The 72,089-nt window shown below is 35.4% G+C and overlaps 1 long non-coding RNA gene across 1 annotated transcript; it reads right to left on the bottom strand.

Annotated features, from left to right (window-relative positions):
* Nucleotides 1-39,230: 39,230 nt before the first annotated feature.
* On the bottom strand, nucleotides 39,231-48,784 carry LOC134730264 (uncharacterized). Its single transcript, XR_010111945.1, has 3 exons — nucleotides 48,196-48,784; nucleotides 44,804-45,524; nucleotides 39,231-43,968 (listed from the first exon to the last, which is right to left on the bottom strand). It is a non-coding gene; the product is annotated as an uncharacterized LOC134730264 (long non-coding RNA).
* Nucleotides 48,785-72,089: the final 23,305 nt, after the last annotated feature.

The following is a 72,089-nucleotide window of genomic DNA, read 5'->3' as shown; positions in this document are numbered from 1 at the left end:
CCTATGTGAAAATATGAAATTGGAAAAACATTTTTTAAAAACCAGTGAATTGTTGTCTATGTTTTCCTAGTTATTAAAGTTATTTCTTTGGTAAATTAAAATATGCAATAGGTTACAAAATAATATTTCATAGATATAAAATATTAAGACATGTATTATTTAAGTTTAAAATGTATTTTATAAAAAAAGTATAAATTCCCTTAATATGAAATGGAGTGTAAGCATTTATTAATATATGATGGCATTATATATCTTTTATATTATGTGCATACAGTAGAATTTAGATAAATTACATGTATTGCTTGCAAACTTTTGCAAGAATATAAATGTGTAGGTTTTGCTTTTTGACTGGTTGGTTTGATTTGTTTGTTTGTTTTTTAAGACACGGTCTCACTCTGTTGCCTAGGCTGGAGTGTAGTGGCACTATCATGGCTCACTATATCCTTGACCTGCTGGGCTCAAGCAATCCTGTCACCTTAGCCTCCAGAATAGCTGGGACTATAGGTGCACACAAGGAAGACTGGCTATTTTTTCTTTTATTTTTAGTAGAGACAGGGGTCTCACTATGTTACCCAGGCTGGTCTCAGACTCCTGGCCTCAAGCAATCCTCCTGCCTCAGCCTTCTAAACTGCTTGGATTACAGGCACCATGCTCATCAAATGTATGTTTTTGTGGTTTAAGAAAATTAGCTTGCCTGCTAAAATAATTTGCTTCTATTTTGTCTTTGTTTTTGCTGTAAAATCTTTTTAAACATTGTTTCTAGTATTTTTCTAGAAATTGTGTGTATTTATATACACGTACATATATACATATGTATATAATTAATTAATTTACATGCACAAATATGTACGTATTTATATGTGTAATGTAAGTATTATTTTGCCACCCAGGTACTAAGCCTAATACTCAATAGTTATTTTTCTTCTCCTCTCCCTCATTCTACCCTCCATTCTGAGGTAGAACCCAGCGTTTCTTGTTCTTTTCTTTGTGTTCATGAGTTCTCATCATATAGTTCCCACTTATAAGTGAGAACATGTGGTATGCGCTTTTCTGTTCCTGCATTAATTTGCTAAGGATACTGGCCTCCAGCTCCATCTTTGTTCCTGCAAAGGACATGATCTTATTCTTTTTTATGGCTACATAGTGTTCCGTCTTGTATATGTACTACAGTTTATTTATCCAGTCTACCACTGATGTGCATTTAGGTTGATTCCATATCTTTGCTATTGAGAATAGTGCTGCAATGAACATATGCGTGCATATATCTTTATGGCAGAAGGATTTATATTTCTTTGGGTGCATACCCAGTAATGGGATTGCTGGGTTGAATGGTAGTTCTGGTTTTAGCTCTTTAACGAATTGCCACACTGTTTTCCACAATGTTTGAGGTAATTTACACTACCACCGACAGTGTATAAGTGTTCCTTTCTCCACAACCTTGCCAACACCTGTTATCTTTTGATTTTTTAGTAATAGCCATTCTGACAGGTATGAGATTGCATCATATTGTGGTTTTGACTTGCATTTCTCTAATAATCAGTGATATTGAGCTTTTTTTCACATGCTTTGGGGTCATATGTGTGTCTTCTTTGAAAAGTGTCTGTAAATGTCCTTTGCCCACTTCTTAATGGGGTGATTTGTCTTTATTTTGTAAATTTAAGTTCCTTATAGATTCTAGATATTAGACCTTTCTCAGATGCATAGTTTAAAAACATTTTCTTCCATTCTATAGGTTGCCTGTTTATGCTGTTGAAATTTCTTTTGCTGTGCAGAAGCTCTTTAGTTTAATTAGATTCTATTTGTCCATTTTTGCTTTTATTCGAATTGCTTTTGGTGTCTTTACCATGAAATCTTTGTCAGTTCCTATGTCCAGAATGGAATTACTTAGGTTGGTTTCATCATTTACCCAAATGATGTTGTTTAATTACCATATAATTGTATAGTTTTGAGTGATTTTCTAAATCTTGAATTTTATTTTTATTGCACTGTGGTCCAAGAAAGTGGTTGGTGTAATTTCAGTTCTTTGTATTTGCTGAGGATTGTTTTATGTCTGATTATGTGGTGAATTTTAGCATATGCACCATGTAATTATATAGTTTTGAGTGATTTTCTAAATCTTGAATGTTATTTTTATTGCACTGTGGTCCAAGAAAGTGGTTGGTATGTTTCAGTTCTTTATATTTGCTGAGGATTGTTTTATGTCTGATTATGTGGTCAATTTTAGCATATGCGCCATGTGGCAATGAGAAGAATGTATATTTTGTTGTTTTTGAGTGGAGAGTTCTGTAGAGGTCTATCAGGTCCATGTGGTCTAGAACTGAGTTAAGATCCTGAATATCTTTACACATTTTCTGCCCTAATGATCTGTCTAATAATGTCAGTGAGGTGTTGAAGTTTCTCAGTGTTATAGTGTGGAAATCAAAATCTTTTTGAAGGTCTCTAAGAATTTGCCTTATGAATCTGGGTGCTCCTCTGTTCGGTGAATATGTATTTAAGATAATTAGGTCTTCCTGTTAAATTGAACCCTTTACTATTATATAATGCCCTTCATTGTCTTTTTTAATCTTTGTTGGTTTACATTCTGTTTTTTCTAAAATTAGGATCACAACCCTTGTTATTTTCTGTTTTCCATTTGTTTGGTAGATTTTTCTTCATCCCTTTATGTTGAGCCTATGGGTGATATTGCATATGAGATGGGTATCTTGAAGACAACATTCCACTGGGTCTTGCACATTTAGCCCGTATGCATCAAGATTACATTGATATGTGTGGATTTGATATTATCATTATGTTGTTAGCTGCTTATTATGCCAACTTGTTTGTGTGGCTTCTTTATCATGTCACTGATCTGTGTAGTTTAGTGTGCTTTTGTAGTGGCTGGTTATGATTTTTCCTTTCTATATTTAGTGATTCTTTTAAGAATTCTTGTAATGAAGGTCTGAAAAGAAAAAATTCCCCCAGCATTTGCATGTGTGAAAAGGATCTTATTTCTCCTTCACTTATGAAACTTAGTTTAGTCGGATATGAAATTCTTGGTTGGAATTTCCTTTATTTAAGAATGCTGAATATAGTCACTCAATCTCTCCTGTCTCATAGGGTTTCTGCTCAGGTCAGCTACTATTCTCATGAGCTTCACTTTTAGGTAACCTGTTCTTTCTCTCTAGCTGCCTTTGCCATGTTTTCTTTCATTTTGACCTTAGAGAATCTGAAGATTTTGTGTCTTGGAGATGATCTTTTTGTGAATTATTTTGGAGGAGTTCTCTGTGTTTCCTGAATTTAAGTGTTGTCCTCTGTAGCTAGGTTGGGGAAGTTATTCCTGATGACATTGTGAAATCTGTTTTCCAGATTTCTTCCATTCTGCCCATCTTTTCCAGGGATGCCAATAAGTAATAGATTCATTATCTTTACATAATCCCATACTTCTTAGAGGCTTTGTTCATTCCTTTTCATTGTTGTTTTTCTCTATTCTGTCTGTCTTATTTCAGAAAACCAGCCTTGAGACTCTTGAGTCTTTCTTCAGCTTTGTCTGTTCAGCTGTCAACACTTGCAATTGCATTATGTATTTCTTGTATTGTGTTTTTCAGCTCTCTCTGGTCAGTTACATTTTTTTCCACTTTAAGTTCTAGGATACATGTGCTGAATGTGCAGGTTTGTTACATAGGTATACATGTGCTACAGTGGTTTGCTGCACCTATGAACCCATCATCTAGGATTTAATTCCCATATGCATTAGGTATTTGTTCTAATGCTCTCCCTCCCCTTTCCCTCCACCCCTCAACAGGCCCAGGTGTGTGATATTCCCCTCCCTGTGTCCATGTATTCTCATCATTCAACTCCCACTTATGAGTGAGAACATGCGATGTTTGGTTTTCTGTTCCTGTATTAGCTTACTGAGAATGATAATTTCCAGCTTCATCCATGTTCCTGCAAAGGACATTGACTCATTCTTCTTTATGAATGCATAGTATTCCAAGGTGTATGGGTTCCACATTTTCTTTATCCAGTCTATCATTGATGGGCATTTGGGTTGGTTCCAATTCTTTGCTATTATAAATGGTGCTGCAATAAACATATGTGTGCATGTATCTTTATAATAGAATGATTTATATTCTTCTGGGTATATACCTAGTAATGGGGTTGCTGGGTCAAATGGTATTTCTGGTTCTAGATCCTAGAGGAATTGCCACACTGTCTTCCACAATGGTTGAACTAATTTACACTCCCGCCAACAATATGAAAGTGTTCCTATTTCTCCCCATCCTCACCAGCATCTGTTATTTCCAGACTTTTTAATGATCACCATTCTAACTGGCATGAGATGGTATCTCATTGTGGTTTTGATTTGCATTTCCCTAATGACCAGTGATGATGAGCTTTTTTTCATATATTTGTTAGCCACACAAATGTCTTCTTTTGATAAATGTCTGTTCATATCTTTTGTCCACTTTTTGATGGAGTTGTTTGTTTATTTCTTGTACATTTGTTTAAGTCCCTTGTAGATTCTGGGTATTAGACCTTTGTCAGATGGATAAATTGCAAAAATTTTCTCCCATTCTGTATGTTTCCCGTTTACTCTGATGATGGTTTATTTTGCTGTGCAGAAGCTCTTTAGTTTAATTACATCCCATTTGTCAATTTTGGCTTTTGTTGCAATTGCTTTTGGTGTTTTAGTCATGAAGTCTTTGCCCATGCCTATGTCCTGAATGGTATTGCCTAGGTTTTCTTCTAGGGTTTTTATGGTTTTAGGCTTTGCATTTAAGTCTTCCATCCATCTTGAGTCAATTTTTGTGTAAGGTGTAAGGAATGGGTCCACTTTCAGTTTTCTCCATATGGCTAGCCAGTTTTCACAGCACCATTTATTAAATAGGGAATCTTTTCCCCATTGCTTGTTAATGTCAGGTTTGTCAAAGGTCAAATGGTTGTAGATGTGTGGTGTTATTTCTGAGGCCTCTGTTCTGTTCCATTGGTCTATACATCTGTTTTGGTTACCAGTACCATGCTGTTTTGGTTACTGTACCTTTGTAGCATGGTTTGAAGTCAAGTAGTGTGATGCCTCCAGCTTTGTTATTTTCACTTAGGATTGTTTTGGCTATACAGGCTCTTTTTTTTTGTTGTTGTTCCATATGAAATTTAAAGTAGTTTTTTTCTAGTTCTGTAACAAAAGTCAATGGATAGCTTGATGGGAATAGCATTGAATCTATAAATTACTTTGGGCAGTATGGACACATTCTTTTCTACACTGACTATTTTGTCTGCAGCTCCTGTATCATTTTATTGTGATTCTCAGCTTCCTAAGATTGGGTTTAAACATTCTCTTCAATCTCAATGGTCTTTGTTTCAATCCATATTCAGAATTCTATTTCTGTCATTTCAGCCATTTCATTTCAGTTAAGAAGGCTTGCTGGGGAACAAGTGCAGTCGTTTGGAGGAAAGAAAACATTTTGGTTTTTTGAGTTGTCAGAGAGCTTGCACTCGTTCTTTCTAATCTTTGTGGGGTGATGTGCATTCAGTTTTTGAGGTTGGTGCCCGTTGGATTTTTTTTTCTTTTCTTTATTTGATGAACTTGGGGGTTTTGATTGTGGGAGAAGGAGGGTTTAGTTGACTGGATTTGTATCTGGAAGATTTTAGGGGCCAAGTCTCAGCTCAGGGCTTTGGGACTGTATGCTCTACCTCTGAGACTGGTATTAGGCCCCAGCTTTGATTTTTGGCTCTTCCAGTTTAGGAACCTACTGCACTGGAGGCGCTGAGGTGCTCCTGGATTGCTAGTCACAACTCTCTGATGAGTGTTGCCAGCCAAAGCCCTTTTTAGGGCAGTAGCAGCAGGATCCATTCTCATTTGCATATGCCAGGAGCAGCAGCAGTAGCAGTGTGGTGAGGTGCATGCTCATTGGCTGTGGCAGTGTGCTAGTGGGTGCCAGGGTGCTGGCCTCTGTGCAGATGTTCACAGCAATGGCAATGGCAACAGGGATTGGGAAGGTGGGGGCCCCCTGCTAGCAACTGTAGCATGTTTGCTCTGGTTGTGATGTTAGCTAGGGGTGGAGCACTGTGGGGTGCAGGATTTTGTGCCCCCTCTGTGTGTGTACATGTGGACAGCAGCAAATGCTCAGGGCGGAGGTGGGTCTGCTGTTTTCTGTGACTAGTTTTGCACAAGTGGCAGTGTCAGTACAGACTTGGGGTGCTGGGGAGATGGGGCTGGCAGCTTTGTGCCAGTAATACTCTGATGACAATGGCAGTGTAGCTGAGGCGATGGGGTGAGGTTGGTGTGCAGCTATGCCAACAGCAGTGGTATGGCAGGGTCCAGGGACACACACTTTCTGGAAAGGAAAAAAGGACAATGTCTTCCTGCACGTACATACTAGGCAGAGCAATGTGAGGTGAGGCCATGGGAGAGTACATGCAGGAAAAGCCACATAGGGTAGGCTGCACTGGGAGGAGTACACAGGAGGGCTGGTGTGTGTCCATGGGGATTGCTCTGTTGGAGCACACTGCTGGACAGGTGCAGTCCACCAGCACAAGAGCTATGATGCAAGCCCCTGGGAGGCACTTGGGTGTTCCACTTAAAGCAAAAATGGCCAGGCTTGGGACACAGGAGAGGCCAGCAGACCCAGGGGTACTCAAGTCAGACCGGCCCCATCTCATGCGCAAGACCTCCCTGCAGAGTTCATGTCCAACAATTCCCCTAGGACTAAAGTCTGCTATAGGAGCAAGTCAAGCCAAAGGGGATGGGCATCTCTGGCTATGCTCCACTACAGACACTTCTGCAGCTCCACTACAGACACTCCTGAACCAAACCCTCTGGGCGCCACACTGGCTCGAGTTCTGCCCCACCACTTCCTTAAGCAGATCTCCCTGGCAACTCAAGTGTCCGTGATGCTCAAGGGGTCTCCTTCTACGGGGAAACCAGAGGCCCACAGCATGAGTGGATTGCTCCTTGCCAGTTCAACTCACCCCTTCCACAGGAGTCGTTAGGGGCCAAGAATAAGTTCTGGTGCCCAGTAGCCCAGTGCATGGTCCCCAGCTTTCTTCCAGTTCAGCTTAGCATCTGTGTCTTCTCTCCATTCACTGTCAATGCCTTCCTTCTGAAGATCTGCTAGAAGTGCACCAGTCTTTCTGATGTCCTGGTCCCCCAGTGGGAGACATTCTTCCTGGCTTCACCTAATCAGCATCTTGAAGCAGGAATCCACACTTTTTTTAATAGCAACTGTATAATCAATGTCTAGCTCTTAAAGAAAACAAACACTGAATAAACTAATCCTGCTATTATTTTGATTAAGTATGATAGAAATTATTTATGGAAAGTTGACATCTTTTTGATAGCAATGTATATTTGGAAATAGAGGAAATCTTGACATTGATTCAAATAAAAATATGTCCGTTAGCAGCATTTTAAATATAATTTGTATATTTCTTGCATGTCATTCATATCCCATTTTGATATTACACTCAAGTAAGTTATTTGATCTCCTTATTTTCCTGCTCATAATAGTAATTTTCTCTCTTATTTTTTATCTTTAACAAATATAAAATTTCCAATATCTACAACTACAATTACATATTTTCTCCTATTATAATTCATAGTTATTTTGCTCCTGGTGTGAATCCAAGTGGATATTCCTTTAAATGAGCTATTGCATTCAGATTGTTAATTATTTACTGAGATTTTTAAACAATTGTTACAAATGAAATTTGACCAGAGGGTTATTTTTCATAGTATCTAAGTCAGGTCAGGTTTGTATAACAACCCCATGAAAGCATTTTGAATTTTTTCCCACTTTTCTGTATTCTGGACTCTCTTTAATAGCATTAGAATTTGCTTTGTGTTTATGACTTTCCATGGACATGATGCTTTGTAATGGGGCATGGGGAATAGCTTACACATTTGAATACATGTGAAATTGGTTTCTTTAGGGTTTTACATATTTTAGGGAGTCAGTTTCAGAGAAAATAATTGATTGTCTAGGTTATCAAAATGACCTGAATTTTACTGAAGAAATTAGTCTCTTATTCTTTTATCAATGATGATCTTCATTCTCATTTCTTCTTTGTGTATTTGTAGATGCTCTCGTTTCAATTGATTGAATTGTTTATCTATTTAACTTTATCTTTTTAAAATTAAATTAAAGAATTAGTTCACATGTGTCTTTATCTTTTTAAAATTAAATTAAAGAATTAGTTCACATCATTTTTTTTCTATTTTGGGGTGCCTGAATATATTTCATCCCACTATAACTTTGTTGTCATTAGAATTGTCTTACTGTTCTTTCACTTATGTATGACTTGTAACTGTATAAATTTATTATCATTTATTCCAATTATTGAAACAAGTATGTTAGAAAGGAAGAAGTTAAATTTTTCCTGTTTGCAGACAATATGATCTTATATATAGAAAACCCAAGAGTCCACCAAAAAACTGTTAGAACTAATAAATGAATTCAGTAAAGTTGCAAGACACAAAATCAACAATAAATGATGCTGGACAAACTGGATATCCATATGCTGAAGAATGAAATTTGAACTTTATTTCATACCGTATGCAAGAATAACTTTATTTTACACCATATGCAAGTAGGAAAATCATTATGGCAAGTAATATTGAGATTCCTAAAATAATTAAAAAATAGAATTATCCATATGACCCAACATTCCCAGTACTAGGTGTATATTCAAAGGTAATAAAATCTGTATGTCAAAGAGAAATCTGCCTTCTTATGTTCACTGCAGCATTATTCACCATAGCCAAGATAAGGAAACAACCTAAATATCCATTAACAAATGAATGGATAAAGAATATCTGGTATATTCACACAATTCAATACTGCTTAACCTTAAAAAAGAAGAAATTCTTTCATTTGTAACAACACGAATGAACCTGAAGAGTAAACTAAGCTGGGCACAGAAAGACAAATACCACATGACCTTACTTATATGTGGAGTCTGAAAATCTTGAGAACATAGAAACAGGGAGTATATTGGTAGTCTCTAGAGCCTGGGGGATGGAGGAATTGAACAGTTGTTCAAGGACACAAAATTTTAGTTAGGAAGATAAGAGATACATTAATATGCCCATCAATATTTCTCTACAATAATTGGGGATTACAGTTAATGACAGTATATTATATACTTGAAAATGACTACTAGAGTAAATTTTAAATCTTCTTAATACAAAAAAATGATAAGGATGTGAGGTAACACGTATGCCAAATATCTTCAGTTAACTGTTCTATAATGCATACATATATCAAAACATCATAACATTCAACACAAATATATATAATTTTTACTCACCAATTAAAATTAAACAACAAATAAAACAAAACAATAAACATGTATATTCGTTTGAGAAAGTTCCTTTGAGACTTTCTTGATGTGTAGGCCTTAAATACTAATGGACTATGCTTTCATTAATGTTTACTATAACTATTACTTCTTATAATTTCTTTCTCTTCATTTCTCAGCCATATTTTGTTGCATTAATTTGTAATATTTGCCTTAAACATTATATACCTGTATGCATATAAGCATATAAGTTAATAATTTAAATAAACCAATTACTAATTATATTATTTTCAATAGTTAATTTTTTCCTAATTTTAATGATGTACCACAAATTAAATTATCAATATATTTAAATATATGCTTGTATTTAAATACATCTGTGTATTTACAATTTTTAAAATTGTTTTGAATTTAAATGTTATATATTAATATCTAACACAAAAAATAAGGGTTCATGTTTTCACATTCCTTTTTATCTCTCCCCTTTCTCTTTCAAAATTGCTTCATCAGTTGTGATCTTCTCCAGTTTATATCATTTACATATTCTTCAGTCACCAGAGGTTCAAAGGTTGCTTTAGTCTTATTCCTAAAATGAAACTAAATCAATATGCAGTGCCCGTCGTCCTTCTGTTTTTTATTTTTTTTAACTTTTATTGTAAGTTCAGGTACAGGTGCAAGATGTGCTGGTTTGTTACATAGGTGGACGTGTACCATGGTTTTTAACCACACAGATCATCCCATCATCCAGGTATTAAGCCCAGTATTCATTAGCTATTCTTCCTGATGTTCTTCCTTCCCCTAACCTCCCACAGGTGCCCAGTGTGTGCTGCTCCTCGCATGTGTTCTCATTGTTCAGCTCCCACTTATAAATGAGACCATGCAGGGTTAGGTTTTCTCTTCCTGCATTAGTTTGCTGAGGATAATGTCTTCCAACTGCACCCATGTCCCTGCAAAGGACATGATCTCATTCCTTTCTATTGAGCGTAATCTTCCATCGTGTATATGTACCACATATTCTTTATCCAGTCTATCATTGATAGGCATTTGGGTTAATTCCATGTCTTTGCTATTGTGAATAGTGCTGTAATGAACATATGCATGCATGTGTCTTTGTAACAGAATAACTTATATTTCTTTAGGTATATACCTAGTAATGGCATTGCTGGGTTACATGGTATTTCTGCCTCTAGGTGATGTAAATCATTAAATAACTGATTTATTAGAGGAGGTCACATTTAACTTGTCATTTAATTAGCATTATTTGAATATGAGATTCCTAGAATACACAATATATTACATAATTACTAGTTTATAATGTAAGAATTCATTAACATGTGTTTTGTATACTAATCATATGATTTTGTTTCTACTCTACTTAAACTCTCATTACAATTTTCAGTTTTCCCCTTAAGGGAGAGTTGGGAAATTTAAAGTGGAAGAATATAAAGTAGTTAGCCCAAGGACTGTAATATAATAGACCTAAGGAGCAGTTCCTGCCTTCAACCAGATTTAGGAAGCATACTTTCTCTTAATTATGGAAATTACTGCTAAAGCAATTTTGTTTATATTTTTGTTCATATTCTTTCCTGATTTAATTATTTTAATAAATCATGTCAATAGTTATTTGACTGAAAAACTGGCCAGACATTAGTACATTTGCTTGGATTCTGGTGCCAAGTGAAATACAATTAAAGCAGATTTTTCTTTTGATGAAACGCTGTAAGAATTAGTAAAGCTACTGCTTTCTCAGCTGATTCATTAATTGACCTCAGTTAGAAGTTTTGCAAGGAGGAGTAATGGCTGCACAATTGACCTTGATGATTAATCCACAAAAGCGTACAAAAGCAAAGGCAAAGAAGATAAAGGGGAAAAACAAAGCCTTGCCGTCTTTCATTTTTTATTCACTGTCAACCTATAGGTCAGTCAGGCAATGAAAATCTCTCACTTTTCATATATAAAACTAAATTCTAACTCAGAAACAAAAGCTTAAAAGAAGCAATTTGCCAAAAAAAGAGTCAAATACAATATGATTTATGTAATATTTAAGTGTCTGCTAAGGGGGAAAACACCTACACACATGAAAAGAGATAAAAAATGTTGCAAATTAAGTACATTCAATCAAATAAAATTCTCTTCAAAATAATTTCTAGTCTATATTTAGATTTTCTTACCAATTCTTATTTAATATGGTTACTTTCTGATGAAAAATAGATTATATTACAAAATGAATTACTAAAATAAAGGTCAAAATTTTTAATGAATTAATTTATTGAGTCATTAATCATTTTTCCCTGAAGCCAAAGGTATGTTAGCGTTAATACCGAGATATACAAAAATGAATAAAATATAGTCATATCTGCCCTCTAGGAATTCAGTCATGGAGTGTAGACAAACAGATGACACCTCAGTTACAATGGTTGTTATGAGTGCTACACTACAGTCACATAAATTTTATCTAGTGGCACAGAAACTCTGAACTTTCTCTTTCTGAAATTTTAGCAAAAGCTTTATAGGTCAGAAGTCCTCAATAGGAGCTTTACATTTAGATAGATATTCAACACTCACAAAGTAAGCAAGAGCATTCAAGACTGTATGTTTTGTCTATGCAAAAACAACCTTCGTGCATTATGTCATATTCTGAAAATTATAGGCTTTAATTTGACTGAAGCATAGTAGGAAGGGTCAAAAACTGCTTACAATGAATTTAAAGATTTAGGTAGAAGCTAAGTGATGGAAATCTTCCTCCCTCTCTACCCTATTGAAATAAAATATTGACAGTGCTCTGTGAACAAGAAAAGTCAGTGAAGATTTGTAAAGAAACATCAAAATCAGATTTGCATATTAGAAAATTCATACTCCTAGTGTTAAAGTGTTATGTGGAATTTAAAAAATCATTAAAATTCTTTATTCTGTATAGATTTGTTTAAATATTTGGTTTTAAAGATAAACTGTTAAGAAAAAGTGTCTATATTTTTCCAGTGTCATTATTCATAAAAGTTTTATCTAGAGAGACATAAATCAATAACAGCTTACAGAGAGATTGCCATGACATGGGCAAAGTGAGTACTTAGTTGAGATGATCAAGGAGGTGACATGGTCAAGGGATTGAATGAGAGGTGCAGCCCAGCCTCTGAAAAAACAGAGAGCCAGTGAGAACTGGGCTGTGCAGAGTAGGCAGGAAAACCACCTGCTTATAATTGTTTTTCATCTACCACAAGCCTCCCCAGGCAGTCTCAGCAGGACAAGAGGAAACAGGAGCAGCCAGCCAAAGGGACTCCTTGGCTGCACATATGCGTGAGGGGGGTTGCAACATTAATTGGCAATTTTGAGTTTTTCCAGCACACAGAGATGGAGAGTTACTTGTGCAGATTACTTAATCAATTACATAAAATTTTTAAAGTTACATTTTTTATTCATATCTCTTTGAAGGGTGTATTTCTGCCACACAGCACATGCCACTTTATTCCATTATGATAAGGAAGAAGGAAGCCTTTCATCATTTAGCTTCTATCTAAATCTTTAAATGCATCATAAGCAATTTCGACCCTTCCCACTGTGTTGCAGTCAAACCAAAGGCTGTAATTTTAAAAATATGCCATGATACATTAACTTGATATTTCTGCATGTTTTTGCCAGGTCTGTGCTACGCACTTTACAAGCTCTGTGACCTCTGAATCTCTTTTATCCTTCTCACATAACTACTGTTAGAATTACTATTCTTTTAAGTGAAAGAACTAATGTTTACATAGGGAAAACAATTGTCCAAGGTTGCAAGCAAAAAAGCATAGCTTTGGATCTATGAAATCAAATTTCAAATCTTAAAATCTTGAAACTACGTTTACCGTATACAGAAGGTTAATACAAGTAGAAAGCATAATTCAATGTCTGCTAATGAAGCTCCACTAGGTCAGAACTAGGTTTCTCTACATCCTCCTGCATCCCTGAGCAGATGAGTGTGCATTAAACACTTAGGTATTTAAAATACATTTGTTCAATGAACAAATGAACAAAGAGTCTTCTTCTTAAAACACACAAGTGAAGATCTTGACAAATATAATTATTTTTCTCACTTTTTTCCATAAAGAACTACATTTACATGCAATCTGTTTATCAACACACTTTCCTCTGTTATTATCTTCAAAGTGATTGCAGATTCTTATTGAAGAATTTGTTGTGTGCTTTTCATTGCACAACTCATTATTGATTCTCCTCAAGCTTTAAATACTTGAAATAATCAGGTAGATATATCTTTGGAGGAACAGCTTGGATATGAGTACCAAAGAAATTTCACGTTCTAACATTAATTAATGATGAATTATGCCCACATTATTTAAACAACATACATTTACAAAATGTGTATAAACATAAAATGTTACCAATTTGTTTCCTGGTAGAATTATGAGGACTTCACTAAAAGACTGTGCTTAGAAGAATTTAAAGGACAACAGCTGCGTTTCAGAAAACTATCTGAAAAGCATGCAGAATTGTGTAAGACAATTAATGGACCATATGTAATGCACATTAGAAGTATTGTTTAAGGAATCATTAAATCAGACATTAAACTGTGGTGGGTTATTGTTAAGGAACAAGAATTGTGTTATTATTTTCTTCCACTTGTTTTACCCTGGATATGCCTTCCCTTCTCATGCTAGTAAAGTCTCATTTACTACAGAACATGGAGTTATATGATTTGTGGAAATTACCTTCATATACTAGATTTGTTTTTTATTGCTGCATAACAAATGACCATAAATATAACGGCTTACACCAACTCACTCACTTGGCTAAAATCAGTGTGTTGGCAGTGCTTTCCTTCTTTCTGCTGGCTGTGGGGCAAACCTGTTTCCTTGTCTTTTCCATTTTCTAGAGCCCAACCACAGTCCTTGTCTCATGTTTCCCTTTCTCCACTTTGAAAGCCAAAAGTTTCATTTCTTTGTGCTTCTCTTTTGTAGTCACATCTACATTTGAATACAATTTTATGATTGCATTAAGCCCACACAGATGATTAAGGATAATCTTCATCTTAAGATCCTTAACCTTAATCACATTGGCTGTCTTTATCCATTGTTTGTTGCTATAACAAAATATCTAAAACTGGGTACTTTATGAAGAACAGAAATGTATTTCTTACAGATTTGAAGGCTAAGAAGTCCAAAGCCAAGAGCTTCACATCTGGTGAAGGTCTTTGTATAGCATCATCCAATGGCAGAAAGCAGAAGTGTGAGGGAGTGAAAGGGGGCTGAACTCATCTTTTTATCGGGAACCCACTACTGCAATAACTAACTTGCACTTATGATAACAGCGTAAGTCCAGAACTCTCATAATCACCTCTTAAAGTTCCATCTCTTGATACTGTTATCATTGGAGATAAATTCTCAACACATGAACTTTGGGGGACACAATTAAATTATAACATTTTGCCTAGGACCCCCAAAATTCACGCCCTTCTCACATGCAAAATACATTCATTCCATCCCAATAGCCACAAAGTCTTCACTCATCCCAACACTAACTCAAAAGTCTAAAGTCTTATCTGAATGAGATATGGGTGAAACTCAAGATGTGATTCATCCTGAGGCAAATACCTCTCCAGCTGTGAACCTGTAAAATTAAACAAATTATCTGTTCCCAAAATGCCACAATGAGACAGGCATAGCATAAACATTGCCATTCTAAAGGCGGAAAATAGACCAAAAAAATAAAGAGTGTGGGCTCCAACTAAGTTTAAAACGCAACAGGGGAAACAACATTAAATCTTCATGCTGGAGAGTAATTTCCTTTTATTTTATGTCATCCATTTTCAGCACAATGAGGTGGTATTAGGCCCCCAAAATCTCTGGAAGCTCTACCACTATGGCTTTGTTGGGCTTAGTCCACCAAGCAGCTCTCACAAGTTGGAGTCCAATGCCTGCAGCTTTCTCAGGCTGGAATTTCATGTTAGTGGCCCTACATTTCTGAGCGATCTGAAGTGGCCTCTCTCCCAGGAACTCAGGAGAAAGTGTCCTAGTTGGGGCTCTATGTAATGGTTCCATCCCTGCAAACAGTCTCTACCTGGATCCCCAGACTGTCCACGATATCCTTTGAAATCTAGGTGGTGGCTGACGTGGCTCCAAAGCTCATGCATTCTGAGAGGTGGAATACCACCAAGGTTTATGGATTGCACCCTCCAGAGCAACACAAGAGTGACACCTGGACCAGCTTGAGGCAAGGCTGGGGTGGTTGAAGTGCTCTGCTCTGGAATGCAGGGAGCAGAGACCTGAGGCAGCGCAGGGCAGTGAATGCTGAGGTTCCATGAGATTTCTCTGGAAATCTTGCCCTCAGTGTTTTACCTTACCTGGGAGATCTCTGAAAATGCCTTTGGAATCATCCTTCCATTGTCCTGATGAATAGTACCTGTTTCCCTTCTATCTATACTAGTCTCTTTTGTAAATAGTCTATTGGCTACATCCTTACTGTGCTCTCCTAAAGATACCTTTTTAATCTTTACTTGGCCAGGCTATGAATTTTTCCAGTTTTTCCACTCTGCTTCCCTTTTAATTATAAATTCTGTCTTTAAACAATTCTCACCTCTTGCATGTTACACATGCAGTTAAAAGTAGTTATACAGTTCCTTCAATATTATACTCAAAAATTTCTCACACCAGATATTCTAATTTATCAGTTTTAAATTCTGCCTTCCACAAAGTCCTAGGACACAGGTAATTTCACCATGTTATTTGCAAGTGTATAACAATGATGGTCTTTACTTTTCGTTTTCAATACCTCATTCCTCATTACTATCTGAAACCTTGTATTGGTTCTTTCTCACATAAAGAAATACCTGAGACCGGGCAATTTATAAAGAGAAGAGCTTTAATTAGCTTATAGTTCTGCAGGATATACAGAAAGCATGATGCTGGTATCTGTTCAGCTTCTGGGGAGGCCTCAGGAAACTTAAAATCATGTTGGAAGGCAAAAGGGGGTCAGACATATCATGAGGCTACAGTAGGAGCAAGAGAGGGAGTGAGTGGGGAGGTGCTACACACTTTTAAACAACCAGGTCTTATGAGAACTCACTCACTATCAGGATAACAGCACCAAGATGATGATACTAAACCATTCATGAGAAATCTGCTTCTATGATCCAATCACCTCCCACCAGGCCCCACCTCCAACATTGGGAATTACAACTTGACATGAGATTTGGGCAGGGATGGAGATCCAAACCATATCAGGCCTCACAGAATGGTCTTTATTATTTATATTTCTACCAACTTTCTGATCACAACCACGTAAGTAATTTCTAGGGAGTTCCAGACTTTCCCCACATTTCTTGACTTCTTGTGAGTACTCACTAAAATTGCCCTTAACTCTGCATTCCCAGCAATCTAAACATTTTGGAACCAATTCTTCCAAAATTTTTCAGCCTTTACCCATTACCCGGTTTCAAAGCCACTTCTACAGCTTTAGGTACTTTATTATAGCAACAGCGCCTCAACTCAGTGCTGATTTTTTTAGTCTGTTTTGTGCAGCTGTAATAGGACACCTGAGACTGGGTAATTTTAAAGAACAGAGGTTTATTTCTCATAGTTTTGTAGGCAAGCAAGTCCAAGATTGAGGGGCCTTTGTGCTGTGTTATCTCATGGTGGAAAGCAGAAGGGCAAAGGAGCCGGAGCCAAGGGAGAGAAATGGAGCCAAATTCATCCTTTTACCAGGGACCTACTCCTGCTATAACTAACTCTCTACTGTGATTATAGCATAAATCCATTCATGAAGGTGAGGCCTTCCTGACCTAATCATCTCTTAAAGGATCCCCCCTCTCAACACTGTCGCACTGGGGATTAAGTTTCTTCCACATGAACTTTGAGGGACACATTCAAACCACACTGGATGCCAAGTCCCTTCTGCCATTTAAAGTCACATATCAACATGCTCTAAGATTGTCCTATTTGGGGAGATACCAATCTGCCTACCCCATAAAGATTGTTTTCTATCCATATGAACAATGGATTTTACTCATATATATGTGAATCCTTCATCCATTTATATAGTTGTAAAAGAAGAGCAAAATGATTATTAAGAATAACTACTCATACTACACAAGGAAATGTGCAACCTGGAGAAATACCTGTAGAATAAAGGAAGAAAGACAAAACCCTGCATAATGGCTAATTTTGTTTGTCAACTTGCATTGCTATAAAGAAATACCTGAGACTGGGTAATTTATAAGAAAAGAGATTTAATTGGCTCATGATTCTGTAGGCTGTAGAGGAATCATGATGTTGGAGTCTGCTTGGCTTCTGGTGAGGGCTTCAGTAAGCTTTCCATCAAGCTTCCTGAAGGTTGGAAGGCAACCTTCAGGTTGGAAGGTTGGAAGGTTGGAAGGTGGAAGGCAAAGGGGTAGTAGGCATCTCACATGGTGGGAGCAGGAGCAAGAGAGAGAAAGGCGAGAGGTGCTAAACCCTTTTAAACAACCAGATATCATAAGAACTCACTCACAATCATGAAGAAAGCACCAAGAGGATGGTGCTAACCATTCATGAGAAATCTGTCTCCAGAATCCATTCATCTCCCACAAGGCCTCACCTCCAATATTGGGGATTACAATTCAACATATTTCGTGGGGACATATATCCAAACTATACCAGAAGGCTATTAAGTTACTAGGTGATAGGAATTTTCCAGCTCCATTATAATATTACAGGACCATTATCTAATATGTTGTCCATCATTAAATGAAACGTTGTACAGCACATGACTGTATACATATTTGATTGATTCTGTTTCTCTGAAGAAGCTAAATTACCAATCCAAAGGCATTTTTTCTTTTTAACTTTCAATCACTTTTGTACACAAACCTACCTTCAGCCTTAGTCAACTTACAAATATCATCAAATAAATTTTAATTATCCTAAAAGATAAATTCCCTCATACCTCCTTTTAGCACAATGGACTCAGATTCATTTTGAAAGTAATGTGAAGTTTTTCCTATTGAATAAGTGAATGTGGGTTTCCTTTTGTTAGAAATATTAAGTAGTGTTCATTTTAAAAAGTTCAGCTGAGATAGCATCATATACTCATACCTTGAGATTGTGCTTATATGATGAATTACAGCATTGTCAGTAGAGATTAGCCTACTCTATATATCCTATCTTCTAATTCGTCCAATAACAATAATATGTCTTCCTATTCAAATTTCTTCTCTTTGCTGTTATGGAAGAAAATAAAAATTTTAGATATTTACCTGTACATAACAATACCTGAAAAAAATTAGCACTACAAATAATATCTCCAGAATTGTATATGCCTTCTTGAAAGTTGATGTAAAATATAAGAAAACGTAATTTAAATTGTTAAGGTTAATGAAAATTGATGATTTATTTTAACATTATGTCATCTTCTAGACAATATTATCATTTTTCTATTTTAGCATTTTAGTATTTTTTGGCATAGTTGAAATAATTGTCAAGTAAAAAATAAATAATTCCTAGGGTGATTAAATATCAAATGTTTCAATACAGAGGAAAATAATATGCCTACAATTTTACATTGTATTTCAGATTTATAAAATCATCCAATAAGCCAATAAGGTAATTGCAATGTAGAATAAATGTTACATTTTATTTAAATATTTGTTATCTGTATTTAAAAAAAATTTCTAAGAAAGAATACAAGCCATAAAAGATCAATCTTCATAAATAGTTATACATGCTCAAATAAATTTAGTAACTAAAATTGGATCCACCAAACTTTGACAGTACTTAAATGATTAATATTTCCTGCCTTGAAAAATAATTTAAAATAATTTGTGCAAGCCATGTGCAAGCCAGTCCTTGCTCTTAATATATCTGACAAATGTTGACTTCTCTATTGAATATTTATTATGCAAATGGTGCTAGAGATAATTTTCAGATCTTATGTAGAACACTTTGTCTTTAGATGGCATTGGCATTGCTACCATACGAAGAAATTGGCTAAATCATTATTTTACATTTAGAACAAATGTACATTGAACAGACTGGAAGAAAGACTATTCATTCCTGAAATCATAAAAAAAAAAACTTGAAATAATTGTGTGCAGATAAATCTACATCATGTTTCAATTGGTTTTATAAGATTTGTATTTTATACATATTAACACTCAGATATATATTTACACACATATACATATGTATATACAAATACATATGATATTTTCCGTTTTATATGCATTTTGCAATGGTTTTATCTCAATTCCCAGACCATTGTTTAAGTAAAATATGGTCTGAAAACAGACAAGAATTAATAGGCTCAGGCAAATTAACATGCTGCAACAATGCCTCAGGTTTCATTAGTCTTAATGGATTTCTGCTCTAAACATTTATCTACAGAATAAGACATAGGTATTCCTACCCTTATAGGGCAGGTACTAACCTGGAGGTAAACACTTTGAAAGACACTGCATTAATTATTTAGGTAAAGCTACTCTTTCAGAACTATTCAATTCAATCTGTTCTAAAACTTATGCGAGAGGATAAGGCTGCTTTCAGTTCCTGGGAGGTTTAAGCAATTAGCAAAATAGTTTGATCTGATTTTGCAAATTTGTATATACAGTCAATTGTTTCAGAAATTCCTAGAAAATATAGGCAGATAGATACAGAGAGTAAAAGATTAATAAAGTCTTTCTTTTATAACATTAAATATGTTAATTATTCTATAGATAGACTGTAATTGTCACATGGTTTCTGTACAAACATGAATGCTCGGGTCTGCAAAGCATATAAACGCTCTTTACTGAGTCTACATTACAATTAATTTGATCTCTTCAATATCAAGTCTAGCCACTATATGTGAGAGTACAAGTGGGCTGTATATATGGATCTAATTCCCCTTCCATTACCTGCCTCAGAAGACTGATTACATTCAATATCAAAACTTTTATCAAAGCTCTTCTTCAAAAGTCCCCAAGCAATCATGGACAATTGCATTGCTAGCATATTTCCCAAATCCCATTCCCCCTCAAGCACTTCCGTAACCAGCTGGAAAAAAACAGGCAGTTATGCAAGTTAAAAATACAACTTAATAAAAAAATTCAGAATAAGGACATTAAATATCGCATTCCTAGAGATTCAAAAGACAGAATCTTTTCTTTGTCTATAACTTATACACATGGCTAAGGTAGAGCACCACTTCTAGGGTGCTTCCCAGGGCCTTAGTGTTAAGTGTCATATATTTATTTTTTTGTAGTCCATGGATGCCTCAGTCTTAATATTCCCTCTCTTGTTTCCCCAAAATAAGGTACAGAAAAAATATATATTTAAGGACCTATCCTACTCTTTTAAAACTAGAAGATACAGATAAGCAAAGTCAGAATCACTTATTCCAAATTAAAACTTGGATACCAGTGAGGACTAGTGCAAAGAAATTCAAATGACTAAGTGTGGAATTAATAACAGAGTGATAGAGCCAAACATTTTAAAACTAGCTCAACTACATAGAAAATGGCCAACAAGTTGTTATGAGGGCAGGCGTGGGCATCCTTAAAAAATGGTTTCAACCTCAGTAGGTTTTTATGACTAAACTTCTGGGTTAAATTGCTGTGTCCATATGATAGCTTGACACATGAAAATAGAATGCAGCATAGGGCCTAGGGGAGTTAGGAGTAGCATGGAGGCAAGGAAGATGGGAAGAATTTGTATTTCCAAGGCAATTGAAGATAGGAGAAAGTGAATTTGATTGACATGATAATATTTGACCAGCTCTAGCAAGCAATCTTTCAATTTTCATCAGAAGCAGATGGCATGAATGTGTCAGATGGAAAGCCAGGTGGCATTTAGAAATCACATTTTATCTCTGAGAACTCAATTTCCATTAGCATATAATAGGTAACTCTCTTGACATATTGTCAAGTGTCCTACTGAGCTTTTTGTATGTTCTACTCTCCCTCAATACTTTCCTGGTACTGATTGAACATTGCCGTTTTATGGCAAACTTGTTGCAGGAAAGTAGCAGGGTGGAAGGTAAATTTATTAAGTTGGTACAAAAGTAATTGCCATTTTTGCCATTACTTTCAATGGTTTGTAAAGGATAGAAGTATATGCAGTGGTTTGCTGTGGTAAAGCATTATGACTGCCAGAGAAGATGTACGGTTGGTAGTTTTCAATTTCATTTTAATGCAATTGTAATGGTGTAGACATTTTCCCAAGGTCCACTTGACATTTCTAGATAGCAAATGGACTTAGAGTAATGGCTAATGGACAGGCAACTACCAATAGAGTTTTGAACACTATTTATAAGTATTTCGATACAACCTAGAATGACTAGTTATAATAAAATAGTTCCGGGGGGTAGAAAAATTCTTTAATAAAACTAGATAAATTTGCTGAGGTAAACCAAAGAGAGGATACGTAGATTTCTAAAGAGACCACATGCCAACAGAAATCATTAGTGGTGTTAGATTGTTTATAAATGCCATTGATATCATAGGTCACTCAGTATGTGAATGGATATAGTAACTTTTGAGCCTATCTATGTCTGGCACACATGTATAGCAGGACATTGACATACTATTCCATATGCAGAGCCATCAAAAGATCTAGTGAAGCATACTTAACATTTTTAATATATTACATTTAGCTCAGAGGATGCATATCTCTTGTGAGTAAATTGTTGAAGTACATTTACATGGCTACATGTAATCATTAAATCATAATTGCATAATTTAAATGACTCATTCTGGATCTTAGCCAGGGCCTGGTACGAGCATTGCTTTATTTTAGGTACATGATATCTCTTATCGTCTGCTATGGCTGAAAAACTACAAATGTCTAGGCGTGATGAACTCAATGTTTTTTGACGTTCTACTTTAATGAAAAGACACATGTTCAAAGGTCTTTTTTTGGTACTACTGGAGACGAGCAAAACTCTGGGGAAAAATATATATTCACTTCATAAATGTAGCATTTCTTTTTTGCTTATGCTGTTACCAGTTTCTGGGTTCAGACGTTTAAGAAATGAGGCACTAAGCCTCATAAATCTAGTCAACACATTATCGATCAATGCTTCATGGGTTCCGGTTTCCACCATGTAACTGACCTCTACTGTGTATAGCAAGCTTAGTTAGTTATAGGATCATTGATTTTCATATCTCCCAGAATCATCCTGAGAACATTTTTGGTCTTTGTGTTAACAGGGTGGCAGTAGGGGGTTGGGGTATATGGATTGTAGTACACCAGCATCAAGGCATAGATAAACAGGTCATGAATTACTTCAATGCTGTGCCTGAAGCTGATGGAAAGCACCAGAGACACAAGTCATTCTTAATTTATGGTTTCACTAGGGGGAAGTGTTTTGACTGATATTTGTCTTGTCACTAAATGCGTGTACCTCTTACCAAGTTAACACATGCAGGTAGTAATTTAATCACAAATTATTCATGGCACAAACATTGAGATAGGCATTGCTTACTTTTATCTCAATGAGGATGCAGTGTATATTCCAGAGAATCTAGCCTTTCTTGCTTTTAATTTTGTAGATGGGTTTTCATGAGTGGTTTGTTTGTTTTGGTGGGTGTAAGGGACAAAGCTAGGTTCAAAATAAGACCAAATTAGTTCCTCCATTATTGGAAGCCTTCGGAGTTCTTAGTAATGGCTCTGGTGGTGTTCAAACTGAATTCTCATAATTGAAATTACATTTATCCAAAGACAATAAGGAACAGTTAGTCACTACGTTGTAGGTTTGTAAGAAAAATTTAGTCAGAGCATCTGAATACCAAAATCTGTATTAGTCAGGGTTTTCGAACAGAATAAATAGGATGTGTGTGTATATATATGTCTATATATCTGTATCTCCATCTCTATCTGCTTATTTATCTAGGTGTCTCTCTTTCTTTCTCTGTCTCTTCCTATCTATCTATTGAGCTTTTATGGAATTGGCTCAAATGATTGTCAAAACTAGCAAGCCCAAAAAAGGCATGTCCTAAGTGTCCTTACTCCTATCGAATTTTATTCAAGTGTGGTCATATTTGGGGGAGGAGTTAAATGTATATAAATATCACCTAGAATATCAAATGATCGTATGTGGAATGGGGAAAAATAAAGCAGGGAAGAGAGAAAAGGGTGTCAGGTAGTCCATCTTAACCTCTCTGAACAGACCTGCTATTATCTGAGTAGGGCTTTTCGTCTTGCTACCAGCCCAAACAAAATAGTTTGTAGTAGCTGGAAAAGACCACCTATTTTAGAATGTAATTTTTAATTATTTTTTAGAGACTAGATAAAGGCTGTGTCTGGAGATGACAAAGAAAAAGTCCAACTTAAACCTCAACTTGGATCATTGGCTTTCAAAAGTGTACAATCCTTAGAAAGCCAAATTTTCATTTCATGTATCATATTTCCAAGTCCAAGAGATAAAAAGTTGTGACTTTTCTATTGTCAGGTGGGGCAAAACAGTGGATTTTCAGCAAGTTATTCAAATTCAACCTTCACCTGAAGAATTGAAGCTGACTCAAAAGGGATATGGATTAAATGTAAAGGGTGAAGGTTTAAGTTCCATAAGGCTTAGATGAGGGCGAAGTTTTCTCTTAATAATGGAAGGTGTACATGCAAATGTGCAGTGCTACCAAAAATGTATTAATAGACTAGTCTCTTTTTTGGATAAGATAAATCCGTTAAGAAAAGATGAGGTTTAACAACTAAGAAGGTTAATATAAACCAGAAATCCAAAGAGCAAGAAATCTACTTGCTAGAAACAATTAAGTTAAATACAGAACAGGTAAAGAATTTGTAGGATAGGAAGAAGTTCCTAAGTATAGCGTTAGATTAATTTTATGGCCAATGTGGCTTTGAAGTAGGAATATTAGTTTGTTTTAAAGAATAGAGAAAACATGGGCAAAATCAGCTAATTCTACCTAATGGTTTTAATAGAAAGTAAAAGAAAGACTCTTCCATTATTGTTTCCATTCTTGAAAATATTCTTGAATATTTTTTGTGATGCCACATTTTAAATCTCTTTTTTTTGGCCATTTCTGACCCAAATGTTAAGTTCCCCTTAATAAGTGTCTTTCAGTTTTACTCACCCGACTGTATGACTGTATATTACATTACTGTGACATCTAGTTAAACATCAACCCAAAAATTACAGAATAGCTTAATTATGGAAAATGTGACTCTTCAATATTTATTTAGATATTGAAATGAATAATGATTTTCTTGTGTAATTAGAAAATTACAAATAAATTATTGGTAACTATTAAGTGTATAAATGAAGCAAAATGGAAAACTACAATCTGTTATGCTGAGAAAAAATACGCATTCTTTAGCCATGGAAAATACTACATGGAAGAGATCTTCATATCATTTTGTAGAAAACAATTTTTCTGAGAATCTAAAAAGTAAGGCATGAGGTAGGGTACCAGAAATACACAAATTGGTTACGGAAAGCATAAAAACATTATGACAATAATAAGCCTTATCACATGACCAGACATCCTACTCTGGAGCAACCCTGACTAGAAGCCATACACCAATGAACAGGATATTCTTCCTGGGAAATTTCCACTCTTGCCTCACAGGGAGGGTAATTCAACCAAATAAAGTAGGATCAAGCAGCCCCGACATGTGAAACATTCTGACCCCACTGGATTGTGTTGTAGGAAAAGTAGGTAAAAATATGTCTACAGGCTTCTTATTAAAATTTTTGGGGCCATATGACAATTTTTAGAGTAGAAAATAATACTTTGAAAGTCACCAATGCCTTTACTGATTTTTATTTCACTTTCAGTTAACCCTTTCTTGGTAACTGTACAGTTTTGGTAATCACATGGTTGAGGAGTAACTTTCAAATATTTTATCAGCAGAATATTTTTGAGTCAATATTTCCCAAAACAAAGAAAAGCTACACTAGTTCAATTAAAACTGGGAAGTCAACAACCCTGACTACTCAGCATTCCTTTCATTCCCTACAGCAGAGACTCATTAGCGACTTCTATGGAGCCCAGAGCTGAGTGGGGCTCAGTTTGGAAACCACTCATCTGAAAAATCTCTAGAGGACACAATTTAATGAATTATGATAATGGTCCTTTGAAACTGGCAGCTTGAAGAACAATATTATCAGCTACTCATTTAAATCAATGGGGAGAACGTGGTATAGTACAACATTTAAAAACTGCAGTTCATAATCAGCCTACACATTTTTAGATATATGCTACAATATTTACAAAAGCTGTCGTGTATTTACAAATCCATGATCTGGCTCAAAATGGAAAATCCTGCAATTCTGAACCCACAATACTGCAATGCAATAATTAACTGAATTTAAGCTTATCTGTGCTTATGAACTGGGCACACACTCTTGATTTGCCAAATTTTTGTCTTCTATTTTTATACACACTTTATGATTCACTGATTTACCGTTATCTGACTGCTTGTATGAGTTTGCAACCAGTGTGAAAGAAAGATTAAGGATACCTAAGTCAGAAATATTTGATTCCTGTTATAATACACAGAATCTTGGGCAAGTTAATAATGTTGGACCCCTAATCTGTACAATGAGGGTAAAACAAAACAGGTTTCACACATTTGAGTGAGAATAAAACGTGTTAACAAATTGTATTTAGAAGGTAAAAATGGAGATGCTCACTTCATTAACAAAGCAGATATTACTTACTTAACAAGAATATTTACTAATGTAAATTAAGCATTAAAAAGCAAATCAAACCTGTTATAATTATATACTTATTCACCACTTTTTATTATTCACTCCCTAGACATACTCCCTTGGAAATTTTTACAAACAGCCTAAAATTCATGAGGAAAAGCATATGATGTACTCTTCAGTTTGGATAAATGAAGCTGGCACCTCTTGCAATTACACCAATATTGATAGGTTTGTTGAGCTACTGACTAGTGAAGCAGTGCCGTGCCCAGAAACATGTTCTTGATTTGAGCTTATGCTAATCTTGTAACCTTGACCAAAGAACTTTTAAATTGAAAATCAGATAACTTATAAGATGGAATTAACTACTTTAAGTACTCAACAGAAAATTAACTTAGTGACCTTCTAGGCATGACATGGGGAGATTGTGTAAAAGAATGCAGATAGAAAAGAGTATTGGACTAGTGCCCTTTAGGATTAAAGAAAATTCTAATGGTGAGTATAATGAAGAGAATTTCATTAGCAGAAAATTCATGCATTTGATATATACAAATTAATTGACTGGAATAATTACTTGGCTCTGAATTTTTTCTTTTAACTTTATTCCCTTATTTTACATGGCTTTTAAAAGCACAGTTATTGCTAAGATTCTCTGAATCTTAGCAACTATAAAATTCTAGTTTACATTATTTGGCAGGGGGATTAGTTAGGCACTGTAGGTAATACACAAAAGGTATAGCCCAAGAACCATTTATTGTATGTTAAATTGTTTTAATCTTATAGTTGACTTATAACTAAAAACTGTAATCACATTTGTTGTATTTAGGCTTATTAAGAAATTCAAAAATATCAAATAGACATCTATTATGTAGCAGGCACTGTTCCACATGCTGGGATACAGTAAACAAAACACACATGAAATACTGCCATCGTGAAGAAGATATACAAGTTGAGAAGAGAGTTAATAAATAAATAAGTAAGACGTAGTATTTTAGATAACAAGTACTATGGCAAGCAAATAAGTTACAAAGGTATAGGGTTTACTGGTTTACTGGTTTGTTAGCAGAGAGGGGCTTAAATCTTAACTAGAGTATCACGCTTTGTGGAGAAGATGACATAAAGGCAATGACTTGGATGTTGTCAGGGAGCAAACTGTGTGTATATCTGTTTGAAAAAAACAATCAGGTTAGATTAAAAAAAACTTGAGATAATCAAAACTCCTGGAATGTTTCAGATACAGGAAAAGATTGAATGTCTGGAAAAGAATGAGGGAGGGTGAGATTAACAGAGATGAAGACCAAGATATAATAAGAGTGCCAATCACATAGGAAATTTTAGACGCTGTAGGACTTTTGGCTTTGATTATGAGATACAAAGCCATTGAACAGAAAATCCATTATGACATTCCTTGTATTTTAAAAGGATTACTCCACCTCTCCTGTGGGGAATAGTCTGTGACAGAAAAATTTGGAAGCAGAAATATCATCTTGAAGTCTATATGATAGTGGTTGGTGACATGGTGGTAGTGTTAGAAGCAGAGAGAAATAACTGTATTCTGAATAAATTTTGAAATGAGCCAATAGGAACTAGGCATTGAACATGGAGACTAAGAAAAACAGAGGTATCAAAGGTGATTACAGGTTTTCTATCTTGAACAACTAGATTAGAAAATACAATTGTCAGTTACTAATGAAATGTTCTGATTGTCTTAAAATATAGTTTAAAATTTAACTTATGGCTAAATCTAATAAAAATGTAGTGACAAAGACAAATAATGATAAGCTATTCCTTATATTATGATAAAATTAGAAATTTTCTAAGAGTCAAAGAGTAGAATAGACTATAATTCTTCTGATATTTATTCTTGACTGTCTTAAATAAGTCCTTGACTTAGTAATTTTGGTAAACCTTAACATGACAGATCTCATTAATAGACTATTTTGACCTCATAAGCTATTTAAAATTTTTTACTTCTATTACATACTTAGTTGGATTGCAGCAAATCAGCTTTCACTTCTGGAGCTAAAACAAAGGCACCAATTCTTCCACCTACCAGATTCATTTAAAAAATCTAATTTAAGGGCATACAGGATTGTTTAAGCAAGGTTTCATCTATTCTGCAAATGTGACCAAACTATTTCTATAAACTTTTGCTAATTTAGAAATAACCTCAGAGATCTGAATGTAGTTTATAAGAAGAGAAAAGTGAAATAAATCCACAATTTTCCAATGGGGAAAAAACAAAGAAATTTCATAGTGTTTTATATTTGGACAATGCTTGAAGTGATACAACTTCAAATCTATGAGCTGAAGCACTTTTCTCCTTGCTTCATTCTAACAGTCCATGATTAGATTAATGGGGAAAAGCTACCATTTTTAGGATAGTAATTTATTCCAGAGAGCTTGTTTTAAATTCCTCATTCTAAAACAGTAATTGGAGTGAAAAGCACCAACATATTTTATGGTTACAAATGACTTTATAAATTTAAATTTTAGGAAACTACACCTAATCTTTCAAATAACTTTAACAACATTTTTTTACATACCCAGAAAAACCTCATTGAAGATGCAAAATACATGATGCTTAATTTTATGTGCCAACATGCGTGGGCTAAGGTATGTCCAATAGCTGGTCAAACATTATTTCTGGGTGCTCCTGTGAGTGATTGAGAAAGAGATGAGCATTTGAATTGGTACACTAAGTAAAGATGACCCTCATCAATGTAGGTGAATACCATCCTATTTGTTCTTTCTGTGTCTCCCTCTTTTTCTATTACTTTACATAATAGTATCCAATTTTTCTGACCTTTACTTGAAAAGACCATCTCTCATTGAACTCCCTAGACAAACTTTAGCCAAAACCAAATTACCATGTATATGTGGATCTATTTCTGGACATTTTATTCTGATTAATTTATACATACATACATATATACCTACATACACATTTTTATAATTTTATAATTATATTTATATATTTTTCTTAGACAAATAGTTAAGGTCTGAAAAAAACAAAAAGGTGGAGAAATCTTCAATTTATTCTCCACTTGAACTGGAACACTCATTTCCTGCTCTCAGATATCAGAGTCCCTGGTTATGTGGTTTTTGGACTCAGACTGGGACTTACATCATTGTCTCCCTTTAGTACCTACAGTTTGTGTTTGTTTGTTTGTTTGGAGACAGGGTCTCACTATGTTGTCCAAGCTAGATTTCAACCCCTGGGCTCAAATGATCCTCCTGCCTCAGTCTACCAAGTAGCCTACCAAGTATATATGGAACTGGAACTACACCACAGGCTTTCCTGGGCCTTCAACTCTCAGATATCAGATTATGGAAATTTTCAGAATTCATAATAATTTGAACCAATTCCTCATAATAAATATTTCTATTTATCTGTATACATCCTATTCATTCTGTTTCTGTGGAGAACCTGTTCTAATACATTGGTATGTCAGTTAGGACTATTTCAGTGGGAAGTGACTGAAAACATAAGTCATTTGAGTCTATACAACAATGGTACATTATTGGCTCATATAACTTGGAAGGCCTGGATTCATCAGATATGTCAGTGACTTTCTGGAAAAAAACAATTTAGTCAGATCATGGGAATGAATCTACCTGAGACATCTTGCTGGAACTCCATTTATAAAGAAAACTCAGGGACCAAAGAAACAAATATTTTAACATGCTTATTGTATGATTCTGTTTTCATGCTGCAATAAAGACATACCCATGACTGGGTAGTGTATAAAGGAAAGAGATTTAATTGACTCACAGTTCTGCAGGGCTGAGGAGGCCTCAGGAAACTTATAACTGTGGTGGAAAGGGAAGCAAACACATCCTTCATACGCTAAAAGAAGTGTAGAGCAAAAGGGAGAAATGCCCCTTTTAAAACCATCATATCTCGAGAGAACTCACTCACTGTCACGACAACAGCATAGGCGAACCACCTGCATGATTTAATCATCTCCTACAAGGTCCCTCTCCTAACATATGGGGATGACAATTTGGATTACAATCCAAGATGAGATTTAGATGGGGACACAGAACCGTACCATACCACTTATGTTTGTAAGAAACTTTATTTTGTAGAAGAACTGAGCTACCTGAATTAAAGACACAGCAGATATTAGGAAAAAAAAAAAAGTAACCCCACAGCTTACCAAAGTTAGTGATAAGTTCTACATAATGGAAAAACATGGCAGTTTTTTTCCCCAGTATTATCGTACCTGCAAGAATCATCTCACATCTACAGATATCAGTATTTGAAAGGAAAAAAATAGAGTTATGTTTCATAGGGATTTTGAAACTTAGAGAAAAGGGCTTAAGGCATTATCATTTGGTGACTTATTGATAGACCATGACTGTCTTTTTTGCTTGTGTTTCTTTGCAGTAAACCCATTCCCCTCACCCCCAGACCATGACAGCCATTGGTATACGTTCTGCCTGTGTGATATTTTTTTCCAAAATGTCCAATGAATAGAACAATTGAGTAATTATTGTTTTGTATTTCTCTTCTTTCAGTTTTTACACTACTTTTGAGATTCACCCTGTTCTTGCATCTATCAGTAGTTTGTTTCTTCTTTTGAGTATCATTCTATTGTACTGGTGCAACAGTTTGTCAAATTACCAGTTGATGGACATAAGGAATATTTGTGGTTTCTGGTAATTGTGAACACACCTTTAATGAAAGGTAATGAATGCACACATGCTTTTATTTCTTTCAGGTAAATACCAAGCAGTGGTATTGTTAGGATATGTAAATGTTGCTTAACTTTATAGGAACTTCAAAACTGTTTTCTAAACTAGCTGCTGTATTTTGCATTCCCTGTGACAACATGAGTGTTCTAGATGCTCATCTACACTTGGTATTGTCAGTGTTGATGATTTTAGCCATTTTAATATGTGTGCGGTGGTACTACATTATGATTTTAATTTACATTTCACCCATGACTAATGAGGGTTCCTCATTAGTGACTCAAGGTTAGTGAAAGAGATTTTCATCTTTCTTGTATTCATTGTGGGCATGTTAGTTAGTGAAATGTCTGTTTAAATCTTTTGTCAATTTTATTATTGGGTTATTTGTTTTTTATGACTGAATTCTGATTAGCAGTCCTTTATCAGGAATGAAGCTTGCAAACGCAGTCTATGGCTTGTGTTTTTATTTTCTGAATGGAACATTTGAAAAGAAGAATTTTAAAAATTTTGATGAAGTTTAATTTATTAACTTACTCATTGATGTTTTGGGCTTAATGTGTCCTATGAAATGAATCTATATTTAATTTTAAACTATATTGTTGTCTAGAGGTTTTATTATTTTTGGTCTTACTTTTAGGTCTATGATCTATCTCAAGTTTAGCTTTATATAAGGTAAGGGTTGATGCACTTTCTTGCCTTTCATTCTCTATCTCCCTCTTTTACTATCTCTTTTCATAAGAATATCAAATTTTTCCAACTTTTTTCTGGAAAGACTATATCTACCATTGAACTACCTAAATAACTTTAGCCAAAATCAAATTAACATGTACATGTGGATCTATTTTGGGACACTCTATTCTAATTAATATGTATTTCTTCTTATGCAATTATTCAAGTGTCTCGATTTACAGTAAGCATTGATATCAGAGAGGACAAGTCATATTACTTTATTCTTCTCTTTCAAAATTGTTTTGGCTATCTCATGAGCTCTGTGCTTCCAAATAATTTATTTAATTAAACTATCTCATTTTGAGATACTTGTAAATTTACATAAAGTTGTAAGAAATAACATAGATATATCCCATATACTCTTTTCCCAACCTCCACCAATGTTAACATCTTACATAATTCTAGTAAATCTCATAAATAATATATTGACATTGATGAAAATCACCAATCTTTTGCTAATTTTTGACTTAGTTACGTGAACCGATACACGTTTTGGTGTGTGTGTGTGTGTGTGTGTGTGTGTGTGCAGGGTATGTTTGTATTTAGTGCTATGAGATTTTGTCACATACATAAATTGGTATAATCATTACTGCAGCAAGGTACAGAAAAGTGTCATAACCCCAAGGATTTCCTTTAAGAAAATGTTATTATTTTACAACAATTTTATATGTAAAGGTAATCTGTGAATATAGAAGAGATAATTTCTATATACTTCTCACTCAGTTTCCTCAATTATTAACATCTTACATCCGTATAGTATATTTTTTGCAGTTAATGAGCCATATTGATAAATTATTACTAACTAAAGCCCATACTTCACACACATTACCTTAGTTTTAATCTGTTCTTTTTTTGTTCCAGGATTCTGTCTAGGATAACACATTACATTTAGTTTTTATGTGGCATTCGTCTTCCCTTAGTTCTGGCAGTCTTTCAGACTTTCTTTGCTTTTGATGATCTTGACTGTTTTGAGGAATTCTGGTCAGGTGTTTTGTAGTATACTTCCCAAATGGGGTTTGACTGATGTGTTTTCTCATAATTGAACTGAGTTTATGGATCTTTAGGAGAAAGATCACAAAGGTTAAATGTCATTTTCATCACAATGTATCAAGAGCAGAAACATGCAATCAACATGACTTGATGTTGATGTTGGCCTTGATCAAATGACTGCTGAGGTAGTGTTTGTCAGGTCTCATTACTGTAAACTTACCTTTCTCTCACTCCTCTTTCATATATATTGTATGCTTTGGAAGAAAATCACTGAGCATCTCATAGCAGTGAGAGAGTGGAGAGTTATACTCCACTTTCTTGAGGTCAGGGAATCTACATATGAGTGTTTCTGATCCATTTGAGTTTAATATATGAATTATCATACCAAACTCATAGCTAAATATAATTCTCAATACCGATTATTATTCTTTCCTACTCCAATATCTCCCTCTCTCAGTTTAATGACATTGCTTGGGTAGAGAAGCTACAAGCTTAATTTCATCTCTTCCAGCAAAATGAGTCTTTGTTCTCAAAAGATTTTTAATTCTTTTTTTATTATTTGGAACTTAGAAGCATAAGTTTTTTTTTCAAATCTCCAACCTCTACTCTTTTCTTGATATATCTCTACTCTTTTCTTTCTGTTTCCAAATGTTATACTCCTTTCTTGAACTCATATTTTTTTCTGATACCTTATTAAATATAACCAGTAATGACCAAAGACATACTTCCATGATTTTCTTTTTGAATCTCTTCTTCTGGAGCCCAAGGGTCCATAAGGATGCTTTCTGCTTTTGAAATTATTATAGGCAACCAATTCATTACTTCCTGTGTTAGTTTTGCCAAACTACCACTTGCTCAGTAAGCCAATGTCATACAACTTAATTTTTTTTATTATTGTAGAATCCTACTTCAAAGGACCTGTACCGGCATTCCCCATAGTATGCTAACTGCTGTAGAAACAACCCCATATTTCCATGCTTGACACATCAAAAGTTTATCTCTTGCTCACACAGTAGCCCAGTATAAGAGTTCCAACACAGGACAGATGGGTTTAACATATATTGTTAGACATTAATGATTGAGATATGAAGCTTAGAGACTATGAGATTTCAGAATTGACTGCCAGATTTCTGGCTTACCACCTGGATTTCTAGCAATGCCCTTTACTAAGTGAGAAAGCGCAAGAGTTGGATCTGCTTTTAGAGGAGTGAACATGAATAAAGTGTATGCATATTGAATTTAAAGGGTCACTGACATGTTTAAGAATTGTATGAAAAGGCAGTTGCATAAATGACGCAAAAGAGATGTCTGGGTTCAAGATGCCTAATATTATTTGGCCATGTACTTAACCTAGTAGTGTGCTTCTAGCTGAAGAAGGCAGATGTTTCAGTTTAGTGGTTTTTTTTGTTTGTTTTTTGTTTTTTGTTTTTGCTAAGGAGGTGACATTGAAAGGATAGAGGGTCAACAAAATATATGGCATTTGTGTTGGGTAATATTCCAAGATGACCCCTAAGACTCCCACTGTTGATATATCTGCGATTAAGTTCCACTCTATGACAACTTTTAAGGTGATGTTCAGTTGTGATTAAGTCTTTAATCAGTTCAACAGAGTTAACAGTAGATTAACCTGAATAAGTCTTGCCTACTCTGTTGGTCCCTATAAAAGGGCTTACACCTTTCCAAATTCAGGGATGCTTTCCTGTTCTTCTTGAAAAAGCACACTATTATGAGCTCCATAGGTACAAGGAGTGAATTCTGCTAGTAATAACATGAGCTTGGGAGAGGACCCAGAGCTTCAAATGAGATCAGAGAAGTGATGAATATTTCAACTGCCACTTTGTGAGAGATAAGCAGAGGAGCTAGGTAAACTATTCCTGGTTTCCTGACTTGTTAACATAAGGATTTAACAATTTCCTTTTCAGGCCCATAAGTGTATGGTTGTTATATAGCCATAGAAAGTAAAAGTAACATTTATAAGTGTTATTAAATGACTAAACTTGTAATTTTAGTGGAATAAAAAGAAAAATGAAAGCAAAATTGCTCACAATATTTAGTTAGAGGGATTGATGTACTTTTCATCAACATAAAGTTGAAGAACAGATACTTGAATACACATAATGAGGACAATGTAGTTGAAATGGTGATATTTTAATGCAATAAATTTCTGCAGTCAACCTGACACCAGTAATTAGAAGAGATTGAAAGAGAAGTTCATTACATATAAAGAACTGAAAAAAAAATGGCCTAGGTTATTGGATCAGCCATCCACATCTATGTCCAAAGGACCCAATAGTAACAAGGCATTATGGGAAGCAAGAAATGGAGCCTGGTGTTAAAACTCAACTACGCACAAGAGACTAGGAGGTAGATGAATAACAGTGATGACAATAAGGAAGATTGACATTAGGCTCAAAGGAGCAGCAGTTTTTCTGAGAATGTGATCAAGTACTTCTCTGGAAGATTTCTTGTAGAGAAAGAAACCCTGAGTTCCTCGGGAAGTGAGAAAATAATGAACGCTTATTTCATGGAGGTAGTTTTAGATCCTACGTCATCAAATCCAGCCAGATTTCTAAAAAAGCAAAATGACCAAAAGGTGGAGCATGCAGGGAATTTCTATATCATGAAACAAGAGTTTGATAAAACACCGTGACTGAGTTTAGAAGGGAAGGTAGAAGACAATAGGATGGTCCTTCCAGGACATGTAATAAAAGAATATTCATTTGGACACTAAAAAGAAGAAAGTAGGAATATGAGGAATGATGAATTTAAATCTGAAAATGTTGTGGTTGAAAAATATGCACTTCAGTTGTTCAGATTCAACTGAGTAATGTGACCTTCAATAATAAAATATCAGTGATCTACTAGCAAACCAATGCAAATATAGCTCCAAATTGAGAGGGCTTTTTAAGCATCAAAGCAAAAGAAAATAAATCAGAATGTGGAACTGTAAAGTTCAAAATAAAAACTTTATATAAAACTCTCCACAAACACATTTAAAAGGAAAATTTTTAAAAGGACTTGGGAAAAAGATTTACTGTTTATATGAGAAGCACAAAGAGCATTTTAATATATTCCAAAAGAAAAAAAATCACTGAATGGTAAAAGTAAGCTGAGAGTAGACTAAAAAAATGTCTAGGCCGGGCGTGGTGGCTCACGCCTGTAATCTCAGCACTTTGGGAGGCCGAGGCGGGAGGATCATGAGGTCAGGAGATCAAGACCATCCTGGCTAACACAGTAAAATCCCGTATCTACTAAAAATACAAAAAAAAAAAGCCAGGCGTGGTGGTGGGCACCTGGAGTCCCAGCTACTGGGGAGGCTGACACAGGAGAATGGCGTGAACCTGGGAGGCAGAGCTTGCAGTGAGCAGAGATCGCGCCACTGCACTCCAGCCTGGGCGACAGAGGGAGACTCCATCACAAAAAAAAACTAAAAAAAAAAAAATCTTATTCCCCAAAATGCGAAGTATGAAAGTCATAAGAATTCAAATAATTAAAAATTAAACTAAAATATTTTTATTTATTTGATAGTAATTTTTAAATGACAATATATAACAATTATATTTGTTATCTATTGTTGCATAAAACATTGCCACAAACATAGCAGCATAAAACAACAGAATTTATTATTTCAAAGTTTCTGTGAGTCAGGACTCACTGTGTTCTCTGCTTGGAGGTTTCTGCTTGCGGTCTCAAAAAAATGAACTGAAGGAGCTGGCTGGCCTGCCTGTATTCCTCATGCGATTTTTGTAAGAGTTTATTTTCTTGCAGCTGTAGGACTAAGGTTTCCGTGTTCAAGTTAGCTGTCCGTTGGGGACCACTTTCATCTCCCAGCGGCTGCCCTCAGTTCCTTGTCATGTGCCTCCTGTGGGCAGTTTACAACATGGCTATTTGCTTTTTTCCGTGCCATCAGGACCTCTTCCCTCTGATTTCTTCTTTCCCTCCAGTCAGCTATAACAGAGACTTCTATAACATAATGCAATCACGGGACGGACTATTCCATCACCATTTGTCACATAGCATAACCTGATCAAGGGAGCCACTACCCCGTCATATCCATAGGTTATATTGGTGCTCAGGTGCAGGGGCTATACAAGAGTTATACGCCAGGGGGCAGGATTACTCTGGTCACTCCAGAATTTGCCTACTACAATTACCAGGGAATAGAAAAACAGGAATATTCATTCATGTTTTCTGAGATTATAAATCGATATTTTAAAATGTTTCTGTAAATATATATATAAATTATTAAATTTAAATATAATTTGATAAATTAATTTTATATGTTAAAACTTTGACTTTTTTCCGAAGAAATAATCTGCTAGGGGGCTCAACAAAGTGCTTTGTGAAATGCTAAATAAGATTTTTAAAAAAGTGTTCAAGGATATGTGATTGATTATATAGATTTTTGATACAATACAGCAATTGAAATATTTTAAATACTTTAAATATTGGATAATGTTAACTAAAGAAGAAAGCGTTTAAACAACGGGGCCATTAATTATGCAAAGGAAAATGCCAGTGAATGGATCCTCTATTTGGCTGTAATGATTATTTAAATCTTTTTGATTATTTCTAGACTTAAACATTTTTAATGTTATAACTGTTACTGATTTATGCTGTATTAATAAGATAGCTTAGCTGTAACTGCACAAAATAAAATTTATTTTTCCATTTCATATATGTACCCATGCACTCATTATATTTCTAAGCAATTGCAAAAAATATATAATTTATTAATACTTAGAAATTATTTTCATTGAAAAACACCAAGACATTGACCTTTCACATTTGTAACACTTCAGATATTCTATGATTACATAAATTGCCAAAAATATAAATTTTAAGTTTTGGGGTGAATTAAGGGCAAAATTCTTGGTAAAGCATTATTAATACCTTAGAAACAGAGAAAACTCTTAGTATTTCATCTGTTGTGAATTCCTTGATGTCCTCCATTATAAATATTTCTTATAGCAAATAGACTTTTGCATGATATAGATTTGTCATAATAATCATCTTAGTACATATTCGAGAAACACCCTATTGACTAGTACTCAAGTATAAAATTTTTTGAAATTTAAAAAATTATTTTGTTTTTCCATGAGAAATTAATTTACTCTAAATTGATGCTTTCATTTATAACATTTAGCTATTAAAAGCAGCAAATTTGTACCATTTTCGGCCTTGGTGGATTTCTAAAATACTACTAGTACAGAGTGGTATTAATGATAAAGACTTAAAATTTATTTTTAACTCTGGTTATTAGGTATATTTTGGGTTTGTGTTGACCAGATGGATTGTAATACTCATTAAATTGCTGAACAGATAAAACGGGAATATGTCTTGATGATAATGTTTTGTATCACACTTAACATCTGCATTTCTAATTTGTCTTAATTATGTACATATACAATTTGGTCAATGTTTTGCATTTCAAAAATCCTTTCTAATTTCAAATGTATCTGATAGTTCATAAGAGCAATTATGTATTTAAATGAGACAATCATTGTCTAACTGGCATATTTCAATTTCCACTGAGCTGTGCCAATTAACTAGAATCCACTGTAGACCGTAATATCTCCAACAGAGGATTTATGGACTATCAGCCAAACACAGCAGTTTTGAAGCAGCATATCCTAAAGTTTGTTTCTGAAAATGGCTTTCACCAAGGGGATTTGTGCTGAAATGCATAAATTGCATTTAAACTAAAACATATATCATCATTCGCTGTGCTTTGTTCACCTTTATACTCCATGTCCTTTTGTTTTCTTCGAGCAAATATAATGGAGTTAGGGTGTTGGAATAATGTTCAATCATCACATTTTAATTTAACATATTAGAACATTGTACTAACTTCTCAAGGTGCCTGAGAAGCAAAGCCAGATGTTGTCTTCACATTCTTAAAAATACCCAAACCAGTGGTGATTCTGCTTATCCATCTATCTATCCATCATCTGTCTATTTATCTACCCTATGTATAGCAGTTTATGATTAACTGTGACAATAATTTTTATGGGATATTAGAGCTATTGTATTTCAGATAAGATTGCCCAAGTTTTTTTTTTTTAATCTTAAGATGAGTGCATTGAAATATTTATTTAAACCAGTACAAAATATCAAATTTACAAATTCATAAAGTAAAAAATATTAAAAATGTAATGTAAAGGTAGACCATTATTAACTGATATGATTTGGCTTTGTCCTCACCCAAATCTCATCTTAAATTCCCATGTATTATGGGAGGGACCCAGTGGGAAGTAATCCAATCATGGGGGTAGGTCTTTCCTGTGCTGTTCTCATGATAGTGAGTAAGTTTCAGGAGATCTGATGGTTTGAAAAATGGGAGTCTCCCTGCACAAGCTCTCTCTTTGCCTGCCACCATCCACATAAGATGTGACTTTCTCTTCCTTGCCTTCCACCATGATTGTGAGGCCTCCCCGGCCACGTGGAACTGTGAGTCCAATTAAACCTCTTTCTTTTGTAAATTGCTCAGTCTTGGCTATGTAATTATCAGCAGTGTGAAAACAGACTAGTACACTAACTTATCACATGGCCCTAAGAATCATAATCTATATTTCATTGAGACAATCAATCGTGCTTGCTGTATAGATTCATAAGAGGCCTAATGTCAGTTTTTGCCATCATATTTTGGTACATCTTAGTCTCTGTCTTTCCCTCATAAATTTTACTTCATTTTCTTCTTAGTATGAAGCATTCCTATATTTTTGTCTTATTTTTGTAAAGATAACATAGCCAAACATTTCTCATTTAAAATAGTTGCTTTAAAAATCTTTTTAAAAACTTGGTCAAAATTTAAATTAATATAAGCAAATTCTTTAATTGGGAGTATACCAATATTTAATTTTATTGTCATTGCTTCTTTTTTTAATTTTTTACATAATGAAAACTTGCACTAAAAATATCATGTGAAATAGTGATTTATATAAAGAATGCTGTCACGTATAAAAACTGAATTCCAATTTGGAATTTTGTCTTTTTAACATTATATTTCATATTATACTAGCATGACTTTGATAAGTTTAACCATTGCTCGATATAGCAGTTTATATTTAGTATTATGACCTTATTCTGAAGGATTATAACTGTTAGTGTTGATTTCTGAGTCTCACCTCAAGAATGTCTCATATATACTCTTAAAGTAAATCCAGGGAGTTTGAATGTGAACATTTTAGTGTCACTGATCTAAGAATTATACTTTGAGAAACATCGAGCTATTTCTATGTAGGCACAAAAGAACCCTAAATCTCTAATCATCATTCACATATTTATGAACACAGAATGACATAAAATTAAATTAAGCATTTAATAAAAATGCATCATTTTCAGATGATCTTAATGTTCTTGAACTTCAGAATAAGAAAACATCAGTTCCCTTAAATATTTATCTCACCTGTACTTTTCACTCCAACCTCTCTGTTTGGACCCTCTCTCTGCTTATACATAAGAAGCTACATAGCAAGATGTAACATCTTTCTAAGAACATTTCTAAATATAGGCCATGCTATTCAGAAAACTGTTAACACAAATAAACACAGAATGAGAAAGTAACTAAGTAAACTACTACTCTAGAAGTCATACATTTAAAAGGTGACTACAAACGGCTTCTTTCACAATTAAGCTTAGAACTTTTGAAATACTAATACAAGTTTTGGTGAAAACTAAGCTTTGGATTTTAAGAGTGGACATGCTAACACTTTGCCCTGCTTTTCAAAACCTGAACTTACCTATGCAACTTGTTTTCAAATAAATTCTCTAAAACTTTTATTTTAATTACATCAGTGTACTCTAAAATATTTCTGAACTTTTGGTTCTTTATATGCCTGGAATTTTACATTTAGTCTTTACAAGATAAATCTAAAGTCCTAGTTTAAATTCACCTTCTTTAGGGTATTTTGAGCTGATTTTTCCTCCCTATTTATGCTTTTTCAGGAAGCAAATCTCAGAGATATCTCAGTAGAGAGACATATTATATATGAGATATAATATAATATAGGCCTTTCTATATTATATAGTCTGAGAAGGTTTCCATTATTAACCAAAGATCAATGAGTCAAAAGGAGAACTTTATTTTCTAAAAGCAATCTGTATGTCTCTCTCTCTCCCTTTTTCTGTCCCTCTCCATATTCCTCTCCCTATCCCCTCCATATTCTCCTATTTCCCTCCATAAACCCCTTCCTATTCCTATCTCTATCCCATCTGTGTGTATTAGACCAGAAATTAAGAAACTTGAATTTTCGTACCAGTTTGACAACCTTCTGGAATCCCATACCTTGTTTATCCTCACTCCTCTATTAGCTCCTCACAGCTGAGTAAATTTAATGCATTCAACCAACAGAGTATGTTCCTTTTTTTTTTTTCTGGCACATTGGTCGCTAAGGCTGTCTTAACATTCTCCAATGTTCTTTCCTATTAAAAATGAATTATTATTTACCTTAAACCAGTGCTTCTCTAATGTCTAAGATTATCCAGTTGCAAATATGTTTAATGCATATGCATGCACAATGATATTCAATTCAATTTGCCCTTAATTAGATAATTATAGTTTTCTTCTTCTTTTTTTTTCTTTTTTGGGACAGAGTCTTGCTCTGTTGTCCAGGCTAGAGTGCAGTAGCATGATCTCTGCTCACGACGACTTCCACCTCCCGGGTTCAAGCGATTCTCCCACCTCAGCCTCCCAAATAGCTGGGACTACAGGAGCATGCCACCATGCTTGGCTAATTTTTTTTATTTTTAGGAAAGACAGGGTTTCACTATGTGAGCCAGGCTGATCTTGAACTCCTGACCTCATGATCCACCCACCTCGGCCTCTCAAAGTTTTATTGTTTTATGAAAGTCAGTTAGTGTGTGCTCTAAGTAGTGTAATCTAATAGTGGTATAAACATTGTTGTTCTAATTAATTGCCCTAAAAGAAATCTTGATTTTTCCATTTTACTCAGAAGTATGTCTGTATAAGCACATTGCTAGGGTTATTCCACGGCGATGTGAAAATGTCCACAAAATGGTGGGTCCTGATACTGACAATTAGCTTCTTTAGCTTAATAGTGAATCTATGTCTGGCTCTTCGTAAAAAAGGCCTGTAGTGTACTAAGAATTTGCTGTTTTTCTCAGATACAGCAGAACATCTTTTTGATCTTGCTTTCAATATATTTTTTAAACTAATTTTTTATTAGTCAGAGTTTTTCTAAGAAACAGCACAAACAGATTTACTATAAGAAACTGGCTTATGCAATTATGGATGCAAACTCCCAAGATCTGCAGTTCAAAGGTCTGAGAACCTAAAGTGCTTATAGCTTAAGTTCCAGTTTGAGTCCAAAAGGAGGAGAAGATCATGTCCCAGCTTAAAGAGCATCAAGCGGAGACAGCCTATTCTCTCTTGTTAAGCCTTTTTATTTTATTCAGGTCTTCAACAGATTGAATGAGACCCACACACATTGGGGAAGGCAACCTGCTCCCTCAGTCTACAAATTCAAATGTTAATCTCCAAGAACACCTTCACAGACACACCCAGAATATTGTCTAACCAAACATAGGGGTGCCCCATGGCCCAGGCAAGATGACACACAAAAGTAACCATCACAAATTTATTTAGAAATTTGAAAAAATGTGTGTATGTAGGTATGTATGTGCGTGTGTGTGTGTGTGTGTGTGTGTTTGATTTATAGCCTACTTGAAATGCTACAGCTTTTAATTAGGAACTTTACTGAATGATTTGTCTATTTTCTCAGTACTCTCACAGGAGTGTGGTCCTTTCTCTGTATTATTAATAGTTTTTAGGACACTAGCGCTTTGATTTAAAATGAATTATACTCTCCTAAGAATAGAACACATATCTTTCATTCTGCCTATAATTTCATGTTCTGCCTGGGCTAGTCAACATTGAAACTCTGAAGCTCAGTTTCCATAGACAGTATAGTTTTGAATATTCAAATGAATAGTATATAAAAACTACCAAAGATTCCTACCTGTATTTCCCTCCTGGAAGAATCTCTAATCATTTTCCAAAAACTCAAATAAAGCTGCTGTAATTTCTAGCCTATAGTTACTGGTGAGCCAACTTTAGCTTTTACTTTTTTAGTTCTGTTGGCCTTATATTACTTTAAGAGAGTTGTCTTAATGCTGGCAAGTTAGAAGACAGGATACAAAATGGTAGTATAGTAGTTTTCATTGGTAAATGTCTTTACTCTTCTTTTGGTAACAGATCAAATGGACTTGACCAAATAAGCAGGCATGTGATTTAAGATAAACTAATCATAGTGTTACTTTTCTGTAACTACAGTGTTAGGATTAAATCTGAGAAGATGATATCAACTAGACAAATTCATTTGTTCATCAAAAATATTTGGTGAGCTTCTATTATGATACAGCAGATACTGCACTAGACTGATTATAATGGTTAGTAAAAATAAACACAGGGTTTGCTCTCATGGGGCTGAGAGTCTAGTGTCAGGGAAGATACAAGTGAATGAAGATCGAGAGCACATGTGAGGAAGGTTTCATCAAATAAAAGAAGTCTGAGAAGGTTTCCTTTATTAATCAGTAAGTCAAAAGGAGAACTTTATTTTCTAAAAGCAATCTGCAGACTGGGAGAGACAGCCTTCAGTGCAAACCAGAGCTGCACTTTGAAGGGGAAGTTGGAGAGTTAGAAATTTTAAAGGCAAAAGCTCAGGGCAAGATGAGTAGTCAGGGGAGTAAGGAGCAGTTTTGATTAGATAGCCTTTAATCCCCAAATTACCAGCCTCTCTAAATTGTCTGGTTCCAGGTTGTCAGTTGGTTGACACCAGGTTGTTTGTTGGTGGTCAGTTTGGGATATTTCCAGCTGCAGTCTTTCTTGGCATCAACAACAGGAACTGGTTTGGCTTGATTGGAGAAGGGGCAATAATGTGACACTTTTACAACATCTTTCTGAGAATGCAGAGTACATGACTGCTCCCTCACCTAGTCATGGCCACCTGATTGTTTTAACTTCGAGCAACTCAGCCAAAGGAAGGCCATTTTTTCTGTCAGCCAGGGACATAGTTTAACACCATTAAAAATGCCAAGACCAGCTCGGCTGGAGAGATTCTAACCCAGTGGCACTAGAGGAATTAAAGACACACACACAGCAATATAGAGGTGTGACATGGGAAATCAGGGGTCTCACAGCTTTCAGAGCTGACAGCCTGGAACAGAGATTTACCCACGTGTTTATTAACAGCAATCCAGTCATTAGCATTGTTTCTTTAGATATTAGATTAACCAAAATTATCCCTTATGGGAAACGAAGGGATGGGCTGAAATAAAGGAATGTGTTGGGCTAGTTATCTGCAGGAGGAGTATGTCCTTAAGGCACAGATTGCTCATGCTATTGTCTGTGGTTTAAGAATACCTTTAACTGGTTTTCCACCCTGGGCGGGCCAAGTGTTCCTTGCCCTCATTCTGGTAAACCCACAACCTTCCAGCATGGGCATTATGACCATCATGAACATGTCACATTGCTGCAGAGATTTTGTTTATGGCCAGTTTTGGGGCCAGTTTATGGCCAGATTTTGGGGGGTGGGCCTGTTCCCAATATGTCCCCCTTCTTTGATTTGCAAAGCGATAAAAGCAAGGGCAGCTTTGTCACGGTGAGCTACTTCTCGCAGGAGTCAGGATATGCATCTGCAGACTATACTAAAGAAAAACAACACAGATTAAAAGCACAATCATTGTTGAAATCATAGAGCTTCCAAGTGTTTTTATCCATTTCAAAGGATAACTAGCTGTTAATCTGCCTGCAGCTCCTTCAAGCACTCCAGTTCCTGGCATTAAGGTCAGGTGTGCCTGGGATGCTTTAAATATTTGTTCTTTTAATTTTGCAATGTCCAAAAACAAGTTTATAGAGTGTCCTTCTAAATGCTTTTTTATTCTTTCCCAAATTTTGATCTTATTAAGAGCTATTAATAGTTTCCACAAATCCTTATTTTTAGCTCCTACAACAACCCATATCATTTGAGGTTGAGATGCCACTATACCGTCATGGTTCCAGATAATAGGAACTCTTGCCTTACTTCTTATCATTTCTACCATCCGACTGTTTTGTTCAGATCAGCTGAACATAGTGTGGCTGTAGCATGCAGACTGAGAGGTGCAATTCAAGCTAAACATCCCCTTAGGGAACCAATCACTAATGATTCCATAGGAGTTGCTATGCAGCACCTCTATCTGTTCTGCAATGCAATCTTCCTAAACAAGTATGTTGATTTTTTCTGGCCAGGTTCAATTTTGTTTAGAAACAGATTCTTGAGGGCAGTATGCCTCAATTATAGGAGTAGATTTATTATGGTAAATACTGAGATCAGAAAGCATGTGTAACTGCATCATAGAGTGATTACATCCAAGCATTATTGCCAGCCAAATTTGATAAATATGCCCAATAAGTATAATTGTTCTCTGTGTCAGCCCTTGTTGAAGGAATACTCACAGCAGTGGTGATTACCGCTATCATAGCTACCATTAAATTACTCACTGTGACTGGTTGTCCCACTGTCCTCAGGTTTTCTTCCATCATCTATGACAGCTTCTTGATCTGTCCCCAGGTGGGTGGCTGTGTTCAACAGGTGTTTCTCATGACAGTTGGGGTCCTCCTCACCATCAGACTTGACATGGCTGCAACTGGGGGGTCCTCGAGATCCTTCCGGAATCTCTTCCTTGGCATCTGGCTCATGATAAGGTTTCAGGTGTCTTGATGGTATCCAAATCAGCTGTTGATTTTGGCCTGGAGAAACATAAGCATAACCTCTACCCCAAGTTATTATTTTATTGATTCCCCAACTTTTTGTTATAGGATCTCTCCACCAAACCAGTTGTTCTGCTTCTGTCTTTGCAGCTGGTTTCTGTAGATGCTGTTCAGCTGCTGATAACATCTGGGCTTTGGGCAGGCTCAAAGAATTTAAAATTAATAACATTAGATTCAATTGTGTATGAGCTGTCCTGTAATCCCCATTTGTCCCCCTTTTTTGTTTTTGTCATCTGTTGTTTATATGTATGAAATAGTAACTGAGCATTTTTAATTAACTGTGTGGAATGAATCACGTATGAAGGATCGGAAATCACATTAATAAGCATATTAAAAATAATTAATACCTCAATTACAGCTACAAGCTCCGCTTTTTGAACTGAAGTATAGGGCATCTGAAAAACTTCCCCTTTTGATCCAGAATAAGAAGCTTTACCATTACCAGATCCATCTGTAAAACAATGAAAACGCTTAGCAGGCTGCAGGTTGTTTACTGCAGAAATTATAAATGCAAACCGTTCACAGTCTTGCTCAGCTAAAAGAAAGTCTTTTAAATCTATAACTATTAAAGGCCAATTTTTTGGAAATATAACAGGAGAAAGAAATCCTGGCTATAACGCTGCCATAGGTTGTATAACTGAATTGATGTCTCTTAAGTCAGTTAACATTCTCCATTTACTTGAGTTTTTCTTAATTACAAAAACTGGAGAATTCCAAGGGGAAAATGTTGGAGCTATGTGCCCATTTTCTAATTGTTGAGTAACTAATTTCTCTAAAGCCTCCAGTTTCTCTTTACTTAGTGGTCATTGTTCTATCCAAATTGGCTTATCTGTTAACCATTTTAAAGGTGTAGGTTCTGGAGGTTTAACAGTGGCCGCCATCAAAAATTATATCCTAATCTTTGGTGGGAACTTTGTCTTTCTGCTTAAAGCGGTTTTTTTCTAACCTTGCAAATTTTTTTCTAGTTCCATACCAGGGACATACTCCATTTTGTGCATTGTATGTTGACTTTGAGGGCTATATAATTGTTCTGGAATTAGAACTTGTGCTCCCCACTGTTGTAATAAATCTCTCCCCCATAAATTTACAGGTACAGAAGTTATAATTGGTTGAATAGTCCCAGGTTGTCCATCGGGCCCTTCACAATGCGAAATATAACTACTTTGATATACTTCAGGGGCTTTACCAACTCCAACTATGTTAAATTGAGCAGGTTGAATTGGCCACTTGGACAGCCAGTGCTGTAGAGAAATGATTGACATGTCCACTCTTGTATCTACCAAACCTTTAAATTTCTTTCCCTGAATAGTTATTTCACAGGTAGGATGTTTATCAGTAATTTGATTTACCCAATAAGCTGCTTTGCCTTGTTTATTTGTGCTTCCAAATCCTCCTGTTCTTTTAATTTCACTTTTTCCCATTCCCATATATGGCACAAACGGGAGCTGTGCTATGCACTCTCCTGGCTCTACTTTCCAGGGAACAGAAGTAGACATAACAATTTGAATTTCTTCATTGTAATCTGAATCAATGACTCCTATATATATTTGTACCCCTTTTAAATTTAAACTAGACCTTCCTAGAAGTAATCTTATCTTCCTGCTGGCAAGGGTCCACAGATTACTGCTGGGACCTTTTGTGGGGGTTCCCCAGGCAGAAGGCTCACAGTTTTGTGCAGCATAAATCTACTGCAGCACTACCGGCTGTGGCGGGGGACAGACATTGTATAGCAGTGAGGGAATGGCCTGAGCTGGAAATGCACAGGTTTGGAACGGGGCCCAGATGGGCCCCTCATGACATTTCCCAAAATTGGGTTCCCATCTTTATCAAACTTAGAGTGACACTGATTAGCCCAATGTTTTCCTTTTCTACATTTTGGATATTTTTCAGGCTCAGCTGTTTTCTTTTTTACCCTATCTGGCAGCCTGACTTTCTGATTTTTTTCTACATTACTTTTTAGTGTGACCATGCTTCCCACAGTTAAAACAAGCTCCAGGAAATACAGTATTTCCTTTATCCACTCTCAGTCCTGCCATTGCCTGTGCTAGCAGATTAGCCTTATAGAGATTACCTCTGATACCATCACAGGCCTTGATATAATAAACTAAATGTGCTTTCCCTCTTATAGGTCACACAGCAGCCTGGCAATAAGGATTAGCATTGTCCAAAGCTAAAAACTGCAACACTATATCCTGAGCAGCCAAATATGCAATCATCTTTTTAAGAGACTCCTGTAACCAAGCTATAAAATCCACGTATGGTTCCTTTGGTCCCTGTTTTATAGCACTAAAGGAAGAGTATGGTTCTCCACATGAGGTAATTTTTTCCCAAGCTCTAATGCACACTCCTCTAAGCTGTTCTATGGCATCATCCTGCATGACCAGTTGTGCATCTAAACCAGCCCAGCTGCCAACCCCCCAAAAGTTAGTCTGCAGTTATATTAATTTGAGGTTGGGCCTGGGCATTGCGAGCAGCTTCAGTGGAAGCTTCATCTGCCCATCAAGTTTTAAATTGTTAAGAACTGAGCAGGAATTAGACAAACTTGAGTAAGAGCATCCCAGTCAGTAGGAATCATCAGACTGGCAATGGCAACATTCTTTAACAGTCCCATTAGAAAAGGAGAACCTGGTCCATACTGATTTATAGCTTGTTTAAATTTTTTGAGTAATTTAAAATAAAAGACTGAAATGTAGCTATAATATTTCCATGTTGATCTGGGGGATGTATTCTAATAGGAAACTGCTGAGCCTCTAAATCACCCTCTCATCTAGCTTGCTGAATTCCTGCCTGAATAAACCTAAGAGTGGTCGCTCAAGGCACTGCTTGAACAGTCACTGGGGCAACTACTTTTCGTCCAGTGTCCTCCAGAAAAGAAAGATCTGGAGGGTCTTTTTCTTCAAAATAATAATGAGGGCATGTAGAAGGGTAGGGATGAACCTCTCCCTCCTTTGCCGCTTTAGCTTTGGCTGGCAAATAAACCTGCTCTGTAACCTCTTCTGTTACTTCATTATACTCTCCTTCCTCCTCATTATCAATGTGAGAAAGTTCCAAGGTGGAACGAACCAGACCCCATGCTTGTCCCATTGTTACCCTGATGCTTCTGAGCTCCTCTTCTTACTCACCACAGGGATTGCTTGAGTACTCGGGTGTCCTCCAGCTTAGTTCCACATTCTCCAACCATCACTCCGGTGACTCTTTGACCTGGATTTGAGCCCCCATTATGGACACCACTTGCCGAGTCCAGCTTGGTCAGCGAGATCCTAACCCAGCAGCATTAGAGGAATTAAAGACACACACACACAGAAATATAGAGGTGTGAAGTGGGAAATCAGGGGTCTCATCTCACAGCCTTCATAGCTGAGAGCCTTGAACAGAGATTTACCCATGTATTTATTAACAGCAAACCAGTAATTAGCATTGTTTTTATAGATATTAGATTAACTAAAAGTATCCCTTATGGGAAACAAAGGGATTGGCTGAAATAAAGGGATGGGTTGGGCTAGTTATCTGCAGCAGGAGCATGTCCCTAAGGCACAAATCGCTCATGCTATTGTTTGTGGTTTAAGAAGGTCTTTAAGTGGTTTTCCACCCTGGGTGGGCCAGGTGTTCCTTGACCTCTTTCCGGTAAATCCACAGACTTCCAGGGTGGGTGTTATGGCCATCATGAACATGTCACATTGCTGCAGAGATTTTGTTTATGGCCAGTTTAGGGGCCAGTTTATGGCCAGATTTGGGGAGGCCTGTTCCCTACAAAAAATATTATCAGTAAGATAAACAGAATAATGCTCCTCCAAAATGCTCATGCCTTAATCCCCATCACCTGTGAATATGGTATCTTACATGGCAAAAGGGATGTTACAGATTTGGTTAAGGTAAGGACTTTGAGATGAGGGGATTATCCTGGATCACCCCAGTGTGTCCAACATAATGACAAGAATCTTCATAAGAGGAGGCAGGAAAATCTGATTCAGAAAAGGCAAGATGATGATAGAAGCAAAGAGAGAGAAAGAGAGAGATTTGAAGATGCTAGCTTTGGAGATGGAGAAGGGTCATCAGCCAAGGAATCCAGGCAGCCTCTAGAAGGTAGAAAAGCTAACACAATGGATTCTTACTTACAGCCTCTAGAAGAAACCAGCCTTGCCAATATCTTGAAACTAATTTTGACTTCTGTCTTCCAGAACAGATAATACAAGTGTGTCATTTTATTGCAGCATCAACATTTAACAAGATCTTAAAAATGGGTCAGAATTCACTTGGCAAAGAGAAGAGCAAAGAGGATCCTATGCAGAGGAAAAAAAAATCCTTTGGTAAGAGGCAGTACCCACTTAAGAAGCAATGGGAGAAAAAAGAAACACAGTTCTTTTGTGGACAAAGGGGAAGAGAAGAGAAACATTCTGAAAGAAAATGGAAAGGGAGAGAGTGGGCATGAAGCAAAGGGCTCTGCAGGCCACATTCAGGATTCTAGGAAACCATGGATACATTTTTGTTAGGAGACTGTGTGGGTGGGACATGACAGACATGAACTTTTGAACCTATTTCTCTAACTTCACTCTAGAGAATGATTAGTGTTTCTGTTGGGTGTGGGGAGATTTATGGAATTACTTAAAGTCTGGAGAATGATTTAGATATGGATGTGAGTGGAGGACTGCTTCATATTGAACATTTAGGAACTATTGTAAAAACGCAAGCAAGAGATGGAAGAAATTGACCTGAATGGAAATGTTGAAACTACCTGGAGGTTGATATATCTGAGAGATATTTGGAAAATGAAATTCACAGGGCATGTGGGTGAGGAATGTTTTATTACATTATCTCCAGAAATGTTACAGGATATGTGTCAAAACTGAGAAGTTTCTGAAAGAATCCTGTGGGCGTGGAGAAATATTGCTATCAGTTGGAAAGAACTTAATAGCAATGCAGAAACAAGAGGACAAGAGGAGAGGGAGGGGATGGGAGGGGAATTCGACAAAGAAACAGAGATAGTTTGTTTAGAACCCTGAATCCGGAGGTCTCTGGGTCAATTTCAACCTTGGCACTTTTCATGTTTTGGTTAGATGAGTTCAAAATGTTCCCCTTATTTTTATTTTTTAATTAGTCTTCTAGGAGTAGCTCTTGACAAACACAAATGCAGTATAGACTTCAAACACAAGTTTCAAATGTAAATGTTAAATAGATAGGCATCATCTCCTATTGTCTACTAAGATCTATGCTAGCTTCCTAAAGATTATAAAGAGATGATTTAACCACCAGCCACCTCCCTCCCACACACTTAGGAGTTTCACATGTGGCAATTAATGGGCAGTTAATACTAACTCTCTGAAGAGGTTGCCCCGCCTGTACAAGTACTGAAGTGCTTGAGATCCACCCTGCTGAGTCCTGCCACTAGACGCTTTTCTAGTTTCCATTGATTCATAGGAATTGATGCAATTCCACTACAAGTTTTTGAATTCAAGTGTTTTTGGTGCTATCTTCCTTATTATAAACAATCATTGTCTTCATTATTATAGACAAATATCCAAACTTCCATTGAGTTAAATCTTATGTTGAATTGTAATCCTTAATGCTGGTGGTGGGGCCTAGTGGGATGTAACTGGTTCATGGCAGCAGATCCCTCATGGCTTAGTGCTTTCTTCACAAGAGTGAGTTAGTTCTTATGAGATCCAGTTGTTTAAAAGTGTGTGGCACCTCCTGACACACTGTTTTTCTCTCTCTTGCTCCTGCTTCTGTTTTGTGAGATGTCTTCTCCTCTTTCACCTTCTACCATGATTTTAGGCTTCCTGAGGCCTCTGCAGAAGCAGATGCTGGAGCTATGCTTCCTGTATAGCCTGCATAATCATGAGCCAATTAAACCTCTTTTCTTATAAATTAGTTAGTCTCAAGTATTCCTTTATAACAATGCAAGAATGGCCTGATATAAAAAATTTGTACCAGGAGTTTGGTATTGTTATAAAGCTGTCTGAAAATGTGGAAACAACTTTGGAAGTGGATAATGAGCAGAGGTCAGAAGAGTTTGGAGGACTCAGAAGAAGAGAGGAAGATGAGAGAAAATTTGAAACTTCTTAGAGATTTGTTAATTGATTGTGACCAAAGTGCTGATAGAAATATGGACAGTAAAGACCAGGCTGATGAGGTCTCAGATGAAAATGAGAAACATATTGGGAACTGGAGCTCTTCTTTTGAGAGCTTAGCAAAGAACTTGGCTGCATTATATTCCTGCCATAGGGATCTCTGGAAATTTGAACATTATAGTGATGAATTAGGATACCTGGCAAAAGAAATTTCTAAGTGGCAAAGTGTTCAATATGTGGCCTGGCTGCTTCTAATAGCCTAACTCAGATGTGGAAGCAAATGAATAACTTAAAGTTGAAATTTATATTTAAACAGTAAGCAGAGCATAAAAATTTGGGAAATTTGCAGTCTGGTCTTGTGGCAGAGAAGGAAAAAGCTTCTTCTGGTCAGGAATTCAAGGAGGCTGTGCAGCAAAAAATGGGCTAGAAATATTTGCATAACTAAAAAGGAACCAAGTGCTAATAGCCAAGAAAATAGGGAAACGGCCTCAAAGGCATTTCAGAGACCTTCTTGGCAGCCCCTCCCATCACAGATCTTGAGGCTTAGGAGGACTGATTGGTTTCATGGGCCAGGACCAGGGCCCTGCTGTCCTGTGCAGCATCAAGACAACGGTCTCCACATCCTAGCCAATCCAGCTCCAACTGTGGATCAAAGAGGCCCAGGTACAACTCATGCTGCCACTTTCCTCCATGAGGGAAGCATGCCATATGTCTTGGAGGCTTCCATGTGGTGTTAAGCTTGTAGACAGAATGCAAGAATGAGGAATGCTTGAAAGAGTCTACCTAGATTTCAAAAGATGTATGAGGAAGCCTGGGTGGCAAGGCAGAAATGTGCTGCAGGGACAGATCCCTCACAAAGAATCTCTACTAGGGCAGCACCATGGGGAAATGTGGAGTTGGAGATCCCACAGAGTCCACAATGGGGAATTGTCTAGTAGAGCTGTGAGAAAAGAGCCACCATCCTCCAGACCCCAGAATGGTAGACCCACCAGCAGCTTGCACCCTGTGCCTGAACGAGCTGCGGGCATTCAACTCCAACCTGTGAGAACAGCCCTGGGGGATGAACCCTGTAAACCAACAGAGGCGGAGCTTACCATTGCCTTGACAATTCACCCCTTGCAGCAGTGTCTTGGGATGTAGGGCTTAGAGTTAAAGGAGATTATTTTGGAGCTTTAAGATTTAATGGCTGCCCTGCTAGGTTTTGAATTTGCATGGGGTCTGTAGCCCCTTTATTTTGGCTGGTTTCTCCCTTTTGGAGTGGCAATGTTTACCCAATACCTACACCTCATTGTATCTTGGAAGTAAATAACTTGTTTTTGACCTTACAGGCTCACAGGTGGAAGGGGCGTGCCTTGTCTCAGGTAAGACTTTGGACTTTGGACTTTTGAGTTGTTGCTGAAACAAGTTAAAACTTTGGGGAATTATTGAGAAGGCATAACTGTATTTTGCAATGTGAGAAGGGTATTAGGAGGTCCCAGGGCAAAATGATATAGTTTGGATATTTGTCATTGCCTAAATGCCCAACTCTCGTATTGAAATGTAATACCCAATGCTGGTGATGGGGCCTGGTGGAGAGGGTAGAGATCACTGTGATGGGTTCCACATGGTTTAATGCTGTATTGACGATAGTGAGTGAGTTGTCATGAGATCTGGTCATTTAAAAGTGTGTGGAACTTCCCCACCCAATCTCTCTCTCTCTTTTTCCCACTCCTGTTATGTGAGGAGATTACTGCTCCTCTTTCAACTTCTGCTGTAATTATAAGCTTCCTAAGGCCTCCCCAGAAACAGACACTGCTGCTAGGCTTTCTCTGCAGCCTACAGAACTGAGAGCCAATTAAACCTCTTTTCTTATATATTACCCAGTCTGAGGTATTTTTTATAGCAATGCAAGAATGGTCTAATAAAATTATTAAATTCAAGTATATAGAATGTAAGTTACATAGATTTTTTTCTGTCATCCGTTAGAGAATTTTGTGGATATAAATAGCTTTTTAGGCCCCTGTAATCTAATATGAGAGCAAATGTTAAGAACAAGAAAGAGCATGCAAAGTGTCTACTTTTTATTTTAGTAGAAACTCTGTAGAGGTCATAGAACTTGAAGTTCATAAAGTAATGCTTAATAATTTGACTATAGTTTTCAAAAACACAGCTTTTAGTTTATTAGAAATATCATCCAAAGCCCTTAATCCCAAAATTAACCACTGATAATGTTTGATGTATATACTTTAGATTGTATCATAATGCACATTTCATTATTTTTACCTACAAGACTTCATACATGTATATTGGTATAAACTTTTCCTTTTACTTAATTACATATATTAAGTAGTGCCTACTTCATCAAGCTACGTTATTGTATTATTTTATAACTTGTGATTTTTGTAATAATTTTTGGATAATATACATTCATGTGGAAATACACATTCAATGTTGAAAGAATGGAATATCTTGATTGTCAAAATTCTATCATAAGAGATAATCACTGTTAACATTTGGTATATATCCTTCTGGATATGTTAATTACTTTATTGTATAAATGTTAACATATCCATAAGGATATATATGAAATGTATTGCAAATGTATAGCAAAATTTAGGTCATATTGCATATAGTATTTTATATTTTTTAACTCACATAGTATTATAGCCTAAATATATTTTTATACCAACAAATGTATATTAACAGCTTTATTTTTATGATTAAGAATTCATTTTCAAGAGTGCTATAATTTATTCAGCCAATTTCCTGTTAGTATTTGTATTGCTGTAAATCTTTTGTATTGCTGTAAATGTTTTAATATATTGAAACAGTGCTATAAAGAGCATCCTGGTAACTATGTTTGTGCTTAAATTCACATAACTGTAAATTCCGGATCAAATTTTGCAAGAAAATTATGTTTGGCTTTGATATCAAATTTTATGTTGAAAAACAATAGTAGTCTCTCCTCTTCTTCCATTCCTCTTATGTGTTTGGTTTAGAGGATTTTATACAGCTTTACTGAATTGTTTTTTTCTCATTATAATACCCAAATGACTCTTAAAAGTTACATCTTCATCTGAAGCTGATTTCAACATTGAAAATGACATTGAAACAGTTTTAGACTCCAGAGTGCCATTTAAATGTCACTAGGTTTGTATTTTCTAAACATTGACTTAAAAGGATTAATAGTGCTTTTTTTTAAAAAAAATCTAGTGTTGCTTTTTTCATCAAGTGCATGTACAAAAGTAAATTTTATAACAAAATCAATTTAAGCATCATTCTTCTAATTTAGTAACTTCAGTAACTTAACAATAGAACAATATTTATTTTTCTCTTTAGCCTAAGATTTTATGCTATCTTATTACTTGACAATATTTAATGTATATAATAACAATACTTTTAGTGCCTCAAAATTGTGATTGCAAATTATTTATATCAAAAACACTTTCTATCTAATTATTGTTTTTTAAGTTATTTATGTATGTATGTATGTATTTATTTTTTAGAGAATGAGTCTCACTTAGTCACCCAGGCTGAAATATAGTGCCATGATCATAGCTCACTGCAACCTCGCACTCCTGGGCTAAAGGGGTCCTCCTGCCTCATCCTCCGCAGTTGCTGGGACTACACACACGTGCAAGCACACCTGGATAATTTTCAAATTTTTGTAGAGGCAGGGCTTTGCTATGTTGACTGGGCTAGTCTCAAATCTCAGGTGGTCTTCTCACCTCAGCCTCCCGAAGTGTTGGGATTACAGGTGTGAGCTAATTCTCCCAGCCTCATTTATTTATTTATTTACTTACTTACTTACTTACATGCTCCTAGTACAATATTGTGTGTTTGTGTATGTGTGTGTGCGTGTGTGTGTGGAGGGGGACAGAGAGAGAGAGATTCACTACCATTTCTACCATTTAAAGTAGGTTGTGACATAGACTGCAAAACATTCCTCAATAACCACGATCCTCATAAATCGTCTCCTTCATAATAATAGCACACTGACCTGAACATACAGTCGCTCTGAATAAAGATTGTATTTTCTAGCTTCTTTTTCAGGACATGATCACAAGTTTAAATTGTGACAAAAGAAATGTCCATGGAAGCTGTGAGTGCAAACTCTAGGAAGCGTCTTTAAAAGCAAGAGCGTACTTTTCTTCTGTTTTGTGTTCCTGTCAACATCAATAGGAATTTTAGTAAATGGAGCTAGAGAATCCATTTCAGGCCACCTGGGGATGGAGAGGGCACACAAGGGAGAAATGACACTGAAAATACCTGAGTCCCTGACAATGTAGAGCAACATATGGGCTCTGAACTATTCACTCAGGCTTTTACATAGAAGAAAAGTAAACATCTATATTGGGTTTTCTGTCACAGTGTAAACAAAATCTACCTATGTATAGGGGAAATACAAAACAACTATTTGTAATACCTAAATTAGCCATCACTTTTTATCATTTTTTAGGAGGTATATGTGAAATATATACATAAATACATATGTGTGTTTATATATAATGTTATTACTTCAAATAGAAGTTATATAGATAAATAACTGCAAAATTTTCAAATCATTGATGTTCTAAATATAAGATATAATGATGTAATATAAGGTTTGGTATAATATGACTACAGGATGCCATAAAACTTTAAGGAAATATATTTTTAATCTATGTTATCATTTTAATATTTTAAACTATTACATAAATGTGACTGCTGGCCATAAATGAAATTGTTTTCTTTAGACATAAGGATAGGCTTTTATATCCAGAGCATAAAAATGCTCTAGTTTTTTTCATTTTCTTTATGCAGAGATAGTATTCAAAAGATTAAAATAAAAATATAGATGTAAATCTACCAGCCTTTAAAATTCTCCTTCAGTTTCTGAAGGGGGCTTTTAAGAACTGACAGGGGAGATGCTGTAGAAATCTTTTGAAACATAAGCATTCAGTTTTGTTCTATGTTCTGAAGCAGAAATCTTGCTATAAAAGAAATTCAAATTTACCCCAGTGGACATGTTAGTGAATGTGGAATAAAGCACTTTCTTACCTTCTACTGTTTACTTTGTTATTGCCTATTAAAAATCATTCACTGCTATAATTCCTGTGAATGAGACAGCATTTCTGTGTTACTAGAAAACTTTCAAGGGCAAGTCAATATATTTAAAATGGAGCTTTGCTGACAGTTTGGCTTTCTGCAAAGTTAAACCTTCTAATTGTCTCATTCATTTGATAGAGAATAGTAATGAGCTTGGCTGGAAAATTAGGATTCTATAAAATTGCAAACGCAGTGGAATTCTAGCCTTGATGATGAAATCATTGCTTATTTCTAAATAAGTGTGTATCCACAACATGGCTATCCTTTCCATTTTGATTAGTAACTGAAAATACCTATTGTCAAAGTTTGCCAAACTCATTCCTTAGCTCCTTCAACTTTAGTAAGATGAAGATACTTGTCAAAATGTTCACTCTCATACTTAAAGATGAAACCATTTTAATGGTAGTTAGTTCAGGGTCAAATTTAAAAAAATATTTTATTACTCCCACTCCTGGATACCACAGTCCTGTCTTGGGTTCTAAGTATTTAGTTTCTCAGTATTCTTTCTTAGTCTTTACTGCCTTATTTCTCAGATAAGCCCTTATTTACTTACACATGTTTTTCCTGATAGTATCTTTAATCCTTAGATGGATTCTCTCTCTTCTTTTTTTTTTTGGTCTCTAATTTGCATGAATTCCAGTAAGCTTGATTCTTTCTTTCCAGTCAATCCCTGGTGTTAGTGTTCCCTTACTGGACCATTACCATTCAAGTCTTCGAAGTAGACTCAAGGATATGGCCAGGCACGGTGGCTCACGTCTGTAATCCCAGCACTTTGGGAGGCCGAGGTGGGTGGATCACCCAAGATCAGGAGTTCGAGGCCAGCCTGGCCAACATGGCGAAACCCCGTCTCTACTAAAAATACAAAAATTTAGCCGGGTGTGGTGGCGCGTACTTTGTAGTCCCAGCTACTCAGGAGCCTGAGGCAGGAGAATCTCTTGAGCTCAAGAGGTGGAGGCTGAAGTGAGCCGAGATCGCGCCACAGCACTCCAGCCTGGGCGACAGAGTGAGTGAGAATCTGTGTAAAAAAACAAACAAACAAACAACAACAAAAACAAAGCAAACTCAGTGATACTGATAGGTATTCTTTATTTCTTTTAAGTGGGAAATGCTTTTGAAATATTAATTCTGATGCCTTGTTCTACACACTTTCCAAATTTTCTTAGAAAATGTTTTAGTATGCTCTTAAAAATAAGAAATGGTCTCTAATCCATACACTACAAGAATGGATTAAGCTACATGAACAGAGCTTCTCTTGCACCTGAAGAGAGGCAGAAATGTGCTAACTATTCTGGTAAAAACACCAGTGAGGCTGGGAGCGATGGCTCACGCCTGTAATCCCAGCACTTTGGGAGGCCGAGGCGGGTGGATCACGAGGTCAGGAAATCGAGACCATCCTGGCTAACACGGTGAAACCCCATCTCTACTAAAAATACAAAAAATTACCTGGGCGTGGTGGCGGGCGCCTGTAGTCCCAGCTACTCGGGAGGCTGAAGCAGGAGAATGGCGTGAACCCCAGAGGTGGAGCTTGCAGTGAGCCAAGATCGCGCCACTGCACTCCAGCCTGGGCGACAGAGCGAGACTCTGTCAAAAAAAACCCAAAAAAACAAAAAAACAAAAAAACAAAAACAGTGCTTGTATAATAACATACCCTTATGCTGACCACACAAATGACTCCAGTTTAAAAATTGATAATACCATGTGCTGCTGAGGATGTGGAGCAATTAGAAGTTTTATACAATTCTAGTGGGAGTGATAGTTGAAACCAATGCTTGGGAGAATTCACGGGCAGTGGATATTAAAGTTGATCCTACGCATAGTGTATGTTCCAGAAATTATACTCCTAGGTATAATCCCAATAAGAATGTGTAGATATCTGCCAAATAACACTTTCAAGAATGCTTATAGCAGCATTACAACACAGTCATTGACTTACAATTGTTTGACTTTATAATAGTGCAAAAGAGATAGGCATTTGGTACCTCCTCAGACATCTATATAAATCCATTGTTATGATAGGTTTATTGAGATATAACTCCATCACACATAGAGGGGCACCTGTATTGCCAATGTCCTCAAACACAGAAACAATCCAAATATTTGACAACAGCATGATTAAAATTAACTTCTTGTACATTTGCACAATGAAATAATGTACAGCATGAAAATGAATGAAATACAGCTATAATGTAATGGCATAATCAATCTCACAAACATAATATTGAAAGAAAGAAGCTAGACAGAAAAGATTGAATTTATGCAGAGTTTGAAAAGAGATACAACTAATGTAGACATTTTAAAATCAGGATAAAGATTCTGAGAAGACAGTGATTGGGAAAAGGCAACAGAGCAGCTTATAGGATATTGGAAATGCTGATTTCCAGGTGTGGGTGATGATTCATGATTATTGTGTTCATTTTGTAGTAATTCATCAATATATTCATTTGTGATTATGAATTTTTCTGTATTACATTTTAATTCTAAAATGTTTATAAAGAAAAATTAAACCAGTGCTCAATGATTTACTCTTATTTAAATATGTTCTAGTGTATAGATTTAAACTCTTCCCCATAAATCTCCAGATATATTTATAATTGGATATAGCCTTAGATTATTCTAGAAACAATTCCGTAATACATTTTAGTGGTTTTTGCTAAGCCTGAGAAGTTGGGCTATTTGTGTTAGCATAATTTAAAATAACGAAGAAGCTGTTGAAATAAACTCTCCTGAATTGCAGAATTAAATTTATAGCCTCTATGAAGTAGCACAACTTCTGTATTCATACCTCAGGAACGATCAACTAGGATAGTTAATATGTTATTGCTGAAGTGCAGCTCATGTTCCTCTTGCTATCTGGGCAATTCAATGGATATTTATTGAGTACCCAACATGTCCAAGTCACTGTATTAATCTTCCCAGGCAGTACACATAGTAAGACATAATGACTCTTAAGATGTGTAGACAAAACTAGAAGTTAAATCATAACTCTACTAGATAGATGTAATTTTTAAATAAATTTCTTTCTAGTTTGAAACAGGTTTAAATTGGTGTGGCTGGTGTTAAGGAAAAAAATAATAAAATAAAAATAAAATAAACAACAGCTTTATAACACTGATGAAAGGAAGATTACACTTACATGGCAAGTATAAAAGAAGACACAACAATCAGCTTACCCATTCAATTTCTGATGATTTACATTTTTGTTAACTAATTCCAATTACAACTAACAAATAACTTGTATTATGAAACCGAATAAAGAATTGTGTTGACTAATTGCAGTACTTATGCACGCATATGGATGTGTTCCTCACAATCTTTATCCTAAGAATTCTCACAAATCATCAAAACATTTTGTTCTTCATGCATAGCAAAAAACCTTAGAAAACATCGGCTTAATTAAAACTTTTTTCTATGAAATTGTCTATCCTTAAACTTATAACCTGAATTAATAAATACAACTGGCTATTATTATTCAATGACCCATAACAACAATTGTTGTTGATTCATGGTCAATATCACATCAACGATGGATAATTTAATAAGAAATGATGCTATCTACAATATCAGGATATTTTTATTGTTTTTCCAAATTCATTTGTAACATCTTTAAAGCTGTTTAAAAAATAAAAAAGTATTTGGGTTATTAGTCTATTTGTGTATTGGTTATTATATTTGAAATCAATTAAGAAACATTAATTCATTCATGCTTTTTTTTGAGATAGGGTCTCACTCTGTTGCCCAGGCTGGGGTGTAGTGACACAATCATGACCCACTGCAGCCTCAATCTCTTGGGCTCAAGCAATCCTCCAACCTATGCCTCCCAAGTAGCTGGGACCTCAGGCACATGCCACATGCCACCATGGCTGGCTAATTTTTGTAGTGTTCTTTTTGTTTTGTTTTGTTTGTTTGTTTGTTTTTGTAGAGAGGGAGTTTTGTCATATTGCCCAGGCTGGTCTTCAACTCCTGGGCTCAAGCTGTCCAACCACCTCATCCTCCCAAAGTGCCGGGATTATAGGCATAAACCACCACTCCCAGCCTCACTCATACTTTTAAGGATAAAAAATAATGTCTTCTGATGGACTAAGAATCAGCAAATCTGACTCTTTCAGCCATGTGACCTTAGAAAATTACATAATATTTCTGAATTTAAGTACTTATTTGATAAAGAAAAATGTTGAAATGGAGGAGCTGCAAATTCCACGTATAAATTACTGTAAGCCTATCCATAAGATATTTGTGAGTTCACAGTCAAAGGCTTAGGAGATGCAATAATTTTGAATTTGAACATGTGCTGATTTATATCTTTTTACCAATTTTATTTCATTGGGTCATAGAGAACTGATGCTCTTATTCATTTAAAAATATAACCAATAAAAATGAAGACATTCTACTGTCAGTCTTAATTTTACACTCAAATATCAGTAAACTTCAAAAACCTATTTGCTATCTCTTATGATAATAATACACGGCCAAGGGTGGTGGCTCATGCTTGTAATTCCAGCACTGTGGGAGGCCAAGGCAGGAGGATCACTTTAGGTCAGGAGTTCAAGACCAGCCTCACCAACCTTGTGAAACCCCATCTCTACTAAAAATACAAATATTAGTTGAGTGTGGTGGCACACACCTGTAATCCCAACTACTCAGGAGGCTGAGGCAAGAGAATTGCTGGAACTCAGGAGGCAGAAGTTGCCATGAGCCGAGATCAGGCCACTGCACTCCAGCCTGGTGACACAGAGAGACCCTTTCCACACCCCCCCAAAAAAATAATAATAATGCACACAGGAGGTAATAACATAAAAATGATAATTTAAAAAATGATAATTACATGGGTTTTGTTAAGTTCTTATTTACATAAGATAACTTTAGATTCTCATGTGTTAGATAATAGAGACCATGTAATTAAGAAGACATTCAATTCAATAAAAATGCTGGGATTTTGAAATGAAATTTAATTAACAATTTATAGGGGTCCAGGTAAAATATTTATTTATTAAATATAATAAAATTTTTCAAATGTCTTTATATATCTTGCTATTGTTACTCCAACATCATTTTGTGCTCTAGGAACTTTTCAGTTAAGATGCTTTTTTTGTCAAGAGTATATGGGCTCCAGAGAGATAATATAAATTAGATTTTGACTGGAAGAATAATAGTGCTGGGAATTCTATAGAATACAAGGAGTCTAAAGTGGGCAGTCACTCTTGCCTTAGCTTATTGTTTCTATGAAGAAATGTGAGCCATGTAATAATGAATGAACACTTTTTTTAAGTGGAATCAGAAATCTGCAGCATTATGATAGAAAAGTAAGCTAATAATTAAAAATAATTATAATAAGAACCACAAACCAAAACCCACTAGGAGTCAAAGAAAAATGCACATAGCAAAAATGTTCTTATACCAAAATTAATGTAAACTTGTAAGATAACACTAAAATTTTCTCTGAAAATATACAACCTAGACAATGAAATAATTAAACAGTCAAAATTTTCTAAGGTGATCAGTAACAGCGTTCAAACCTAAATATGAAACCTATAATCAAAATAAAGTACAATTTCCAGATAGTATTCAAAGGAACTTTGAGTATCTTTCAGCTTTTGGTAAAGAAACATTCAAGTAACATAATTGGGGACATTTATTGGAGTTTTATATATTGGCTGTGATTAGAAATGGAATGAAAAAAAGGTAGATCAAGCTTAGAACATTCGGTCTTAGGGAACTCCATAATAAAGCAGATGGAGATTGGGAAAGCATGGATTAGAATGAAATGTCACAAAAGAAGACTTGCTAGAAAGGGATTACTTAATGTAGGCAAATGACTATCAAGAAGAAAAAAGAAGATGACAAATAAGCTTTTGCAACTTCTGTTTGCATAAATCACTCCATTCTTTTTCTCTCATTGCCGGTTGCCCTCATGTTATTGGTACTCCAAACTCCGTGTTTTCTTAGTATAACAGGGTCACATCCTCAGTTAAATATTTTTCCATTTTGCTCAGATTATTGCACAGGTATTATTATTATTATTATTATTATTATTATTTAATCAGATGTCCTTAGTTGATAGATTGTATACTGTGACCTTCAACCTCTGCCAGTACATGTACAAATATCATGCCAGCCAGGGTCTAAGATAAAGGAAGTCATAAACTGCAAGGTGAAGAGTAATGTCAAACTACTAACACTACACAGATAAGAGGACAGAGGAGAGTCCACATAGTTGACGGAAAGCCAGTGATCTATTCTCAGGTAAGAATGTGTAAGCTGTAGCTGCCAGAGTTACCTGAGGGTCAGAAGTCTGCCAGTTGGTTGGCAGACATCCAAGAAGGTCAATCCCTTGTCAACCATCAGGTATCCAATAGAAATGAAAGGACAGGTGTTGCCTGCTCAGAAAGGAAGCTGTGCCATTCAATCTGAATGACCCAGAGAAATTCTGTTTTTCTATTTGGGAATAAATAACTCTTTGGAGATTTGTTCTTTTCCTGTTCTCTAGACACTTCCTCTTGACAAAAGAGCATTTTTGAAAAATCAGTTGTATTTTGAGCCTATAAAAAGTTATTTCACATTTGCTTGCCTGAAAAGGATCTTCCTTCTCCTTCACTTATGAAGCTTAGCTTGGCTAGATATAAAAGTATTGGTTGAAAATTCTATTCTTTAGTTATGCCTCATTTGTAAACATGTTAAGTGCCTCAATTAAAAGGCACTGAGAGGCAAGTTGGATAAAGAAGCAAGATCCTATACTTATACTGTCTTCAAGAGACCCATATCGTAGCCAGTACAAGAGATATAAAACAAGAGAGAGAGGAAAAGAGGAAGTCAAACTATCACCTTTTTGCAGACAGTATGATTCTATGACTAGAAAACCTCGTAGTCTCTGTCTCAAAACTCCCTGATATGATAAACAGCTTTAGCAGTTTTAGGATACAAAATCAATGTACAAAAATCAGTAGCATTTCTATACACCTTCAACATCCATGCTGAGATCAAAATTAAGAATGTAATTCCATTCACAATAGCCACAAAAAGGATAAAATACCTAGAAATATAGCTAACCAGGGAGGTGAAAGATCTCTACAACAAGAACTACAAATACTGCTCAAGGATATCAGAGATGACACAAACAAATGGAGAAACATTCCATCCTCACAGATAGGAATAGTCAATATTGTTAAAATGGCCACACTGCCCAAAGCAATTTACAGATTCAATGCTATTTTTATGAAACCTCCAATGAGATTCTTCACAGAATTAGAAAAAAAAATTATTTTCAAAATTCAAATGGAACCAAAATAGAATCAAGATAACCAAGGCAATCCTAAGCAAAAAGAACAAAGCAGAAGGCATCATGTTACCTGACTTTAAACTATACTAAAAGGCTACAGAATACAATACAGCATGGCAGTGGTGCAAAAAACAGACAAATAAACCAATGAAACACAATAGAGAGATCAGAAATAATGCCATACACCTACAATGATCTGATATTCAAGAAAATTGGCAAAAAAAACAAGCAATGAGGGAAGGATTTCCTATTCAATAAATGTTGTTGGGACAATTGGTGAGCTATCTGCAGAAGATTGAAACTGGACCACTTTATTACACCATATACAAAAATCTACTCAAGATGGTGGATTAAAGACTTAAATGTTAACCTTAAAACGATCAAAAACCCTGGAAGATAACTGAAATACCATTGTGAACACAGGAACCCTGCAAAGATTTTATGATGAAGATGCCAAAAGCAATTGCAGTGAAAACAAAAATTGACAAATGGTACATAATTAAACTAAATGGTTTCTGCACAACAAAATAAAGCTATCAACAGAGTAAACAAACAACATACAGAATGGGAGAAAGTATTTTCAAACTATGCCTCCAACAAAGGTCCAATATCCAGAATATATACGGAAGTGAAACAAATTCACAAGCAAAAAACAACTAACGCCATTAAAAAGTTGGCATATGACATAAACAGACATTTTTTAAAAGAAGACATTCATAAGGCTAACAAGCATATGAAAAAAAATGCTCAGCATCACTAATCATTACAGGAATGCAAATCAAAACCACAGTGAGATACCATTTCACACCAATCATATTGGCTCTTCCTAAGAAGTCAAAAAATGACAGATGCTGGCAAGATTGTGGAGAAAAGGGAATGCTTATACACTGCTGGTGGGAATGTAAATTATTTCAGCCATCATGGAAAGCAGTGTGGTGATTCCTCAAAGAACTTAAAACAGAATTACCATTTGACCCAGCAATCTTCTTCTTGGGTATATGCCCAAAGGAATGTAAATTATTCTACCGTAAAGACACATGCAGGTGTGATTCATCACAGCACTATTCATAATAGCAAACACATCAACCTAAATGTCCATTAATAGTAGACAGGACAAAGAAAATGTGGTAAACATATACCCCGGAATACTATACAGCCATAAAAATTAACAAGATCATGTCCTTTCCAGAAACATGGATGGAGTTATCCTAAGCCATCTAACATAGGAACAGAAAACCAAATGCCATATGTTTTCACTTATAAGTGCGAGCTAAACATTGAGTACATATGAACACAAAAAGAAGAAAAGCAGACACTGGAGCCTACCTGAGGGTAAGAGTTGGGGAAAGAGAGGGTCAAAAAACTAGCTATCAGGTACTATGCTTATTATCTGGATGATGAAATAATTTGTACACCAAGTCCCCATAACACACAGTTTACCTATGTAACAAACATGCACATGTACCCATGAACCTAAAATAAAAATTTAAAGGAAGCTATTTAAAGATTATAACATATTAAAATAATTTCCTTTAAAAATGAGGCTGGAAGCTGAAGATAATTTTAAGTATGTACACAAAGGGATTACATAAAAATAACTTTTTAAGCTTTCCTAATAAACCAAAATGTTCAGCTTTAAAACAACAAATAAATCAATAACAAGAATCTGCTGGGTATTTAAAATGGAAATGATCCTATTTGACATGAGGGAATGTCTGTATCCCAACTGAGGGATGCATAGGTTTCCTCTCATTTGTCATTTTGATAAAGTCTGTGTGCTGCTGCAATCTCCCCTTAAAAACCCAATCTCTATATTCTTACAGAATTTTCTTTTCCATCTATTATATATTATTGGTATCATCTAGATTTCTTTATTCACTTCCTTTTCTTTTCAAGCCATAAGTTGATACATTTTTCTTTAAATGCAATCAAACAAAAGAAAAAAGGGTCTCTTGACCTCATATCATTCCTACTAATTATCAAGTTTCTTTACCCACTAGAAGTCCAACTTCTGAAAAGAAAAATCTATTTCAGAGGTCATCACACTTTTTTAGTAAAGGGCCAGATAGCAACTAATTTTGGCTTTGAAGTCCATACAGTCTCCATTCCAACTACCCAAGTCTTCTGTTGTAATATGAAAACAGCAGCCATAGACATTGTGGAAATGAACAGGCTTGGCTTTGTTCCAACAATAGTTTATTTGCAAAAGTCGTTGGTAGGATGGTTTTGGCATATGGGCAGTAGATTGTTGATCTTTGTTCTACATACTCACTGACTTTACTTCTTCCTACCAGCAAATACATCTTCATACTTTACTCAGCTTTCACACCATTTAAACTATTTCAATTAGGTCAACTAAATAAAGTGTATATGGTCTTTTTAAAAGCCAGACCCTCCACTTGATCACTAGATTCCTTCCTCTGCCTTTATCATATAAATGCAACTAATAATTCTCCTTTTCTGTTTATGCAACTTCAGTTTTCTAATACCTGTTGGATCATTGGTATCAACATAGCACTATCATTTCTACCAGCTTTAGAAATAAACATAAATATTGATGACTTAACTTCCTCTGATGGTTATTGTCCTGTTATTTGATAATCTTGAAACATTTTTCTGAACTCACTGTCTCCAATTCATTTTATTCCATTTTCTTTTAAATCCACTTCAGTCAAGATTTTTCTTCCATCACTACAACCTGAACTGATGTTTGATGTTTCCCTTATACGTTTTCTTTCTTGTTTCATGCTTTTTCTAATTTGTCAGCACCACTATCCACTCAATTTCACCTCTAGCAAATCCTTTACTGCTGTCTGTCTCTTAATCATTACATTTGTTTCACAAATTTTTGTGCTTTTATGTCCTAAATATTACTCATTCTCTTTATTACCCATGATGAATGTGCATGATCGGAATACTATTCCCTCTCACCTAGACTACCAAACAACCTCCTGACTGGTCTTCCTGCCTGCAAACTTTTCTGGAATACAGTCTGATATAGGAGATTTTGCTTTAACAAGTAGAAGAAATGGGTTAAATATGTACTCAATACGCCAAGTGTGGCGGCTCACCCCTATAATCCCAGCACTTTGGAAGGCCAAAATGGGAGAATTACTTGAGCCCAGGAGTTCAAGTCCAGCCTGGTCAACATAGCTAGACTCTACCTCTACAAAAAACAAACAAAAAAACCAAACAAAAACCCCCAAAAAACCACAAAAAACAAAAAAAAATTAATTAAAAATATATATCTATTTAATAACTTTTAACTCAGGGTAATGGATATTTTGTTTAGTGTTACTGATCCTCAGTGCTCTGTGATATATTGGATAAACTATTACTTGCTTTTAGAACTAATTTTGGTTACATGGTAAAAATAATATGAAGTATTTTACATATAATCGGTTATTGATTATTATCTGCAAAGTTAATTAATTTTTAAAAATGTATATTAAATGTTTGCTGGAGAATGAGAAATAATGTATCTATAAAATTTTTTTTTGTAAAATAATCTTTGAGAATCCAGGTGAGCCATGCCTAAGGCAAGTCCAATTTTAAATTAACACTGTGGTATTAGGGCTAAATTAGATGTCATGAGCTTCTATCTAGGGTTGTCACTTAATGCTTTACAAATTGGAAAGTTGAATAAGTCCTCATGTTATTTCAATCTTGTAAACTTATCCGTACAATGAGAAAGTAATATTTTGGTGATTATGAGGATAAATTAAAACCTACTATGTTGCCATTTTTATGTCTATGAGTACTCAATATTTAGCTCCCACTTATAAATGAGAACATGCTGTATTTGGTTTTCTGTTCTTGCATTAATTTGCCTAGGATAATGGTCTCCAGCTTCATCCATGTTGCTGTACTAGGTACTCCTAGAGGGGGGAGAGAGGGAATGTTGCAAGGGCTGAGAAACTAACTGTTGGGTACTATGCTTAGTACCTGGGTGATGGGATCATTCATATCCCATACATCAGCATCAGGCAATATACCTAGGTTACAAACATACACGTCTACCCACTGGATCGTAAATAAAAATTGGAAAAAAAACCTGTTTTGATAGAATTTTGTTACTAAAAATCTATTTTTGTTGATCTTCTAGAATAGGAGAAAATTAGTTAGTGTTAACAGACATAGAATTTAAGTTTAATTAATAAAAGCCTAATTTTTATGGTCAGACATTTCTTGATTTAAATCTTAACTTCTCCTTTTGTTATATGATTTTTATTGGCTTCATGACCTCTCTAGAACTTTGTTTTTTTAATCTGTTAAATAAAATTATTGTAAACTTAAAAGTGAGAAAAAGCAATGGTAACTGCCCCTGAAATGGTATAATGTCAACAATGTAATTACTAATTTTTATCGGTTGCCTAGATTTTAAAATCTGGTGTGAGATTATAAGTTATTGTTGTAAAATATAGTTGGTTTAAGTACAAATGCATTTTAAATTTACAATTTTTTAAATGATTTTCACAAACTGAATGCCAAAATATTATCATTTTACTCTTCAGACAAATTTTCCCACACTTTGTGTTTCAGTCTTAGAGCAAACTGTTGTGATGATCCCTAGTGTATATAACATTAAGATAGCAAATCGAAAGTCAACATGCATACTAAAGTTATATGATGTAATAATGAATTGCATGATAGATATCAATTGCAAATAGATAAATTTTTTATATAATTTGTCATTTAAAGAGAAAAATTCGGGGAGTACTTGTAGCAAATATTGTTGCAATATTGAAATAAGTAGCTCATTAAATGATTGGCAGAAAGTAAAAACCAGAAGGTAAGACATATTTAGGGAATGAACTGGGCCAGTCTATTCATTCAAGTTCATTTATTCTTAGTCCTCCAATTCCTATAGATGGTTTCTTATTTTACTCACATAGCCTCTGCATTTTTGCCTCAGCCAATCTCCTCAACAATCCAGCTCCATTTTAATTATTTGCTTCTGGGAGGAAAGAGTATTTCTTGACACCTCTTTTGATTTCATACAAAATAATCATGTGTTATTACTTGATTAGTCCTCTGTATAAAAATAAACAAGAAAATGAAGCTTATTTTTACAGTAACATTACTTACACTTTGACACACAGTAGAAAATTTATTTTGTTCCGGAGTCTCCATTAATGCAACAATCAAATCCTTAAGGTCAGTTGCATTATTTTTTCTTCCATAAATAATTATGACATTTATTTTATATAACTCAACACTTGGGCCAAAACTTAATATCCAAATGTGAAATAAAAAGTGATATATATAATATATATGTATATATAAGTGAGATATATATGTATATACACACATATGTGTATATACACACACTCACATATGTATATAGAGAGAGATAAGATACATATATATAGAGAGAGAAGATATATATATTCTTAGATGTGTTTCTATTGTATCTTCTCTTTACTCCATTTTCTTTGCCTATTTCTCCAGATCATTTTTTAGAGTAAGTGCTAACTGCTTTGGAGGGCAAGAAGCAATAACAATCTATCTTGTATTAAATTGTTGGAATGTTATTATAAATATAATTATTTGATAGCTATCAACTATTGACATTTAACACACTGTTGTGTTGCAGTTTGCTTTAAAGTTTGATTCCACACAGGAATAGAATGTGTTGGCAAGCATATTAAAATAAGAATTAGATGAATTGGACCCTGGAACTTTAACATTTCAAGATGCAAGGTTCTTTTTCAATTTGTAATAACATGTACGGCTTAAATTCTCTTATAAATTCAAAATTCTTCTGTACTTGCTTCCTTTTCACAGTCTCAGAATTGCACATCACATGACATTCTAACAGCAACTTGCTTCAGAGATCTGAATGACAAAGGTATTATTTCAGGAGCTCATTAGATATTGTTTTGTATTACATGTGGAATCTACAATTCCCAGTAAAAATTGTAATAAAACTGTTTGAAAAGAAAAAATAGAGAAAAGCATTTCTTCTCAGCATACATGTCACAAAATGATTCAAAAGAGTTGGCTTTGGCTAAATTAATTTTGTGAGCTATAGGATGCAATAGGCTTATTTGGAATGTGAACAATTGTTTGAGGTAATATATTTAAGTTTGTAGTTTAACATTTGAAAAACTTCAACAATGACTACCTCTTTTTTAAGCAAGCTATAAAGAGCATCAGCCTTAAATTGTATACCTATCTATTCCATTTGTTAACTTTTTATGAAACAAAAGAAACAGAGAAAAACTATGACATTCACTGATGAACTGTCCTTAAGTCATGCCATCCTCTCCTAAATCCCTTTCTTTCTAGCTTGGTTTGTCCCTTCCTATAATAGAAAATCCCTTTTGTTCCTGGCCTTTGAGATGCTTGTCCATCTCCCTGTTACAACAGTCTCCCTTCCCCTATTAGAAGAGTCCCTTTCTCAATATTGTAATAATCCTTTCTTATAAATTCTCTCTTTCTAAGTCTAGATTTGATTTTATTTGAATGTTTTATTATTGAATTATATTAAACATTTTGCCTGAGAGATAATATGTCTCTCTACATCTATAAACATAAGGGATGTAATTATCTGGTGTCTAACAATAGACACAGACACAGCTGTGTAAACACAAATTGATGCTGTTGCCGTGACTTTCCCTCAAATTTGCCTTTAAACCACATTTTGGGGGTTAAAATTAACAAAAATCTTAACCATGAACTTGAGGTTCTCAAAGTCCAATCAGGAGCTAAACAATATGTTTTTCTGTAAGGGTAACTTTCCCTAACTTGAACATACCTGTTAATTATGCTATAAAAATTACATTACAAGTTGAGTGCATAATCTAGAAGGGTGAATGCCCTAGAGAATATTTTAATGCCCCACTTTTAATAATCTTTTCCTTCCAAATCAAGTTTAAAATTAACCTTTCCTTCAAGGCCATCCCATTATTCCACGGAGGTTAGATTATCTGTAAGTTCCTCCTGCTCTCCCTCTCCTATACTTGACACCATTTATTTCTACCTATTATTTAACTGGCTGTGTGGCAGAGCAGAAAGAACTTTTGAAATAGAATCATATAAGCTTGGGTTAACTTACAGGCTCTGCCATTCATTTTCCATTTCAACTTTGGCAAATAATATACCCTGTCTATTTACAAAATGGAGGTAATAAATCTATCTTGCAAGATTGGTGAGAAGATTAACTAAGATAAAGATGCAGGACTTTGCAAAAAGCAATTGGTTTTTAAAAAACAATGATCCCTGTCTCTTCCTGGGAGTGATTTGCCAATGACTTTATAGAAAACTGAGGAAGCTCTTGCTTCGTGAAGTCTGGATAGAAAGCCATGAATATTGTTAAAGGATAGGATAGCCAATAAAATTTTTGCTGCTCTCTGCATGAAAGCATTTAGTTAATTATCATTTTCCTCTAGGAGAGTACATAGACAGCATTATTAACATAAATCTGGAAGAATTTTCCAAATCACTTTCTATATAATGCTTCTTACCACAATTATTATTCCTTCCCTCCGTATTATTTTAAAATATGAAATCTAAGCAGTTTATTTCATTTTCCGCTGTCAACATCATGTACAGTTATGCTAATTTCTTTTTTGAAATTAGCAAAACTAATACTACTAAAAAATGGTGGAAAAAAAGCAATATTTATTGTGGCCAACAAGATAACACTTCTTAAGTAAAACAAGTTATCTGTATTACTCCTCTTCTCCTCCCACCCTTTTCATTAGGGGTTCTTTGGTTTTACTTCTGTTTTGTTGTTGTTGTTTAGATTATATGTCTACGGGAATTAAAAGCACTTGCTGGTCAGGCTTGGTGGCTCATGCCTGTAATCCCAGCACTTTGGGAGGCTGAGGCAGGTGGATCACTTGATATCAGAAGTTCGAGACCAGCCTGGCCAACATGGTGAAACCTCATCTCCACTGAAAATACAAAAATTTATTTTGTAATATAATTGTTTAACTTAAAAAATAAAATTGGTGAATGATGGCACATGCCGGTGATTCCAGCTACTCAGAAGGCTGAGATATGAGAATCACTTGAACCCGAGAGGTGGAGGTTGCAGTGAGCAGAGATCATTCCGCTGCACTCTGGCTTGCATGACAAAGTAAGACTCTGTATCAAAACAACAACAACAACAACAACAACAAAAAGCACTTGCTTATTGATTTCTATATTGGTATTTACTTGGATTTTCCTTATGACTAATGATGTAGAGCAGGGGTCCCCCACCCTTCTTGGAAATGGAACACACAGCAGGAGATGAGTGCTGAGTGGTCAGCAAGACCAACATTACCGCCCGAGCTCAACCTCCTGTCAGATCAGCAGCCGCGTTAGATTCTCACAGGAGTGCAAGAGTGCAAACCCTGTTGTGAACTGCACAGGCCAGAAATCTAGGTTGTGTGCTCCTTATAAGAATCTAATGCCTGATGATCTGAAGTGAAACAGTTTCATCTCAAAATGATTACCTCATCCCCCCATCCATGGAAAAATGTTCTTCCATGAAACTGGTACCTGGTGCCAATAAGGTTGGGGACCACTGTATTAGGCACTTAAATTGTGAAATGTGATGTGACTTTCATCCATTCATTCAACACCTACTGCCTTCCAGACTGTATTCAAATTTAGG

The sequence above is a fragment of the Pan paniscus genome, chromosome 3 (genome assembly GCF_029289425.2).
Source record: "Pan paniscus chromosome 3, NHGRI_mPanPan1-v2.0_pri, whole genome shotgun sequence".
In the NCBI taxonomy this organism is placed as follows: Eukaryota; Metazoa; Chordata; class Mammalia; order Primates; family Hominidae; genus Pan; species Pan paniscus.
The sequence above is the reverse complement of the archived record's forward strand: the minus strand, read 5'-3'. Positions and strand labels throughout refer to the sequence as shown.